This window comes from Lethenteron reissneri, chromosome 50, assembly GCF_015708825.2.
Source record: "Lethenteron reissneri isolate LAM-NWPU_2019-01 chromosome 50, ASM1570882v1, whole genome shotgun sequence".
NCBI lineage: Eukaryota > Metazoa > Chordata > Hyperoartia > Petromyzontiformes > Petromyzontidae > Lethenteron > Lethenteron reissneri.
Window position 1 is genome coordinate 49,201 of NC_083828.1, and position 55,949 is coordinate 105,149.

At 52.6% G+C, this 55,949-nt stretch overlaps 2 protein-coding genes and 1 non-coding gene across 3 annotated transcripts; 1 reads left to right on the plus strand and 2 right to left on the minus strand.

The window, feature by feature from the left end:
- Window positions 1-20,580: 20,580 nt before the first annotated feature.
- On the plus strand, window positions 20,581-24,048 carry LOC133355003 (anti-apoptotic protein NR13-like). The gene is made up of 2 exons (XM_061572260.1): window positions 20,581-21,039; window positions 23,865-24,048. The coding sequence occupies exons 1-2, from the start codon at window positions 20,581-20,583 to the stop codon at window positions 23,904-23,906; spliced, it is 501 nt and encodes a 166-aa protein (XP_061428244.1). The 3' UTR covers window positions 23,907-24,048.
- Window positions 24,049-32,250: 8,202 nt separating this feature from the next.
- Window positions 32,251-36,370, minus strand: LOC133355175 (bromodomain-containing protein DDB_G0280777-like). The gene is made up of 2 exons (XM_061572517.1): window positions 35,191-36,370; window positions 32,251-34,015 (listed from the first exon to the last, which is right to left on the minus strand). Exons 1-2 carry the CDS (start codon window positions 36,181-36,183, stop codon window positions 33,974-33,976), a joined length of 1,035 nt encoding a protein of 344 aa, XP_061428501.1. The 5' UTR covers window positions 36,184-36,370; the 3' UTR covers window positions 32,251-33,973.
- Window positions 36,371-48,368: 11,998 nt separating this feature from the next.
- On the minus strand, window positions 48,369-48,440 carry TRNAQ-CUG (transfer RNA glutamine (anticodon CUG)). Its single transcript has one exon. It is a non-coding gene; the product is annotated as a tRNA-Gln (tRNA).
- Window positions 48,441-55,949: the final 7,509 nt, after the last annotated feature.

Here is a 55,949-nt window from a genome sequence, read left to right on the forward strand (position 1 = left end):
CGCTTTGCCGGAATGCCTCGATGCGCACGGCAGCTGCACCGTAGTGGCTCGGCGATGTGTGCACTCGCAACCGGCGTTCAGTTACCTCGCTGGAGGGTCAAGGCTCTGAATGCAATCGCTTCAAGCCAGGCGTGTCCGCAGACACTTGTCCCAGACAGAGCCCTGCACCGCACACTTCGACATGACCGAGATGACTGGCTGATGCACCACCTGTGCCCCCTACTGTGCCAACTTGCTGTGCTTTAGCCACCCGGCGCTCCGCTCGTTGTACGCACACACACACAACCGCCATTCGCCACTAAGTGGCGGTGACGTCACCACGACGCTTGTGCCAGGCCACGTGCACCTTGAGGCCACCACGTGAAGTGTCGAACGCCCGCTGGCAGGAGGAGGTCACGGGGCAGACCCAGCAGGTGCCACGGGTCGACTGACCGAGATGGAGTGACACACACACACAAGTACACACACACAGACATCGACTTACACAAGTACACACACACAGACATCGACTTACACACACACACAAGTACACAGACATCGACACACACACACACAGTAACACACAGACATCGACTTACACACACACAGTACACACACACAGACATCGACTTACACACACACAAGTACACACACACACAGACATCGACTTACACACACACAAGTACACACACAGACATCGACTTACACACACACAGTACACACACACAGACATCGACATACACACACAAGTACACACACACAGACACGACACACACACACACACAAGTACACACACACAGACTCGACTTACACACACACACGACACACACACACACAAGTACACACACACAAGTACACACACAGACACGACTACACACACACACGACACACACACACACAACACACACACAAGTACACACACACAGACATCGACACACACAACAACAACAACAACCGCCATTCGCCACTAAGTGGCGGTGACGTCACCACGATGCTTGTGCCAGGCCAAGTGCACCTTGAGGCCACGTGAAGTGTCGAAAGCCCGCTGGCAGGAGGTCACGGGGCAGACCCAGGTGCCACTGGTCGACTGACCGAGATGACTGGCTGATGCACCACCTGTGCCCCCTACTGTGCCAACTTGCTGTGCTTTAGCCACCCGGCGCTCCGCTCGTTGTTGTGAGCGTCGCTCCTCCGCCCTCCGTTGTTGTTGGAGGGCGACTGCCTCCAACTGCCCAGTAGCGTCCTTCACGAGCCTCCTCCACTGAGGCGATCCTGACACCGCTGGTACCAGTCATCGGCAAGTCCACTCAGCTCCACGTCCTCCTGTACCACATCACTCCATCTCTTCTCCAGCCCGTGCCGCGCCCGTCTAGCCCCCTCGATCCGGCCGAACAAAAGCTGTTTAGGCATGCGGTGGCTGGGCATGCGGGCTACATGACCCAGCCAACGCAGCCTTGCCTGCCGGAGGAGCTCACTGATGGGACTTTGCCCAGATCTTTCAAGGATTTGTGAGCTCCTCACACAATCCAGCCTGGGTTAAACCCAGGATGGATCGTAGGCAGGCCAGCCTAAATGTTTCCAACCGGCGAAGATGCTCCATAGGGGGGGTCCACGTCTCGCAAGCGTAGAGAAGGGAGGGAATGACCTGTGGCCGAGAAGACCTGAAGCTTCGTGCGGAGCGACAGACCAGGTAGCTTCCACACAGCGTTACGCAACCGATGAAAAGATATTGCCGCTCGACTGATTCGGAGTGAGACCTCTGCTGTTAAACCGGAGCCGGTCATGAGCACACTGCCCAGGTATGGAAACTCTCCACTCTCTCCACAACTGCCCCATCACCGATTGGGAGTTGTGGGGGTGGAGTGTCCGATGGTACAAAATACCCAGGCAGGTGCTTAGTTTTGGTGGGGCTGATGGTAAGGCCCCACCTCTTAGTGGCACGCTCCAGGTTCAGCAGCAGCGTCTCCAACTCCTCTTCTGAATGAGCAGCTATTACCAATCATCGCATACATAACGTGGTTGACCAATAGGGAGCCATCCCTTGATCGCACCCGGGCGTCGATCAGCCTCCCATTATATCTGTACCAAATGGAAATTCCTCCGGTACAGCTATTGAAGGCTTCACGAACTACGCGGTCAAAATAGATGTTAAATAATGTGGGAGCCAGAGGACATCCCTGTCGCACCCCAAGGTGTACAGGGAAAGGCTCCGACTCCCGGCCACGTAGTTTTACCCGGGCCCGCTCACCATCATGAAGGTCCTTAATGATCGTGAGCAGAGGGTCAGGGACTCCGAAAGCACGAAGAACAACCCAGAGCCCAGTCCTACTGATGGTATCATAGGCCTTGACCAGGTCAATAAAGCAGAGATGTAGGTCTTTTTGGAATTCCCTACACCTCTGCTGTAGCAGACGGACAGAAAATATGGCATCTGTGCAGGACCGCCCTTTCCTGAAACCGCATTGGGGCTCCGCAAGCCCCTCCTCAGCGTGCCTAGCAAGGCGATGTTGAATAATCCTTGCCAGGACCTTACCCGGCACACTGAGGAGTGAGATGCCCCTGTAGTTGTTACAGTCTGTGCGGTCCCCCTTCTTAAAGAGGGGGACCACCAGGGCATCCTTCCAGTCCTGCGGAACCCGTCCAGTGGTCCAGACTGTTGTTATGATGTCATATAGGGCAGTCTGTGCACAAACGCACCCTCCCTCAGCATTTCGCTTGGGAGATCATCTCTGCCCGGTGCCTTCCCTGGTCTCAGATCCGGATCGCCCTCAGTACTTCCTCAACAGCTGGAACCTCAGCCAGCCACTCACAGGGGGTGACCTCTTCCAATATTTGAGGCACCGCAGCCTCAGCAGGGTTATCCCCACTTTGTGCCATGATGTTTTCCTGGCTGAGAGAATTTCCCTCCCCCAGGACCTCACAGAAATGCTCAGCAAATCTGCAAACCTGTTCCTGGGGGTCGGAGATTGGATCACCGTTTTTTCCTCTAATGATGGTAATAGGTGTGGCTGCAGGTACTTTTTTGATGGAGTTAAATAGTGATTTGTGATCACGGGCCACTGAGGCAGACTCCATCTCCTCAGCAACCCGCGACCACCAACCCATCCTTACAACGCCTTACGGCTCTCCGAACTTCCGAGCGAAGGCTGCGGTAAACCTCCTCATTCTCGACGTGGGATGCTGTAGGCGATGAGAGTGGGCCTGTCGCTTTTTCTCAATTAACCTGAACACCTCCTCTGTCAGCCAGGGTTTCTGGGGAGGTCTGGACCGCGTACCCAAAGCAGCCATTGCAGCTGCATGAGTCACAGTCCTAAACCTCGCCCATTTACCCTCGACATCAGGTGGAGTGGGGGACGATGCCAACCCCAGCTGCAAGCGATGATGAAATTCTCGCTTGCAACTTCATCAGCTAACTGAGACCAGGCCACTTTGGTTGGAATGGGATCCTGGGTGTACACCCACCACCGGAGTGGAAGAATGGCAGGCGCATCTTACAGATGACTAGTCGATGGTCAGAGGACAGATCAGCTCCACGGTAGGTCCTGGTGTCAAGGACATGGGTTCGCATCCGCTGGTCCGTCACTATGTAGTCCAGCAGATGTTCTTGCTTGGACCCGGCATGTATCCATGATGTTGTGTGGATGCGCCGATGCCGGAAGAGCGTGTTGGTAATTACAAGCCCATGGGCTGCACAAAAATCTAGCAGCCTCCTACCGTTATTATTGAGCTGATCTGGCCCATGCCTTCCAATCACTCCAGACCAGGTGTCAGCATCATGACCAACTCGGGCATTGAAGTCACCCAACAAGATGACTCTGTCCCGAGTGGCCACTTTAGCCAGCACCTGTGACAGGAGGTCATAGAAAGCGTCTGACTCATCGGCTTTGCTTGCATCCCTCCACGGATGTTCGTCTTCGGTGGGGGCATAAGTAACCACGACCACCACTCCTCGCCTCTGGTTGATGGGAAGGCGAGCCCAAAGTATCCTGGGGCTTACAGCTTCCCACACCTCACCGCCACGCTCCCACGCCCCCTTCATTCTTTTGTTCAGAAGAAGAGCCACACCCTGTTGTTTGGCAGTCTCCTGCCCCGAGTAGAGGACTGTCCACCCCTCATGGTGGCAGGAGCCAGAACCGGTTCCACCGGACCTCCTGAATTGCCACAGAGATCCAGGCGGTACCGGTCCAGCTCCCGACAGAGGAGTGGCAGCCTCCTCCTCCGCAAGTGAGCGTTCGAACATTCCACGTGGCCATCCGCAATGGTTTTTGTTGTTTCTGGAGGAAGCCCCGAGGGTGAAAATTCAATCTCCTGGCTCCGCCAAATGGGGTTGGCCAGGAGACGTCATAAAAGCCTGACCCCCCGGGGCCTCCGGCACAAGCTTATTTGTTACAGGTTTATGTTTAATTCGTGGTTTAGTGGTAATGAATTGAAGGGTGGAGGGTTACCAGCCCCTCACACCCGTCCAGAGCCCCCGTTTAGCCACTTGTGGTGGTCACAGACGCCATGAGGGGAGAGGCCAATGGGCATTGGCCCTCCCCCCACAGCACTGCCCACGACAGTGTTGCCCGTCCGGCACCGCGAGGAGGTAGGAGGTTGTTTTGCCGGACTACACACACACACAAGTACACACACCAGACATTCGACTTACACACACCACACAAGTACACACACACACATGGAGTGACACACACACATGGACACACCACACGCGATAGTCTATTTCCATGTGATCCCAACGGAAATCGATTCCATTAGCTTAATAAACTATAAATCGATTCCCATGTTATCCAATAGAAATCGACTCTATACATCCACTACGCTACAGGAATCGATTCCTAATGTTATCCCATTAAGAATCGACGCAAGTAAAGTTAATCGAACCGGGAATCGAATTTCTCTGCACCACGTGACTTGAGAAACTGAAACACGTGGGTCCCAGGTGGGTGTCATGGCGGTGCAAGAACTCTTCTCGAGACTTGGCCTACTCTTCCTCTCCGTCCTCGTCACGTGTACACACGGTGAGCCCAGCCAGAGGTGGTTGATACATCGGGTACCAGGTTGTGGTGGACGTGGGGAGCGGTGGTGAAGTGGTTAGCGCACTGTGTGTGTGTGGGGAGCGGTGGGTGCAGTGGTTAGCACACTGTGTGTGTGTGTGGGGGGGGGAGCGGTGGTGCAGTGGTTAGCGCACTGTGTGTGTGTGGGGAGCGGTGGTGCAGTGGTTAGCACACTGTGTGTGTGTGTGGGGAGTGGTGGTGCAGTAGTAAGCGCACTGTGTGTAGTGGTGGGGAGCGGTGGTGCAATGGTTAGCGCACTGTGTGTGTGTGGGGAGTGGTGGTGCAGTGGTTTAGCGCACTGTGGGGAGCGGGTGGTGCAGTGGTAAGCGCACTGTGTGTATGTGTGTGGGGAGCGGTGGTGCAGTGGTTAGCGCACTGTGTGTTGTGTGTGGGGAGTGGTGGTGCAGTGGTTAGCGCCACTGCCCATCTCCCAGCTGCGACTCCCCCTCTGAATGTCCGCGTGGAGTCTCGCGACCTGCTGACGCAACTCCGCTGGGACCACGACGCTCACGTGGACGTCGCCACCAGCAGCAGCTCAAAGCTCCTGGACGTGCCTACAGGGTGGACAGCAAACTGTGAGATGCTCGCTCACTCGCTCACCCACCCACCCACTCACTCACCCACCCACCCACCCACTCACTCACCCACCCACTCACTCGCTCACTCACCTACCAATCCACTCACTCAACCATCCACTCACTCATTCGCTCACCAACTCACTCACTCACCCACTCACTCACCCACTCACTCAACCATCCACTCACTCACCCACTCACCCACTCACTCAACCATCCACTCACTCGCTCACCCACCCACTCACCCACCCACTCACTCGCTCACCCACCCACTCACTCAACCATACACTTGTAGGGGTGTTAAAGAGAGGGCCCGTTATGCATGGCAGCCTATGGAAAACAAACACAGTGGGCGGGGCTACGTAAGTGCACGAGGAGGTGCCCTCTACGACGTCCGAGCCAGACACCCTGGGGGGGCTGGTTCGAACGTTATGATCCCCCGGGGCCCCACCCCTCAGGGAGGGGTTGGGTATAAAAGGGGATGTTTCAAAGGGCTCGAGAGTTATGTTTTAAGCTAAAGGAAGAAGACTGAAGACGTCTTAGATAGAGCCCTGGACTCCCCTAGTTCGATGTCCTTTTCAGGGCCGGACAGGACTGAGCCAGTGGCGTGGTCCCGAAAGCCAGAGCCGGTGCTCTTGTAAGAGCTGGTCTGGAACTCCGGGTACCGGGCCCGACTTACCAGTGTCGGGCCAGATAGCCTCCCCTAGCCCATTAGTGGAGGACTCGGGGCTAGGACAGAGTTAGCAAGGGGTGTATCCCGAGTTATACGGGTGAGGGGGCCGATACCTTCTCGAGTGTTATATGCCCACTGTCGTATTGTGAAATAAATATACGTGTGCCTCAACCTCGGTGTCAAGCGTCCTCACCGGTACTTCACACTCACTCGCTCACCCACCCACTCACTCACCCATCCACTCACTCACCCATCCACTCACTCGCTCACCCACCCACTCGCTCACCCACTCGCTCACCATCCACTCACTCAACCATCCACTCACTCGCTCACCCACTCACTCGCTCACCCACGCACTCACGCACCCATCCACTCACTCATCCATCCATCCACTCACCCACTCACCCACTCGCTCACCCACCCACTTACTCATCCATCCACTCACTCACCCACCCATCCACTCACCCACCCATCCACTCACCCACCCACTTACTCACCCACCCACTTTCTCACTCACCCACCCACTCATGCACCCACCCACTCACTCTCCCACTCACACACTCAACCACCCACTCACCCACCCACTCACTCACTGACTAATGCACTCACCCACCCACTCACTCACCCACTCACTCACTGACTAACTCACTCACCCACCCACTCACTCACTGACTCACCCACTCACTCACTGACTAACGCACTCAACTACCCACTCACTCACTCACATCACTCACTCACCACCCACTCACTCACTGACTAATGCCCTCACCCACCCACTTACTCACCCACTCACTCACTGACTAACACACTCAACCACCCACTCACCCACTCACTCACTGAATAACTCACTCACCCACCCACTCACTCACTGACTCACCTACTCACTCACTGACTAACGCACTCAACTACCCACTCACTCACCCACTCACTCACTTACCCACTCACTCACTGACTACTGCACTTACCCACCCACTTACTCACCCACCCACTCTGTCACTCACCCACTCACCCACTCACCCACCCACCCACTCACTCACTGACTCACCCACTCACTCACCCACCCACTCACTCACTGACTCACCCACTCACTCACCCACTTACCCACTCACTCGACCACTCACCCGCTTGCTCACTCACCCACCCACTCACTCACTCACCCACTCACTCACCCACTCACTCACTGACTCATCCACCCACTCACCCACCCACCCACTCACCCACCCACTCACCCACTCACTCACTCACCCACTCCTCACCACCTCCTCCTCCCCGTGTCTCTGTCTGTGCAGCTATGGACGAGCCCGCTGGCGGACCGTCTGCGCTGCCACCGCAGAGACACGGTGCGATGTCTCCTCAGCGCTGCGACATCCTGGCGACCGCTATCACCTTCGCGTCAGATCCACCGTCTCATCGCCACCAACATCACCACCATCATCATCACCACCACCACCATCGCCACCACCATCACTACCATCATCATCACCCTGGGTCGTGGTTGAGGTGTTACCCTTGAAGACAAGTGAGTGGCATTGTCTATGTTTCTCTCTCTGTGTGTGTCTCTGTCTCTGTGTGTCTCTGTGTGTGTCTGTCTGTGTGTGTGTGTCTCTGTGTGTGTCTTCGCCGGTTGGAAACATTTAGGCTGGCCTGCTTACGATCCATCCTGGGTTTAACCAGGCTGGATTGTGTGAGGAGCTCACAAATCCTTGAATGATCTGGGCAAAGTCCCATTGGTAAACTCCTCCGGCAGGCAAGGCTGCGTTGGCTGGGTCATGTAGCCTGCATGCCCAGCCACCGCATGCCTAAACAGCTTTAGTTCGGCCGGATCGAGGGGGCTAAACGGGTGCGGCACGGGCTAGAGAAGAGATGGGGTGATGTGGTACAAAAGGACGTGGAGCTGAGTGGACTTGCCGATGACTGGTACCAGCGGTGTCAAGATCGGCCTCTGTGGAGGAGGCTCGTGAAGGACGCTACTGGGCAGTTGGAGGCAGTCGCCCTCCAACAACAACGGAGGGTGGAGGAGCGACGCTCACAACAACGAGCGGAGCGCCGGGTGGCTAAAGCACAGCAAGTTGGTACAGTAGGGGGCACAGGTGGTGCATCAGCCAGTCATCTCGGTCATCTCGGTCAGTCGACCCGTGGCACCTGCTGGGTCTGCCCCGTGACCTCCTGCCAGCGGGCGTTCGACACTTCACGTGGCAGCCTCATGGTGCACTTGGCCTGGCACAAGCGTCGTGGTGACGTCACCGCCACTTAGTGGCGAATGGCGGTTGTTGTTGTTGTCTCTGTGTGTGAGTGTCTCTGTGTGTCTGTGTGTCTGTGTGTGTCTCCGTGTGTGTGTCTGTGTGTCTCTGTGTGTGTGTGTCTGTGTGTCTCTGTGTGTATGTCTGTGTGTGTGTCTGTGTGAGTGTCTGTGTGTGTGTCTGGTGTGTGTGTCTCCGTGTGTGTGTCTGTGTGTGTGTCTGTGTGTCTGTGTGTATGTCTGTGTGTGTCTGTGTGTGTCTCTGTATGTGTGTCTGTGTGTGTCTGTGTGTCTCTGTGTGTATGTCTGTGTGTGTCTGTGTGTGTGTCTGTGTGAGTGTGTCTGTGTGTGGGTGTCTCTGTGTGCTGCTCTGGCACCAACAGTCTGTTCAGGCTAGGGGGGTGAGTGAGATGACGTCATCTCTTCACCAGGTGAGTGAGATGACGTCATCTCTTCACCAGGTGAGTGAGATGACGTCATCTCTTCACCAGGTGAGTGAGATGACGTCATCTCACCAGGTGAGTGAGATGACGTCATCTCCCTCACCCCTCCCCACCCGTGACTCTCCCCCCCCCCCCCCCCCCCGTGTCTCAGCCGTGCTGAGTGCTCCGACTGTCACCTTGATGCTGCACAAGAACGTGACGCTGGAGGAGGGGGGTGGTGAGGGGGAGGGTGGTGAGGAGGAGGAGGGTGGTGAGGAGGGGGAGGAGTGGTGGTGAGGAGGGTTGAGGACTACGAAGATGACGACGACGATGGCTACGACGATGATGACTACGATGATGATGATGAGGGTGATGATGATGATGAGGTGATGATGAGGATGATGATGAGGATGATAGTGGCGACGGTTGATTGGGGCCGACGGTGATGGCGGGGTGACGGTGATAACTACGATGATGATGAGGGTGATGGTGGTGACGGTGATGGTGGCGATGCTGATGATGATGATGACCGTGATAGCGGTGACTCTGATGGCGGTTGACGGTGTGATGATGACGATGAGGGTGATGGCGGTGACAGTGATGGCGGTGACGCTGATGACGATGATGATGGTGATGGCGGTGACAGTGATGGCGGTGGTGATGGGGCCGACGGTGATGGGGCCGACGGTGATGGCGGTGACGGTGATGGCGGTGATGGCAGTGACGGTGATGGCGGTGATGGTGATGGTGATGATGATGATGGCGGTGATGGTGGTGACGCTGATGATGATGATGCGGTGATGGCGGTGCGGTGAGTGATGACGACGACAATGAGTTTTATGACGACGATGACAACGACATCGTCGTCGTCATCGACGATGTGGGAGCTGTCCGTGCGGTCTCCAGAGCAGCGTGGAGGAGGAGGATGGCGCAGAGTGACGTGCGCTACCATCTGCAAGCCGAGGTCTCCCAAGGAGGGGTGTCACTAGCACAGTGAGAGTGGGTGGGTGGGTGAGTGGGTGGGTGAGTGGGTGAGTGAGTGGGTGAGTGGGTGAGTGGGTGGGTGGGTGAGTGGGTGGGTGGGGGGTGAGTGGGTGGGTGAGTGAGTGGGTGGGTGGGTGGGTGGGTGGGTGGTGGGTGAGTGGGTGAGTGGGTGGGTGAGTGGGTGGGTGGGTGGGTGAGTGGTGTGGGTGGGGGGTGAGGGGTGAGTGAGTGAGTGGGTGGGTGAGTGGTGGGTGGGTGAGTGGGTGAGTGGTGGTGGGTGGTGAGTGGGTGGTGGTTAGGGGGTGGGTGAGTGGGAGTGGGTGGGTGGGGTGGGTGAGTGGTGAGTGAGTGGATGGGTGGGTGAGTGGGTGGGTGAGTGGGTGAGTGAGTGGGTGAGAGAGTGGGTGAGTGAGTGAATGGGTGAGTGGGGTGAGTGAGTGAGTGGGTGAGTGGGGGGTGAGTGAGTGAGTGGGTGGGTGGGTGAGTGGGTGGGTGAGTGGGTGGGTGAGTGAGGGGTGAGTGGGTGGGTGGGTGAGTGAAGTGAGTGGGTGAGTGAGTGAGTGAGTGGGTGGGTGGGTGGGTAAGTGGGTGAGTGGGTGGGTGTGTGAGTGGGTTGAGTGAGTGGGTGGGTGGGTGAGTGGGTGAGTGAGTGGGTAAGTGGGTGGGTGAGTGGGTGAGTGGTGGGTGAGTGGGTGGGTGGGTGAGTGAGTGAGTGGTGGGTGAGTGAGTGAGTGGGAGGGTGGGTGGGTGAGTGAGTGGGTGGGTGGGTGAGTTGGTGGGTGGGTGGTGAGTGAGTGAGTGGGTGGGTGAGTGATGTGAGTGGGTGGGCGGGTGGGCGGTTGAGTGGGTGGTTGAGTGGGTGGTTGAGTGGGTGGGTGGTGATGCTACTACTACTGATGATGATGCTATTGCTGCTGCTGCTACTACTGATGATGCTATTGCTGCTGCTGCTGCTACTACTGTTGATGATGATACTCAGGTTAACACGTAGCAGGCTTCGCGACCAATATCATCCATAAGAGGTTTTTGGGTTAGATCACGTAAATATATAAATGATGTGTCGTTAAAACCCGCGACCACCCGACACAGCCAACTCGTGAGGGTTGTCACGTAAACAGAACGTGGCCAATGTACATGTGTGTGTGTTTGGATGGATGGGTTTTGCGAGTTGAGATGATTTAGAAACGCGCTCAGTGCATGTTTGCCGTGTGGCCAGACCACCGATGTGTCATCCACGTAACCCAGCACACTGAGACCCTCTGCTTGCTCCTGCCAGGAGCGCTTTCTGGGATGTCGCTACCGCCACGCGCTGCCTCAGCCTGCAGGCGCCGCTGACTACTGCGTCCGCGTGAGAGTCGTAGTCAACTACCCGCGGTGGAAGACAGGGGAGTGGTCTCCCCTGTCGTGTGTCTCCGTCCCTCCACCACACAGCGCCGTGGGTGAGTGGGTGGGTGGGTGGGTGGGTGGGTGGGTGAGTGGGTGGGTGGGTGAGTGGGTGGGTGGGTGAGTGTGTCAGTGAGTGGGTGGGTGAGTGGGTGGGTGAGTGGGTGGGTGGGTGAGTGAGTGGGTGGGTGAGTGTGTCAGTGAGTGGGTGGGTGGGTGGGTGAGTGTGGTGAGTGGTGGGTGTGTGAATGAGTGGGTGAGTGGGTGAGTGGGTGGGTGGGTGAGTGTGTGAGTGAGTGGGTGTGTGAGTGAGTGGGTGAGTGTGTGAGTGGGTGAGTGAGTGGGTGAGTGAGTGGGTGAGTGGGTGGGTGAGTGAGTGGGTGAGTGTGTGAGTGGGTGAGTGGGTGGGTGAGTGAGTGGGTGAGTGGGTGGGTGAGTGAGTGGGTGAGTGGGTGAGCTGGTGAGTGTGTAAGTGGTTGGTGAGTGGGTGAGTGGGTGGGTGAGTGAGTGGGTGAGTGGGTGAGTGGGTGAGTGTGTGAGTGGGTGGGTGAGTGGGTGAGTGAGTGAGTGGGTGAGTGAGTGAGTGGGTGGATGAGTGTAGTGAGTGAGTGGGTGGGTGGGTGAGTGAGTTAGTGAGTGGGTGGGTGGGTGAGTGAGTGAGTGGGTAGGTGGGTGAGTGAGTGGGTGGATGAGTACCGCACCCATTTAGCCCCCTCTATCCGGCCGAACAAAAGCTGTTTAGGCACGCGGTGGCTGGGCATACGGTCTACATGACCCAGCCAACGCAGCCTTGCCTGCCGGAGGAGCTCACCGATGGGACTTTGTCCAGATCTTTCAAGGATTTATGAGCTCCTCACACAATCCAGCCTGGTTAAACCCAGGATGGATCGTAGGCAGGCCAGCCTTAATGTTTTTAAGCGGCGAATATGTTCCATTAGGGGGGTCCACTTTCGTATGCGTAGAGAAGGGAGGGAATGATTTTGGCCGAGAAGATCTGAAGCTTCGTGCAGAGCGACAGACCAGGTAGCTTCCACACACCGTTACACAACCAATGAAAAGATATTGCCGCTCGACTGATTCGGAGTGAGATCTCTGCTGTTTAACCGGAGCCGGCCATGATCACACTGTCCAGGTATGGGAAACTCTCCACTCTCTCCACAACTGCCCTATCACCAAATGGTGATGTGGGGGTGGAGTGTCCAATGGTACAAAATACCAAGGCAGGTGCTTAGTTTTGGTGGGTCTGATGGTAAGGCCCCACCTCTTAGTGGCACGCTCCAGGTTCATCAGCAGCGCCTCCAAATCCTCCTCTGAGTGAGCAGCAATTACTAGATCATCGGCATACATAACATGGTTGAGCAATAGGGAGCATCCCTTGACCGCACCTGGGCATCAATCAGCCTCCCATTGTATCTGTACCAGATGGAAATTCCTCTGGTACAGCCATCGAAGGCTTCACGAACTACGTGGTCAAAATAGATGTTCAATAATGTGGGAGCTAGAGGACATCCCTGTTGCACCCCAAGGTAAAAAGGGAATGGCTCTGACTCCCAGCCACGTAGTTTTACCCGGGCCCGCTCACCATCACGAAGGTCCTTAATAATCGTGAGCAGAGGGTCAGGGACTGCAAAAGCACGAACAATGACCCAGAGCCCAGGCCTACTGATGGTATCATAGGCCTTGACCAGGTCAATAAAGCAGAGATGTAGGTCTTGTTGGAATTCCCTCCACCTCTGCTGTAGCAGACGGACAGAAAATATGGCATCTGTGCAGGACCGCCCTTTCCTGAAACCACATTTGGGCTACGCAAGCCTCTCCTCAGTGTGCCTGGCAAGGCGATGTTGAATAGACACACAGACACACATAGACAGACACACACAGACAGACACAGGCAGATAAAGATCCCCCGTATAGCCTTAACAGACTGTAGGGGCAAGTGCTGTTAGCGAGCACCTATGAAGGCCGGAACGGTACACACAGACAGACACACAGACACAGACAGACACACACATACAGACACACAGACACAGACAGACACACACAGCCACACACAGACAACAACAACCGCCATTTGCCACTAAGTGGTGGTGACATCACCACGACGCTTGTGCCAGGCCACACACACAGACAAACAGACAGCCACAGACACACACAGACACACACGGACAGACACTGCCACACACAGACAAACACAGACACACAGAGACGCACACAAGACAGACAGAAAAGTGATGAAGACCAAAACCTCATCACTAACCTCATACAACAACACTGCTCAGCATCCCACTCTGTCTGTGTCTCTCTGTTTCTCTCTCTGTCTGTATCTGTCTCACTGTGTCTCTCTGTCTGTGTCTCCCTGTCTCTCTGTATCTGTCTCACTGTGTCTCTCTGTCTGTGTCTCCCTGTCTCTCTCTCTGTCTCTCTGTCTGTATCTGTCTCACTGTGTCTCTCTGTCTGTGTCTCCCTGTCTCTCTGTCTGTATCTGTCTCACTGTGTCTCTCTGTCTGTGTCTCTCTGTTTCTCTCTGTCTGTGTCTCCCTGTCTCTCTCTGTCTCTCTGTCTGTATCTGTCTCACTGTGTCTCTCTGTCTGTGTCTCCCTGTCTCTCTGTCTGTATCTGTCTCACTGTGTCTCTCTGTCTGTGTCTCTCTGTTTCTCTCTCTGTTTCTCTGTCTGTGTCTGTCTCTCTCTGTCTCTCTGTCTGTGTCTCCCTGTCTCTCTCTGTCTCTCTGTTTGTATCTGTCTCACTGTGTCTCTCTGTTTCCCCGCGTCTCACCGTATCTCCCCGCGTGTGTCCCCAATCCCGTAGCCACCACCACCACCACCGCCACCACCGCCACCACCACCTCCCGCTCCTCTCGACCCTCGTCCGCGGTGTCTACGGGAGACGAGGCGACGCTCCCCGCCGGTGGCGGTAGCGCCCCCATCAGCTTCATGGCGGCCATAGCGGTGCTGGCGATCCTCCCCTTCGTGGTGTGCACCGCGTGGGGCACACGGAGTGCCGGCAAACGTGGCGGTGAGTGTTGTGGTGGCTATGAGATGTTGACGGTGAGCGTTGTGGTGGCGTTGTGGTGACGTTGTGGTGGCTATGAGATGTTGACGGTGAGCGTTGTGGTGGCGTGTGGTGGCTATGAGATGTTGACGGTGAGCGTTGTGGTGGCGTTGTGGTGACGTTGTGGTGACGTTTGTGGTGGCTATGAGATGTTGACGGTGAGCGTTGTGGTGGCATTGTGGTGGCTATGAGATGTTGCCGGTCAGCGTTGTGGTGGCTATGAGATGTTGACGGTGAGCGTTGTGGTGGCGTTGTGGTGGCTACGGAGATGATGCCGGTGAGCGTTGTGGTGGCGTTGTGGTGGCTATGAGATGTTGACTGCCTCGCCTGGTACACGGGAGGGTCGTGGGTTCGATCACGACCCTGACGACGCCTGCTGCTGCTGCTGTGTATTTGGAGTTTGCTCTCCGCACTCTGCGCGATGTTCTCGTTCCCCAGCGGACGAGCAAGGAGGGAGCTCCCCGAGCCTGGTGCCCGAGAGAGATGCCGTCTCTGCCGAGTGCAGGTAGCCACCAACACTAACACCACCAACACCAACACCATCGCCACCACCACCACCAACACCACAGCCACCATCACCACCAACACCAACACTAACACCACCAACACCACCACCACCACCACCATCATCATCACCACCACCGCCACCACCGTCACCACCACCATCACCACCACCACCGCCATCACCACCACCATCACCAACACCATCATCACCACCACCATCACCACCACCATCACCAACACCGCCACCAACACTAACACCATCACCACCAACACTAACACCATCACCACCAACACCAACACCACCGCCACCACCACCATCATCATCACCACCACCGCCACCACCGTCACCACCACCATCACCACCACCACCGCCATCACCACCACCACCGCCACCACCACCATCATCATCATCACCACCACCATCACCATCGCCACCAGCACCACCGCCACCACCACCACCGTCACCACCACCGCCACCACCATCACCACCACCACCATCATCATCACCACCGCCACCACCACTGCCACCACCACCGTCATCGTCACCACCACCACCGTCACCACCACCGCCACCACCACCGCCACCACCGCCACCACCGCCACCACCGCCACCATCACCACCACCGTCACCACCGTCACCACCACCGCCACCACCACCGCCGCCACCGTCACCGCCACCGCCACCATCATCATCATCACCATCACCGCCACCACCACCATCATCATCACCACCGCCACCACCACCACCATCATCATCACCACCACCGTCACCACCATCACCGCCACCATCACCGCCACCACCGCCGCCCACCACCCGCCACCACCGCCACCACCATCATCACCACCGCCACCACCACCACCATCCCAGACACTGAGAGTTCTTGACCACCTCGCCTGGTACGCAGGAGGTCGTGGGTTCAATCCATGAAACTGAGAGATGTTGACCACCTCGCCTGGCACGCAGGAGGTCGTGGGTTCAATCCCAGACACTGAGAGATGTTGACCACCTCGCCTGGTACGCAGGAGGTCGTGGGTTCAATCCCAGACACTGAGAGATGTTGACTACCTCGCCTGGCACGCAGGAGGTCGTGGGTTCAATCCCAGACACTGAGAGATGTTGACTACCTCGCCTGGTACGCAGGAGGTCGTGGGTTCAATCCCAGACACTGGGAGATGTTGACCACCTCGCCTGGCACGCAGGAGGTCGTGGGTTCAATCCCAGACACTGAGAGATGTTGACCACCTCGCTTGGCACGCAGGTGGTCGTGGGTTCAATCTCAGACACTGAGAGATGTTGACCACCTCGCCTGGTACGCAGGAGGTCGTGGGTTCAATCCCAGACACTGAGAGATGTTGACCACCTCGCCTGGCACGCAGGAGGTCGTGGGTTCAATCCCAGACACTGAGAGATGTTGACCACCTCGCCTGGTACGCAGGAGGGCGTGGGTTCAATCCCAGACACTGAGAGATGTTGACTACCTCGCCTGGTACGCAGGAGGTCGTGGGTTCAATCCCAGACACTGGGAGATGTTGACCACCTCGCCTGGCACGCAGGAGGTCGTGGGTTCAATCCCAGACACTGAGAGATGTTGACCACCTCGCCTGGCACGCAGGAGGTCGTGGGTTCAATCCCAGACACTGAGAGATGTTGACCACCTCGCCTGGTATGCAGGAGGTCGTGGGTTCAATCCCAGACACTGAGAGATGTTGACCACCTCGCCTGGCACGCAGGAGGTCGTGGGTTCAATCACAGACACTGAGAGATGTTGACCACCTCGCCTGGTACGCAGGAGGTCGTGGGTTCAATCCCAGACACTGAGAGATGTTGACCACCTCGCCTGGCACGCAGGAGGTCGTGGGTTCAATCTCAGACACTGAGAGATGTTGACCACCTCGCCTGGCACGCAGGAGGTCGTGGGTTCAATCCCAGACACTGAGAGATGTTGACTACCTCGCCTGGAACGCAGGAGGTCGTGGGTTCAATCCCAGACACTGAGAGATGTTGACCACCTCGCCTGGAACGCAGGAGGTCGTGGGTTCAATCCCAGACACTGAGAGATGTTGACCACCTCGCCTGGCACGCAGGAGGTCGTGGGTTCAATCCCAGACACTGAGAGATGTTGACTACCTCGCCTGGCACGCAGGAGGTCGTGGGTTCAATCCCAGACACTGGGAGATGTTGACCACCTCGCCTGGCACGCAGGAGGTCGTGGGTTCAATCCCAGACACTGAGAGATGTTGACCAGCTCGCCTGGTACGCAGGAGGTCGTGGGTTCAATCCCAGACACTGAGAGATGTTGACTACCTCGCCTGGTACGCAGGAGGTCGTGGGTTCAATCCCAGACACTGGGAGATGTTGACCACCTCGCCTGGCACGCAGGAGGTCGTGGGTTCAATCCCAGACACTGAGAGATGTTGACTACCTCGCCTGGTACGCAGGAGGTCGTGGGTTCAATCCCAGACACTGGGAGATGTTGACCACCTCGCCTGGCACGCAGGAGGTCGTGGGTTCAATCCCAGACACTGAGAGATGTTGACTACCTCGCCTGGCACGCAGGAGGTCGTGGGTTCAATCCCAGACACTGAGAGATGTTGACCACCTCGCCTGGCACGCAGGAGGTCGTGGGTTCAATCCCAGACACTGAGAGATGTTGACCACCTCGCCTGGCATGCAGGAGGTCGTGGGTTCAATGCAGACACTGAGAGATGTTGACCACCTCGCCTGGCACGCAGGAGGTCGTGGGTTCAATGCCAGACACTGAGAGATGTTGACCACCTCGCCTGGCACGCAGGAGGTCGTGGGTTCAATGCCAGACACTGAGAGATGTTGACCACCTCGCCTGGCATGCAGGAGGTCGTGGGTTCGATCCCAGACACTGAGAGATGTTGACCACCTCGCCTGGCACACAGGAGGTCGTGGGTTCGATCCCAGACACTGAGAGATGTTGACCACCTCGCCTGGCACGCAGGAGGTCGTGGGTTCGATCCCCACCCTTGACGACGCCCGCCGATGTTTATTCGGTGGTCGCGTGACGTCTTCCGAATTAGAAATGTTTAGTCTACGAAACGGGCGCGAATAAGTTCCACTGTCCGTGCACGCTCACGCGCTGCCCGGTACGTGCGCATCACCCTCGCCTACTTTCTCCGCTCCCTCCAGCGACGAGGAGGCCGCCACGGCGCGGATGACGGAGCGGCACGCGGAGACGGAGGTGTAAGAGGAGAAGAGGTGGAGGATGAGGTGTCAAGAGTCGGAGTCGGAAGTTGTGTGTTTGTGGGCAAGGCGGCCACTGTAGTAGTACCGTCCTTATTGCTGTTGTTATATTGATGGTGAAAAGTTATTTCTCACCCACCCCCCTCACCCCGACTTTTTATTCAAGCTTTTAGTTGTGTGATGTCCGGTACTCACACAGAGACCCAAAGACTCGCACAGAGACCCACAGACTCACCACACAGACACCCATAGACTCACCACAAATAGACCCACAGACTCATCACACAGAGAGCCACACAGAGGACCCACAGACTCACCACACAGAGACCCACAGACTCACCACACAGAGAACCACAGACTTATCACACAGAGACCCACACAGAGATCCACAGACTCACCACACAGAGACCCACAGACTCACCACACAGAGACCCACAGACTCACCACTCAGAGACCCGTAGACTCACCACACAGAGACCCTTAGACTCACACACAGAGACCCGTAGACTCACCACACAGAGACCCTTAGACTCACACACAGAGACCCATAGACTCACCACACAGAGACCCATAGACCCACCACACAGAGACCCACAGACTCATCACACAGAGACCCATAGACTCACTCACACAGAGACCCATAGACTCACTCACACAGAGACCCATAGACTCACTCACACAGAGACCCATAGACTCACTCACACAGAGACCCATAGACTCACTCACACAGACCTATAGACTCACTCACACAGAGACCCACAGACTCACCACACAGAGACCCACAGACTCACCACTCAGAAACCCGTAGACTCACCACACAGAGACCCACAGACTCACACACAGACCCATAGACTCACCACACAGTGACCCACAGACTCACCACACAGACCCATAGACTCACCACACAGAGACCCACAGACTCACCACACAGACCCATAGACTCACCACACAGAGACCCACAGACTCACCACACAGAGACCCACAGACTCACCACACAGAGACCCACAGACTCACCACACAGAGACCCACAGACTCACCAGACCCACAGACTCACCACACAGAGACCCACAGACTCACCACACAGAGACCCACAGACTCACCACAGGGACCCACAGACTCACCACACAGAGACCCACAGACTCACCACACTGACCCATACAGGTGTAATAAGTGTCTCCGACACGCTAAGAACTCAAGTCGTTTATTAATAAATCTATGGCACAGCTGGTTGTCGCTTGTCTCTCACTGCGGAGTGATGATGATCGCCGCACCGGGAACTTCTTTTAGGCCGAGTTGACCTTGGGGAGGCCCACGACCGGTTCAGATAATAGTCAACTGTTTTTGGCCGTAAAATAAAAAATGAAAATAAAAAAATAATAGAAATAATATAAATAAAATAATAAATCACGACGTTTCGGGGGCAACACAAGCTGCCTACGTCAGGTGTAAAAAGGCAGCAAAGTAACTGCACGTCGTGATTAATAATGTTATTTATTAAAAATATTGATTTATTTATTATTATCTATCTCTACTGTAGTCTATGGGTCTCTGTGACCCCCCCCCCTCCGTGCGGATCGTGAATCGAGGTCAGAATCGACCGACGGCTTGCAATCGAAGTCGATTCTAACGTTATCGCATGGAGGAATCGATTGCTCTCGATCCACGGATCGATCCGACGCCATCACCGAGAACCAAATCGCAATGGAGGGAGACGCCATCAGCTCCCAGCGAGTCGCGAAGTTGCCACCACCTCCACCTCCTCCACCACCTCCACCACCTCCTCCACCTCAATTGCCTCGCGACATCAACGACCCTCCCACAGCAGCAGCGGCAGCGGAATCAGCAACAACGAAGTCAACACCCGCCACTGAGGCCTACACCGCCATGCAGCCTGCGGCCTCTGCCCAAGCCGCGTCGCATTCTGCGGGGGAGATTCAGGCGAGGGTCGGTGGCGGCGAGGAGGAGGAGGAGGAAGATGATGAAGCGATGGAGCTGCTGACCGTCATGACCGTCGATCTAATCACCGGCTACGTAGCTCACCTGACGCAACAGCCGGAGCAGCGGCGGCAGCTCCGCAAGCAGCAGCAGGAGCAGCAGCAGCAGCCTGTGCATCAGCGACTGCAGCAGCGGCAGCGGCAGCTTCAGGAGGTGCAGGAGCAGCTCCCGGAGTTGCAGCGACATCTCGAGCTGGCGCAGCAGCAGCAGCGGCAGCGGGCGGAGACGCTCTGGCAGCAGCAGCTCCAGCACATGCAGCATGTGCAGCAGCAGCTCCAGCAGGTGCAGCGGCAACAGGAGCTTGTGCAGCAGGTGCAGGAGCAGATGCAGAAGGTGCAGCGGCAACAGGAGCTTGTGCAACAGCTGCAGGAGCAGGAGCTTGTGCAGCAGCAACAGAAGCTTGTGCAGCAGCAGGAGCAGCAGCAGCAGGAGCAGCTGCAGAAGGTGCTGCAGCTGCTACAGGAAGTGCAGGAGCAGCAGCTGACGCATCGGTTCGAGCAGCTGCAGCTAATGCAACAGGAGCATCTGGAGCAGTCGCAGCAGTTCGAGGACCTTCAGGAGCTGCGGCGGCAACTCCAGCGGCAGGTGCGGGAGGCCGGGGCGCAGCTGCAGACCTCCCAGCGGCTGCTGCGTGCGGAGCGGCTGCAGGAGGCGTTCGACACCCGAGGAGACGTCTTGCTGGCAGAGTTCGAAGCCTCCATCCCGGACTTTGTGAGCGGCGCGGAGCGGCTGGCGAAGCGAGTGGAGCCGCGCCGGCTGGTCGTGACCATGGCCTGGAAGGTTCTCAACGGAGCGCCCCTGAGCTGGGACGGCGTCCTGTCCGCGGTGGTGTACTGCGCGCTGCTCGTCAAGAGCCTCGGGGCCTGCGGGCGGCTGGGAGACTCGGAGAAGACGCGGCCCCTGACGGACCTGGTGGCCGCTGTGCTGCTGGTCGAACGCAGAAGCTGGCTCATGGAGCACGGAGGCTGGGTGAGGGGTTACACACCACCAACACCGCCACCACCAACACCACCGCCACCACCAACACCACCACCAACACCACTACCGTCGCCAACACCACCACCAACACCACTACCACCACCACCACCAACACCACTACCGTCGCCACCATCAACACCACCGCCACCACAACACCACCACCAACACCACCACCAACACCACTACCGTCGCCACCACCAACACCACCACCAACACCACTACCGTCGCCACCATCAACACCACCACCAACACCACCACCACCACCAACACCACTACCGTCGCCACCACCACCAACACCACTACCACCACCAACACCACCACCAACACCACTACCACCACCAACACCACCGCCACCACCAACACCACCACCAACACCACTACCGTCGCCACCACCAACACCACCACTAACACCACTACCGTCGCCACCACCAACACCACCACTAACACCAACACCACCACCGTCGCCACCGCCACCACTAACACCACTAGCCAGCCACTCACAGGGGGTGTCTTCTTCCCATATTTGAGGCACCTCAGCCTCAGCAGGGTTATCCCCACTTTGTGCCATGATGTTTTCCAGGCTGAGGGATTTCCCCTCCCCCAGGTCCTCACAGAAATGCTCAGCAAATCTGCAAACCTGTTCCTGGGGGTCGTAGATTGAATCTCCGTTCTTTCCCCTAAGGATGGTAATAGGTGTGGCGCTGCAGGTTACTTTTTTGATGGAATTAAAGAGCGATTTGTGATCGTGGGCCATTGAGGCAGACTCCATCTCCTCAGCAACACACGACCACCAACCATCCTTGCAGCGCCTCACGGCTCTCCGAACCTCCGAGCGAAGGCTGCGCTAAGCCTCATTCTCTGACAGTGGGATGCTGTAGAGTCTACAGCATCCCACTGTCAGAGAATGAGGCTACAGTCTACAGTGTAGACGATGAGAGTGGGCCTGTCGCTTTTTCTCAACCAGCATGAACACCTCCTCTGTCAGCCAGGGTCTCTGGGGAGGTCTGGACGGTGTACCCAAAGCAGCCATTGCAGCTGCATGAGCCACAGTCCTAAACCTTGCTCATTTCCCCTCGACATCAGGAGTGGGGGATGATGCAAACCCCAGCCGCAAGCGATGATGCAATTCTCGCTTACAACTTTCATCAGCTAGCTGAGACCAGGCCACTATGGGTTTGAATGGGGTCCTGGGTGTACACCCACCACCGGAGTGGGAGAATGGCAGACACATCTTACAGATGACAAATGGGCAGTGTCTCATTACCCAGTGTCTCACTACCCAGTGTCTCACCACCCAGTGTCTCACCACCCAGTGTCTCTCTACCCAGTGTCTCACTACCCAATGTCTCACTACCCAGTGTCTCACTACCCAGTGTCTCTCTACCCAGTGTCTCACTACCCAGTGTCTCTCTACCCAGTGTCTCACCACCCAGTGTCTCTCTACCCAGTGTCTCACTACCCAGTGTCTCACCACCCAGTGTCTCACCACCCAGTGTCTCTCTACCCAGTGTCTCACTACCCAGTGTCTCACTACCCAGTGTCTCACTACCCAGTGTCTCACTACCCAGTGTCTCTCTACCCAGTGTCTCACTACCCATTGTCTCACTACCCAGTGTCTCTCTATCCAGTGTCTCGCTACCCAGTGTCCCACTACCCAGTGACTCGCTACCCAGTGTCTCACTACCCAGTGTCTCACTACCCAGTGTCTCACCACCCAGTGTCTCACTACCCAGTGTCTCACCACCCAGTGTCTCACTAGCAGTGTCTCACCACCCAGTGTCTCACTACCCAGTGTCTCACCACCCAGTGTCTCACTACCCAATGTCTCACTACCCAGTGTCTCTCTACCCAGTGTCTCTCTACCCAGTGTCTCACCACCCAGTGTCTCTCTACCCAGTGTCTCACTACCCAGTGTCTCACTACCCAGTGTCTCACTACCCAGTGACTCACCACCCAGTGTCTCACCACCCAGTGTCTCTCTACCCAGTGTCTCACTACCCAGTGTCTCACTACCCAGTGTCTCTCTACCCAGTGTCTCACTACCCAGTGTCTCTCTACCCAGTGTCTCACTACCCAGTGTCTCACTACTCAGTATCTCACTACCCAGTGTCTCACTACCCAGTGTCTCTCTATCCAGTGTCTCACTACCCAGTGTCTCACTACCCAGTGTCTCTCTACCCAGTGTCTCACTACCCAGTGTCTCACTACCCAGTGTCTCTCTACCCAGTGTCTCACTACCCAGTGTCTCACCACCCAGTGTCTCACTACCCAGTGTCTCACTACCCAGTGTCTCTACCCAGTGTCTCACTACCCAGTGTCTCACTACCCAGTGTCTCACTACCCAGTGTCTCACTACCCAGTGTCTCACTACCCAGTGACTCACCTGTGTGATGATGATGGTGGTGATGATGGTGGTGATGATGGTGGTGGTGATGATGATGATGATGGTGGTGGTGATGATGATGGTGGTGGTGGTGATGGTGGTGGTGGTGGTGATGATGATGGTGGTGATGTTGGTGGTGATGATGATGGTGGTGATGGTGGTGATGATGATGATGGTGGTGGTGGTGATGATGATGATGGTGGTGGTGGTGGTGGTGATGGTGGTGGTGGTGATGATGGTGGTGGTGATGGTGGTGATGATGATGGTGGTGGTGATGGTGGTGATGATGATGATGGTGATGATGATGATGTGGTGGTGATGATGATGGTGATGATGATGGTGGTGATGATGATAATGATGATGGTGGTGATGGTGGTGATTATGATGATGATGGGGCTCCGTTCTGTTTCTCCTCCTTGGTGCTGCCACACAGGAGGGCTTCCTGCGAGCGCTCGAGCCGGGGACTCCCACCTAGGAGAGGAGCCACAGACGTCGAGCTCCGACGGGCAGCGGCAGTGGAGACGAGTAGAGAGAGAGGAGAGAGTGAGGAGAGAGTGAGGGGAGAGAGTGAGGAGAGAGAGTGAGGAGAGAGTGAGGGGAGAGAGTGAGGAGAGAGAGAGAGGAGAGAGACAGAGAGAGGAGAGAGACAGAGTGAGGAGAGAGGGGAGAGAGAGAGAGGAGAGAGTGAGGAGAGAGAGAAAGTGAGGGAGAGAGAGTGAGGAGTGAGAGAAAGCGCATCGTAATTTCTGAATCGTGATGTAAACATTTTAAACTTGAGGGAATTCATGTCTTGGCAGTGCAATGAGAGATGCAAACATTGAAATGGTTCGGGGCTTGAATCGGATGAAAATTCAGAGGCGTTAAAACGTGCAAACTACCAACTGAAATGTTCATTATTTTAAAGAAATTCCACAATAACAATTGTCGTGGGGTACGTGTTGCTGTGTGCGTTTACTCAATTTGACTTGAAGTCTTCCCGCAGAAATCTGCTTCCACAGGAACAAAACATACAGCCAAGGAATTGTGGTGACGTGTTGTTTTAAATTGTCTGAATTTTTGTAAAACACTTTTAAGTCACAACATCAGACAGTAGTTTTGATCGTTGATGAATAATGTTTGTGTGTTTAGCGTCACCGACATAAAGTGCGTGCAAGTAAGTCGTGATTTTTAAACGTAATCTTCACTTATCATGGAACACAAATCTGAGTAGTAGTAGTATCAAGGCACGGAGCTGTGTGAACATAAAGCTGGATACTCGCAGTCACCTCAAGTCATTCTCATGTTCTGAGAAAAGGATTATTTGAAACTCTTAGTTTTTTTCGGGAAAAAACAAGTTTTAAATAAGTCATATAAATAATTAAATAAAATTATAATTTTATTTAATTATAATGTCTAAGCCACGCAGGAAAACATAAAAAATGCTAAATACCGGTGAGTGTTGACCGAGTGATTGATGTGAAACTCTCTGCAATAAATGTGACTTGTTGCGTCTCTTAAAACATCTGTGCTGTTCTCTCGCCGCCGTGCTGCAGGAACAATGTTCCTGGAGGATTTCTGCTTTTGTTTAAATCCACGTTTTACGTGACACCCGCAGTGAGTCCAACTGGGTCACAGACGTAGTGGGAGCAACGCTGCTTCACCAACTCAACACAACACCAGCTGCACTTGGGGGTGTTCAATGCCCATCTACCCCACGCTACGCAGAGGTCGCAACCGGGTACCCCATACCCGTACTCTACCCCATACCCATACCCTACCTGATACCCGTACTCTACCCCATACCCATACCCTACCTGATACCCGTACTCTACCCCATACCCATACCCTACCTGATACCGGTACTCTACCCCATACCCATACCCTACCCCATACTCGTACCCTACCCCATACCCTACCCGATACCCGTACTCTACCCCATACCCGTACCCTACCTGATACCCGTACTCTACCCGATACCCGTACTCTACCCGATACCCGTACCCTACCCCGATACCCGTACTCTACCCGATACCTGTACCCTACCCGATACCCGTACCCTACCCGATACCCGTACCCTACCAGATACCCGTACCCTACCTGATACCCGTACGATACCCGTACCCTACCTGATACCTGTACCCTACCCGTACCCTACCCGATACCCGTACCCTACCTGATACCCGTACCCGATACCCGTACCCTACCCGATACCCGACTACCCATACCGGGTACGGGTAGACCGTGAGTCACTGGTGAGTCACCGTTTGTCACTCATTTCCCAACGTCTTGTCTCTTCTCACAATTCAAGTTCCTAGAATCAACCCACCCGCGCCTGCAACATGGCTTCATCCCAGAGGTCGCAATCAGGTACCCGATACCCGTACCCTACCCGTACCCGGCCGGGTATCGGGTACGGTACGGGTACTGACACTGTCTTTCTGACAGACCTGTTCTGAGGGCGGCTGCTTGTGTTGTGGCCGAAACGTCATGAGAATTGTATTTTATGACATACACACCACACCACACACACCACACACACCACACCACACACACCACACACACACGACACACACACGACAGACACACACCCCACACACACCACACACACACACCATACACAAACACACACACCACACACACACCACACACACCCCACACATACACACCACACACACCACACACACCACACACACACACCCCACACACCCCACACACACCACACACACACCCCACACACACACACCACACACACACCACACACACTCCACACACCACACACACACCACACACACTCCACACACCACACACACACCACACACACACCACACACACACCACACACACACCCCACACACACCACACACACACACACCACACACAGTCCACTCAGCACACACTTCACAACTCACGTCATCCTCTTGTTTTTCTTCTCTCTCTCTCCGCTCTCTCTGTCTCTCTGGTGATTTCGCTAAAGTCACAGACACATGCCCCGGCAATAGCCGTAACGCAACTTTGAACAGGATTGTGGATTTGGTGTTTCGGGTCCGATTGCGCAACACAAAAGGGGTCGTTAAGTCGGAAACATTCTCAAGATTTATTGCGACATAAATTACCCGCGACATTCCACTGTGTGGTGCTGTAAGTACATTTTTATACGTACAGTACTGTATACACAAACCCACACAGAGACCCACAGACTCATCACACAGAGACCCACAGACTCACCACACAGAGACCCATAGACTCAACACACAGAGACCCACAGACTCACCACACAGAGACCCACAGACTCACCACACAGAGACCCACAGACTCACCACACAGAGACCCACAGACTCAGCACACAGAGACTCACAGACTCACCACACAGAGACCCACAGACTCACCACACAGAGACCCACAGACTCACCACACAGAGACCCACAGACTCACCACACAGAGACCCACAGACTCACCACACAGAGACCCACAGACTCACCACACAGAGACCCCAGACTCATCACACAGAGACCCACAGACTCACCACACAGAGACCCACAGACTCAGCACACAGAGACCCACAGACTCACCACACAGAGACCCACAGACTCACCACACAGAGACCCACAGACTCACCACACAGAGACCCACAGACTCACCACACAATACCCACAGACTCACCACACAGAGACCCATAGACTCACCACACAGAGACCCACAGACTCACCACACAGAGACCCACAGACTCACCACACAGAGACCCACAGACTCACCACACAGAGACCCACAGACTCACACACAGAGACCCACAGACTCACCACACAGAGACCACAGACTCAGCCACACAGAGACCCACAGACTCACCACACAGAGACCCACAGAGACCTCCACACAGAGACCCACAGACTCAGCACACAGAGACCCACAGACTCACCACACAGAGACCCACAGACTCACCACACAGAGACCCACAGACTCACCACACAGAGACCCACAGACTCACCACACAAATACCCACAGACTCACCACACAGAGACCCACTAGACTCACCACACAGAGACCCACAGACTCACCACACAGAGACCCACAGACTCACCACACAGAGACCCACAGACTCATCCACACAGAGACCCACAGACTCAGCACACAGAGACCCACAGACTCTACACACAGAGACCCACAGACTCAGCACACAGAGACCCACAGACTCACCACACAGAGACCCACAGACTCACACACAGAGACCCCACAGACTCACCACACAGAGACCCACAGACTCACCACACAGAGACCCACAGACTCACCACACAGAGACCCACAGACTCAGCACACAGAGACTCACATACTCACCACACAGAGACCCACAGACTCACCACACAGAGACCCACAGACTCACCACACAGAGACCCACAGACTCACCACAGAGACCCACAGACTCACCACACAGAGACCCACAGACTCACCACAGAGACCCACAGACTTACCACACAGAGACCCACAGACTCACCACACAGAGACCCACAGACTCACCACACAGAGACCCACAGACTCACCACACAGAGACCCACAGACTCACCACACAGAGACCCACAGACTCACCACACAGAGACCCACAGACTCACCACACAGAGACCCACAGACTCACCACACAGAGACCCACAGACTCACCACACAGAGACCCACATAATCACCACACAGAGACCCACAGACTCACCACACAGAGACCCACAGACTCATCACACAGAGACCCATAGACTCATCACACAGAGACCCATAGACTCAGCACACAGAGACCCATAGACTCACCACACAGAGACCCATAGACTCATCACACAGAGACCCACAGACTCACCTCACAGAGACCCACAGACTCACCACACAGAGACCCATAAACTCACCACAGAGACCCACAGACTCACCTCACAGAGACCCACAGACTCACCACACAGAGACCCATAAACTCACCACAGAGACCCATAGACTCACCACAGAGACCCACAGACTCACCACACAGAGACCCACAGACTCACCACACATAGACCCACAGACTCACCACACAGAGACCCACAGACTCACCACACAGAGACCCACAGACTCACCACACAGAGACCCATAGACTCACCACACAGAGACCCACAGACTCACCACACAGAGACCCATAGACTCACCACACAGAGACCCACAGACTCACCACACAGAGACACACAGACTCACACAGAGACACACAGACTCACCACACAGAGACCCACAGACTCACCTCGTTGTGGGGTTGAGGTCAGACGTTCCGTGCCGCTACCTCGCGCAGGCCTCTGTGATCACGTGGGGCCTTAGCAACGCGCGTTTAGAAAAACGTAGAGCGGATAGGCGACCACGTGATGCGATCCATATTTAGATTTCGTAGACCTGATAGGCACTGCCTATAGACTCAACACTGCACCATAGACTCACCACCCACTTACTCACCCACTCACTCACTCACCCAACCACTCACCCACCTACTCACCCACCCACTCACCCACCTACTCACCCACCCACTCACCCACCCACTCACCACCCACTCACCCACCCACCCACTCACCCACCTACTCACCCACCCACTCACCCACCCACTCACTCACCACCCACCCACTCACCTACCCACACACCCACCCACTCACCCACCCACTCACCACCCACCCACTCACCCACCCACTCACTCACCACCCACTCACTCACCCTCTCACCCACTCACTCACTCACCTACTCACTCACCCACCCACCCACTCACCCATCCACTCACCACCCACTCACTCACCCACCCATCCACCCACTCACCCACCCACTCACTCACTCACCAACCCACCCACCCACTCACCCACCCACCCACTCACCCACCCACCCACTCACCACCCACTCACTCACCAACCCACCCACTCACCCACCCACCCACTCACTCACCCACCCACCCACTCACTCACCCACCCACCCACCCACTCACCCACCTACTCACCACCCACTCACTCACCCACTCATTCACTCACTCACCCACTCACCCACTCACCCACCCACTCACTCACCCACCCACTCACTTACTCACCCACCCACTCACCCACCTACTCACCCACCCACTCACCCACCCACTCACCCACCCACCCACTCACCCACCTACTCACCACCCACTCACTCACCCACTCATTCACTCACTCACCCACTCACCCACTCACCCACTCACCCACCCACTCACCCACCCACCCACTCACCACCCACTCACTCACCCACTCACTCACTCACTTTTTCAAGATTCACTGCAATTAAATCTATTATCGGCTCAATTTTTTCGTAAATATTACAGCTTCCGTTCTAGGATTGGCAAACCGAGCTAGTAAAGTATAAGCTGACATACTTTTACAGATTTTTTTGTTAAAATCAGGCGCGTTAGGTTGTCGTGAGGGACATTTACCTCAACTTTATCGGGATAAACGACGTGGCAACGATTAACGAGGGTTACTTTCTTTATTTTCACAACATTTACTTATTATACTTTCACGCGCGGAGTCACCCGAAGGCTTCCTGACCCCCACCGAATTGGCGGGAATTTTCAAATGTTTCGTAAAAAATTACCTGAAACCAGTTGCCCGTGTTTCCCTGTGCGACTAGTCGCCGGGGGGGACAGGACCTGGTTGCATTGTCCGCAGGTGCCGGTGGGCACACCTCCCACATTGCTGCCGCAACCGTGGATTCAGTTTGGTAAGCGGAGCTGGTTTGTACACCCCTCTCGCCGTGTGAGTTTGTCTCCTCTCCGTATCGCAGGGGCCGAGTGTGGGCTGTGCCTGGCGAGCCGGGCCGTGCGTCCGCTCGTGTCGGCCTCGCGTGCTCTGAACGTGAAGGACACGACGACCCGGTCGACTGCTCTTCGTGGGGAGTCAGCTTCCAGGCAGAGGTCGCAACCGGGTACCCGATACCCGTACCCTACCCAATAGCCGGCTACACGTACCCAGCCGGGTACGGGTAGCCGTTTGCGACCCTGGTGCGGCCGGGTACTGGTAGGCCGTGAGTCACTGGTGAGTCACCGTTTGTCACTCATTTCCCAACGTCTTGTCTCTTCTCACAATTCAAGTTCATAGAATCAACCCACTCGCGCCTGCAACATGGCTTCATCCCAGAGGTCACAATCAGGTATCCGATACCCGTACCCTACCCGATAGCCGGCTACCCGTACCCGGCCGGGTACTGGTACGGGTACCCGTTTGCGACCCTGGTGCGGCCAGGTACGGGTAGGCCGTGAGTCACTGGTGAGTAACCGTTTGTCACTCATTTCGGGTAGGGTACGGGTAGGCCGTGAGTCACCGGTGAGTAACCGTTTGTCACTCATTTCGGGTAGGGTACGGGTGGCGTACGGGAACCCGCACCCGGCCGGGTACTGGTACGGGTAAGGAATCAAAACCCGTTTGCGACCTCTGCTTCCAGGGCAGATGAGCCCGACCCACCTGGAGGGCCGGCGTCACGGACTCGTTCGAAGATTCGACTCTCACGATCCCCGCGCGTTGCACGCTCCCACACCGCCGTGGCTTGTCGCGCTCGCGTGAGTCGTGGCGAGCGTTTGGCTGATCCTTTCCGCCATCGAGCTGACGGGCGTTGTTTACACGTTGTGGGTGGGAGATGTCTATTGTGGGGATCTTGTAGGACGCGATTGTTGTGTTGTTAATTTCTCTCGCTGCTGTGTTTTTTTTCTCTCTCTCGGTGTACATATTGTACAGTTGGGTTTGGGTAATTTATCGTGCTGTCTTGTTATTGTAGGAGCGCACCTGCTTGTTGTTCTGTATAATTGTACGTCGGTTGCTTACTTGCGGGGGAGTTGGCAGCCGGGACGGCTGGAAGCTACAGAGAGGGGGGTGATGTAGTGACTGTGAATGTCACCGTGTGCTGCCGGGCTTACGAAGCTACGGCGGATAATGTGTTGGCATTACGTGCAGCCCGCTCACTGGGCGTAGTACCAGCAGCGCTAGCGGGGACTTGGGTGAGCGCTGGTCAGCGCGGAGGCACCACGTGCAGTGTGCGGTGAGGGAGCGAGAGGGAGCGTCAGCCAGCCAGGGTTGCGTTGGGGCACGATACGCCGGTTGACCTGCCGACTCGTCACCGGATGATGTTGGAGGGGAGCCACCGGTGGACGGGGGCGGCTGGACGGTCACGTGGTATAGAAGAGCTCTCGGGAGCCTTCGTGAAAGAGTCGGAGAGATCTAGAAGGTGGGCGGGGCGAGGGCCGGAGCCAGCCCAGCCCAGGCCGATATAACGGGGGGGGGGGGGGCCCGTGGGGGGGTCGTGGGTTCTTCGTGTGGCCGGTGAAGAAGATTCGGGGAGAAGAAGCCTCTAGCCACGCGCTCCGGGAGACAGCAGCTCGTGGTCCGGGCCGGGATAGCGAGCCGTGTCTAGTTGTGCCGTAGCGTGGGATAGATGGGCCCTCAACATAGTAGTAGATTTTTACCCTTTCAACTGGTACAAAACTGACACCTTTATACAAGGGGTCATGTTTGCAATAACCACAACACAAGCAGTCAAAATGCAAACAAAAAGAAACTCTGATGATGATGATATGCACTGTCCTTGAAGTTGATTGGTCCACACCCGAGACAGCTTTCCTTAGAGCCCAGTCTCCATTGGTGTTGGACCAGATGACGCCACAAGGCGCACAACTCAACACCCAAGTGTAGCTCGTGTTGTGTTGAGTTGGTGAAATAGCGTTGCTCCCAAGACGTCTTCCGACTCAGTTGGATTCACTACGTATGTCTATAAAACATGGATTTAAACAAATGCAACAAGCCTCCAGGAAAATTGTTCTTGAAGCACGGCGAGAAAAAAAGGCACAAATGTTTTAAGAGACGCAGCACGTAATTTATTGCAGATAGTTTCACATCAATAATGTAATCTCAGTCAACACTCACCGTGTTATTATTGATCCCCCCATTATTGGCAGACATTGTGTCAAAGGTAGAGGCGCAGCCCTGCAATTCCTGCTCGTGCCACCGCTGGCAGATGGGGCACCACGAGAGGCGGGGGGGAGGGGTAATTTTGACTTTTTCACGTTGGCCAGAGATCTTTGAAGAGGACTTTGTACACGATATGAATACGTCATGACCAATGCCGACAGGAACTAAACGATGTTTGTCGTGAGTGTTGCTGCGTTGTGCATGTTGTCGACTTCCCACAGGATTATAAGATAAAAGGCGTCGTGATGTTCTCACAGGTCAACAATCTTTAGGACCCGACGGGACATTCCATAACTAAAGCTTCATCCTCTGTTCCTGAGGATATCGTTTTTGGTTGCTTAGTACACTAAGAGAACAGATTTAAAAATAATCCATTCTAGATTTGACGCTTTCATGACTGCAAGGATTCATACTCTTAGGTGTTTTCTGGTAAAGTCACGTGGGTAAAAAATAAGTAAATACAATTTATATAAATAATAATACAAACAAAAAATAAAAAAATTATATATAACATTTTCTTTTATTTCTATTGCTTTTATTATTTTTATTCTTATTTTCCCCTACGTGATGTAGAAATACTAATAGATAAAATAAATAAAATAATTATCTTTAAATATATATTTTTTTATCTTCAATTTTATTTTTTACCTACGTGACTTTACCGAAAAAAACGAACACTTTCAAAAGAATCCTTTTCTCGGAACATGAAAATTACTTTTTTTGAGGCGACTGCGAGTATCCAGCTATATATTTTGACACAGCTCTACTACTTAAGATTTATGTTCCATTAAAAGTTAAGATTACGTTTAAAAATCACGACTTACGTCGGTAACGCTGAACACACAAAATTCATTATGAACGATCAAAGACAAGTCTGACATTGTCACTTAAACAAGTGTTTTACAGAAATTCAGGCAATTTAAAACAACACGTCACCACAATTTCTTGGCTGTAAGTTTTGTTTCTGTGTAACCAGTTTTCAAGACTTCAAGTCAAATTGTGTAAACGCACACAATCAAACGTATCCCACGACAATTCTTTGAACATTTAGGTTGGTAGTTAGCACCTTTTAACGCCTCTGAATTTTCATCCGATTCAAACCCCGAGCCATTTAAATGTTTGCATCTCTCATTGCCACTGCCAAAAAATTAATTCCCTCAAGTTTAAAAATATTAACGATGCAGATATTATGATGCACTTTCTAAAGACTTGTACTATTTTACTGTTCAACGCCTGACAGAGGTCGGACCACACGTTAATGGAAGCCTCATTTTTGTAAAGAGAAAAGTAAAAAATTGACATGGCTTGGTGATGGCCGTTGTCTCTCTTCTGAGGCGCTCGCTCGTCACCGTGGCGTGCGAGATGACCACAACCACCACCACCACCACAACCACCACCACGTGACTTTTATTTCGTGTTGCGCTGCATTTAGCGCCACAGCGTGTGGATTTACAGCGTTCATTCGTTTGTTTGCTGGTGACTTTGTGTATTTCATATCGGAATCGCCTCCAGTGCTGTTGCTGCTGGCGGCAATAAAAGTTGTGTACAAGTCCAAAGTCTCTGTCTCTCTTCTCGTCTTCACTGTCGCTGCCCGTCGGAGCTCGGCGTCTACGGCTCCTCTCCTAGGTGGGCGTCCCCGGCCCGAACGCTCGCAGGAAGCCCTCCTGTGTGGCAGCACAGAAACAGAACGGAAAGAGAGCCCCACCACCACCATCATCGTCATCATCATCACCTTTTGGCGTTGTTCTATGATCTGATACTGGTGGTGAGTCACTGGTACAGAGACACTGGGTAGTGAGACACTGGGTAGTGAGACACTGGGTAGTGAGACACTGGGTAGTGAAACACTGGTACAGAGACACTGGGTAGCGAGACACTGGTACAGAGACACGGGGTAGTGAGACACCGCTAGTGAGACACTAGGTAGTGAGATACTGAGTAGTGAGACACTGGTAGTGAGACACTGGGTAGTGAGACACTGGGTAGTGAGACACTGGTACAGAGACACTGGGCAGTGAGACAATGGTAGTGAGATACTGGGTAGTGAGACACTGGGTAGTGAGACACTGGTACAGAGACACTGGGCAGTGAGACACTGGTAGTGAGATACTGGGTAGTGAGACACTGGGTAGTGAGACACTGGGTAGTGAGACAATGCTTGTGAGACACTGGGTGGTGAGACACTGGGTAGTGAGACACTTTGGTTGAACGCGTGGAATGTTCGAACGCTCACTGCTGAGGAGAGGCTGCCACTCCTCTGTCGGGAGCTGGACAGGTACTGCCTGGATCGCTGTGGCATTCAGGAGGTCCGGTGGACCGGCTCTGGCTCCTGACATCATGAGGGGTGGACAGTCCTCTACTGGGGGCAGGAGACTGCCAAACAACAGGGAGTGGCTCTTCTTCTGAATAAAAGAATGAAGGGGGCATGGGAGCGTGGCGGTGAGGTGTGGGAATTTGTAAGCCCCAGACAACTTTGGGCTCACCTTTCCATCAACCAGAGGCGAGGAGTGGTGGTCGTGGTTACTTATGCCCCCACCGAAGACGAACATCCGTGGAGGGATGCAGACAAGGCCGATGAGTCAGATACCTTCTATGACCTCATGTCACAGATGCTGGCTAAAATGGCCCCTCGGGATAGAGTGAATCTTGTTGGGTGACTTCAATGCCCGAGTTGGTCATGATGCTGGCACCTGGTCTGGAGTGATTGGAGGACATGGGTCAGATCAACTCAATAACAACGGTAGGAGGTTGCTCGATTTTGTACAGCTCATGGGCTTGTAATTACCAACACGCTGTTCCGGCGCAGTGGTGTTGATGGTAGCGGTGTGTAACCCCTCACCCAGCCTCCCTGTTCCATGAGCCAGGTCTTGCGTGTGGTCAACAGCACAGCGGCCACCGCGTCCGTCAAGGGCCAAGTCTCCTCCGAGTCGCCCAGACGACCGGAGGCCCTCAGGTTCTTGACGAGCAGCGCGCAAAACACCACCATGGACAGCACGCAGCCCCAGCTCATGGGCCCCGCGGTGAGAACCTGCCAAGCCAGGGTCATGACCAGCCGGCGCGGGTCCACTTGCTTCGCCAGCTCCTCCGCGCGCCTCACAAAGTCTGGGATGGAGGCTTCGAACTCCGCCAGCAACGCGTCTCCTCGGGTGTCCAGCGCCTCCTGCAGAAGCTCCACACGCATCCGCACCAGCCGCCGGGAGGTCTGGAGCAGCGAGCGCACCTCCCGGAGCTGCCGCTGGATTTTCCGCGCCTGCCGCTGCAGCTCCTGCCACTCCTTGAACTGCTGCAACTGCTGGAAATGCTCCTGCTGCATTTCGTGCAGCTGCTTGAACCGACGCATCAGCTGCACCTCCTGGAGCTGATACTTCTTCTGCAGCTCCTGCAGCAGCTGCTGCTGCTGCTGCACATCCAGGAGCTGCTCCTGCTGCTGCAGCTGCTGCACAAGCTCCTGTTGCCGCTGCACCTGCTGGAGCTGCTCCTGCACCTGCTGCATGTGCTGGAATTGCTGCTGCCAGAGCTTCTCCATCCACTGCTGCTGCTGCTGCTGCGACAGCAGGAGATGTTGCTGCACCGCCGGGAGCTGCTCCTGCAACTGCTGAAGCTGCTGCTGCAGCTGCTGCTGCAGAAGAGGCTGCTGCTGCTGCACAGGCTGCTGCTGCTGCTTCGTCTGCTGCGTCAGGTGAGCCACGTAGCCGGAGATGAGATCGCCGGTTACGATGGTCAGCAACTGCATCGCTTCATCCTCCTCCTCCTCCTCCTCGCAGCCACCGCCCCTCGCCTGAATCTCCCCCGCAGAATGCGACGCGGCTTGGGCAGAGACCGCAGGCTGCATGGCGGTGTAGGCCTCAGTGGCGGGTGTTGACTTCGTTGTTGCTGATTCCGCTGCCGCTGTTGCTGTGGGAGGGTCGTTGATGTCGCGAGGCAATTGAGGAGGTAGAGGAGGTAGAGGGGGTAGAGGAGGTAGAGGAGGAGGTAGAGGAGGTGGCAACTTCGCGACTCGATGGAAGCTGTTGGCTTCTACCTCCATTGCGATTTGGTTAACGGTGATGTCGTCGGATCGATCCGTGGATCGATTCCTCCATGCGATTACGTTAGAATCGACTTCGATTGCAAGCCGTCGGTCGATTCTGACCTCGATTCACGATCCTCACGGGGGGGGTCACAGAGACCCATAGACTACAGGAGAGATAAATAGTAAAAAATAATGTCAATAATAATAGAAATAAAATAATAAATCACGACGTACAGTTTTTTTTTTTCTGTGCCTTTTTACACCTGATGAAGGAAGTTTGTGTTGCCTCCGAAACGTCGTGATTTATTATTTTATTTATATTATTTATATTTTGTATTTTTACCTACGTGACTTTACCGATAAAACCTACTCCTGGCAGTCACGAAAGCTTCAAATGTAGAATTACTGATAGAGACCCATCGACTCTCTAAGCTGTCTTGTGGTTGTTGTTGTTTGACTTGCATCCCACTGGGATGTTTGCACACAGCGTTGGTGTACACGGTGACTTTTGTCTGCAATATTTTGCTGTGTTTTCTTGGATTTTCTGTTTGCACTCAGTCACATAGTCACTTTAAGATGTTTTTTGTTCATGTTTTGTTTTTTGTTTGTTTTTTCATTTTGCACGTAGTCACTTTAAGATGTTTTTGTTCATGTTTTAGTTTTTTGTTTGTTTTTTCATTTTGCACGTAGTCACTTTAAGATGTTTTTTTGTTCATGTTTTTTTGTTTTTTCAGTTTGCACCCGATTCAAGAACCGAATGGCTCACAGGGCTCTACCTAGTACATGAACTTGAACTTGACTCACGCACAGAGACCCATAGACGACACCACGCAGACAGCCAATGACACCTGGGGGCTCTGCCCACGTGGTGCGTAAGCCCCGCCCCCTCCTGACACGTGACCCGCGCTGGGCGTGGCCAGACGCTGTCACGTGGGAGCTGCAGTGGTGCCACGTGTCTCTGTGCTGCTGCTGCTGCTACTTGAAGCCGGTACGGTTATAACAGCAATTGATTAACAGATCACTTGCCTTGACGGCTTAGCGGATCAATTTAGACTTAAAACTTTCGTGGCTGCAGGAATTCATATTCTTGGTTCTTTTGGTAAAATCGCGTTGATGGAAAATAAAAAATAAGAAAAAAAAATGGAAAATAATAAAAGCAAAACACGCCATTTTTTCAATATTTTATTATAATTTTTTTCTATTTACGTGACTTTATAACAGAAAGAACCAATAATCTATAGAGGGTTAGCCGATTTAATTCGTTAATCGATTTGTTGTCTGTTGGGATTTTTGCACACAGAGTTGGTGTAACTGTGATTTTTTGTCTGCAATATTTTGCTGTCTTTTCTTAGATTTTCTGTTTGCACTCAGTCACATATTCACTTTAAGATGTTTTTTGTTCATGTTTTTGTTTGTTGCGGTTGTACCCGATTCAAGAGCCGAATGGCTCACAGGGCTACACCTAATACTTGAACTTGAAGTGGTGGTGACGTCACCAGGACGCTTGTGCACACACCACACACACAGTCACACACACACAGTCACACACACACAGTCACACACCACACACACAGTCACACACACTCACACACCACACACACAGTCACACACCACAGACACACACACAGTCACACACACAGACACACACACCGACACACAACAACAACAACAACCCCCATTCGCCACATTTTCTGTTTGCACTTAGTCACATAGTCACTTTAAGATGTTTTTTGTTCATGCTTTTGTTTTTTGTTTGTTGCGGTTGCACCAGACTCACAGGGCTACACCTAATACATGAACTTGAACTTGCAGTAGTGCAGCTCAACAGGGAGCGGATTCAGCAAGTTGCAGCAGCCTCTTTCGAAGGCGCAGCGACGTCTCTCCAGCAGCAGTAGCAGCATCAGCAGCAGCTGCAGTAGCAGCAGCTGCAGTACACGTGCACAATTCATTCCAAGGTGGGTTTGTGTGGTGTGTGTGTGGTGTGTGTGGTGTGTGACTGTGTTTGTGTGACTGTGTGTGGTGTGTGACTGTGGGGTGTGTGACTGTGTGTGACTGTGTGTGTGTGTGACTGTGTGTGACTGTGTGTGTGTGGTGTGTGCACAAGCATCGTGGTGACCCACCCCCCCGTGTGCCACAGTGCCGGCCTTGATAAGTGCTGCTACTCGCTAACAGCACTTGCCCCCGACAGTCTGTTAGAGGCTATACGGGGGATCTTTGTCTTTGGCAGTGGCGGTGCAGGAGGTGCGTGCAGGAGGTGCGTGCAGGAGGTGCGTGCAGGAGGTGCGTGCAGGAGGTGCGTGCAGGAGGTGCGTGCAGGAGGCCGAACGGCGCCCGGAGGAGACGCGTCCCACGAAGAGCTTCCATGAAGAAGTGCGGGAGCGAGGCGAGAGAGGGATGGGACCAAGGAATTGTGCGTGGGAGGTCTCGTGAGGGAGGGGAGCGAAGGGGGGGGGGGGCAGATGAAGGTCAGCGAGGGGCAGGAGCTCGGCCTGAGGGGCACGGAACCGGGGCGGAGTCGGGGAGCGGGAGGGGAAGAGGGGAGAGAGAGACGGCGCAGCAACAGTCGAGGGCCAGAGACGCGGCGAGCGAGAGACGCAGAGACGAGGCGGCGTGGGGAGCGCGGCAAGAGAGAGAGAGAGACAGCCATCAGAGGAATTTCATTCAACGGTTCTTGAGGCAGAGGCTAGGGGGGTCCGGTTCGGACGGAGCGAGAGAGACGGGGCGAGATGAGGGGAGGGGCAGAGACGTCGCGAGAGATCGGCAAAGAGAAGGGGAGGCGAGGGGAAGACAGGAAGAGAGAGAGAGACATCAGAGGGCGCCGAGCCTTCGTCGATTTATAAGCGAGAGGTTAGGGGGATTCAGTTGGGAAGGAGGGAGAGAGACGGGGAGGCAGGGAGGGAGAGAGACGGGGGCCCAGGGAGGGAGGGAGATGGGGGGACAGAGAGGGGGAGAGATGGGGGGGCAGAGAGGGAGAGGGGGGCAGGGAGGGAGAGAGACGGGGGGACAGAGAGGGGGAGAGACGGGGGGGCAGAGAGGGGGGCAGAGAGGGGGAGAGAGAGGGGGGCAGGGAGGGAGAGGGGGGCAGGGAGGGAGAGAGACGGGGGGGCAGAAAGGGGGAGAGACAAAAGGGCAGGGAGGGAGAGAGCTGTAGATGCCACTGGTTCTTCACATTCTGTAGATGTAAATGCCACTGGTTCTTCACGTTCTACAGATGTAGATGCAACTGGTTCTTCACGTTCTGCAGATGTAAATGCCACTGGTTCTTCACGTTCTGCAGATGTAGATGCCACTGGTTCTTCACGTTCTGCAGATGTAGATGCCACTGGTTCTTCACGTTCTGCAGATGTAGAAGCCACTGGTTCTTCACGTTCTGCAGATGTAGATGCCACTGGTTCTTCACGTTCTGCAGATGTAGATGCCACTGGTTCTTCACGTTCTGCAGATGTAGAAGCCACTGGTTCTTCACGTTCTGCAGATGTAGATGCCACTGGTTCTTCACGTTCTGCAGATGTAGAAGCCACTGGTTCTTCACGTTCTGCAGATGTAGATGCCACTGGTTCTTCACGTTCTGCAGATGTAGATGCCACTGGTTCTTCACGTTCTGCAGATGTAGATGCCACTGGTTCTTCACGTTTTGTAGATGTAGATGCCACTGATTCTTCACGTTCTGCAGATGTAGATGCTAATTCCCTTTGGCACGTGTTTCCTCTCTATTCTCTTGAAATACCTACTAAGAGATGTCTGCACAGTTGTTCTCTTCATCTCTGCACAAATCAACTTGTGATGGGCAATCGCATCGTTGAACTGCGGTAACGGGACATACGGACAGGTTTGTACGTATCTCTGAAAGTTCCCAAGTCGAATGTTTGTAAGTAGAGGTAGTCCCTGTACTACATCGGGCACAATCTGGGGGCAGGGGTGGGGGTCAGGGAATTGGGTGATGCAACAGATGTTCATTAGGGATAGAGGGGTTGGTTGTCCCTGTGGAGGCGGCATTGCCGAGGGGACAGGACAGGAAGGGTGGGTCACCCTTGACACGTGAAGGACACGGCTTCGAATCCCGTCTAGTGAGCAAAACGAACAAAGACGCCAAGGTCACCGTGAACCGATGTCACGACTCCCCCGCGCTGACGTCATATCGAATTTAATTTAAGTGACGCCACTATATTTTCAAAACGAGTGTGATTTTTACAGTATTTTTGTTTTAAGACGCGAGGTTGCCACCTGTCCTTGCTTTGATGTAATATCCCTGCATTGATGCATTTCATTTCATTAAATTGATATCAGTAGATTGCCACAGTTATCATTTGTAATTCTTTACGACGCGAGTTTGCCACCCGTACTGGTTCCCCCCCCCCCCCCCCCAAGATCATCTTCTTATGGAGGTCGGCTCCCGTGGGATATCTCCAAGTCTTCGCAGAAACGTGACTTGGCAAGTCCTGGTTTTTTGCCAGTCGCGTGAAAGTTTGCCACTCAATAGCGTGCATGTACACGCACAGTCATCCTCCCCCGTCTCTCTTATGCTGTTGTGAATACAGGGGGGGGGAGTGCTTCAGAAACAAGTGAACACTTCTGAGACTTTGCAACAACAGCACAGGAGAACGTGCTGCCTCCGGCCTCTGGAGACCTGCACCTGTAGAAGATTCCGGGCGCGCGTTGACAATGTTGGCGAAGACTCTTCGGCTTTTTAAATCCTTTATATTAAGTTCGCTTGCTTGCGCGCTTACGACCGTGCAAACCTTTCGGTCGTTTTTTAACCCACTTCCCGTGATCCAATCGAGCTGACATTTTGCACACAGACTCGTGCGTGACAATTAATGTTCGTGAAAAAAAATTCCAAAATGTTACACCTTTTAGGGAAAACAAATTAAATATTTAATTACCAATTGTTTAATACTGCAGACAATCATCTGACCCATAGGTGGCAGCTATCTCAAGCCAGAGGACGAGAGGACTCTAGCCGCCACGCATATAAAGGATTTATAGTGAAAAACGTTGTTTTTACGGGTTTACTTATTGAAGCTATTAGGACGGAACCACGATTGACCTCCGACAGTGGCGATGATGTTCACAATGGGTGAAGGGGCTGAGTTGGTACCCGCGACGGGTTTCGCAAACTCACAACTTTTCCGAGTGTATTTCCTTACGTTGAATACAAAAAAAGCACGGAATTGCTTGCCATTTTAAGCGCTTTAATTTTGAGCGAACACGCAACGAACAGAAACAACGAACGTTCACTTTACAATCAAAATGCAATCAAAATGTTTTTGAGATATCAAAGATTGCATTTTCAATAAAAACTGCAGAAGAAAAATATTAAATTAATGTGGATATCTACATAAAATGATATTATAAACACACTATCCTAAAAATACAGCACCGCAACAACTTGCTATCATAAGTGACAGAGTTAATTTCGGGTAAAATCAATGAAAATGGGGTATGCCGATAGCATAAAAAATTAACCCGTAAAAACAAAGTTTTTCACTATAAATCCTTTATATGCGTGGCATCGGGGCGGCTAGAGTCCTCTCGTCCTCTGGCTTGAGATGGCTGCCACCTATGGGTCAGATGATTGTCTGCCACCATTAAACAATTGGTAATTAAATATTTAAAAATGTCCCTAAACAGTGTAAAATTTAGGAAATGTTTTTTTCAGGAAAATGCATTGTCACGCACAACGAGTCTGTGTACAAAATGTCAGCTCGATTGGATCACGGGAAGTGGGTTAAAAAACGACCGAAAGATTTGCACGGTCCTAAGCAAGCAAGCGAACTTAATATAAAGGATTTAAAAATGAGATGTGATTGAGCAAATCTGAGATCAGATTTGGAATCGGCACCCTGAAATTAGTCTAGAACAGCTGCAAAAGTCCAGGCCAGAAAAACATGTTGTGTTGTTGTTGTTGACCAGTGTTAACGGCGAAAGTGTCCACCCCCCCACCTCCTCTCTGAAAATTGATGAAAATCAGCGACTTAAAACTGAACACCCAAAACATTTGAACTGCGGTGGCTAAAAGTCTCCACCCTGGCTACCATTTCGCCAAGAACAATGGAACGTAAAACAACGTCCCTCAAAACAAACTCCGATTCTCTTTTAATCCTCAGATTCAGAAGTGGTGTCGACATCTGGACCCTCAAACCAGTCAAAGGGTGAGTGTCGCCGTTTTGCAGGAAGCTTGATGGAAGGTGATGCAGAGACCATCTTCCCTTGTTTGATCTTTGCTGTCAACGTGTTTTTTCTTGAGATCTCAATCGCCTGTAACAAATGAACACATCGAAGACAATTGGGCATCGTCAAGAGTCTAAAGTGGTCCTCCTGCTCAAGTGAGCGTGGCTTGGTGTTCGTCTCTCGTGACGAGGTGTACGGCTCCTGCGGTGGATCGTGAGAGATGGCGATTGCGCGGGGAGGTCTTCGTCCGGAAGTGGAATGATTGTGGCCGATGAAGTCTCAATGCCACAAAAACAAGAATGTGAACGTGAAAACGAGGGCTCAAAACATCTGACACGAACACAATATTATTGTAAACATTAAACAGCATTTACATAAGAGGGGGGGGGGGGAGCACTCAAAAGCTCCACACTGATAGAGTCAAGAATCCATGGCTACACTGCCATCTCCTGACCACCTCGTAGCCAAGCCTGGCAGTCCCCGGCAGTCTCCCACCGACTCAACCCTGCGTCGTGTCTGAGATCTACGTTCATCAGTGGGCTCATTGCAGATTGGTCAAAACAGTTGGCTTGAACGGGTGGGGTGACCAATCAGGTGATTGGCATTGATGCCGCTACACGTGGACTGGGAATGAGAGCAACCGCCAGAAGAAATGCAGCGAGACACGTGGGAAAGAGAAGAAGTCATGTCACTGCAGGCAGAAGGAGCTCTGGTGGGAGTTCTACAGAGGGTGACCGCTGTACACGGCGTCTTGGAGGATGGTGGGAATACACCCGCAACTTGACCGCAGCACACACAAGCAGGCGAGCAATGAAACGGTGCGCCCATTTATAGAGAATGAGAAGATGTATTGATACTGGAGGAATCCGATGAGATATGAAGCTGTTTTTCACAGATGTCCAGTACTATTAACTTTTTATTTTTATTTTACCAGGTGAGGCCCACTGAGCTGTATAGCTCTTGTTCAGAAGTGTACTGGCCACAAATGACAGCTCAACCAAGTAGCCTATCATGTGGACATGTATAGTAGCCAAACACTCTGAGAGCGTGTTTGTAAATGTGGAGGGGAAAATCGGAGAACCTGGAAAAAAAGCCACGCGACCACGGGGAGACCTCCTGTATGCCAGGTGAGGTCGTTCACATTTCACAACAACAAACAATACAAAAACACAATAGGAGCGCAAAGTGTAGGGAAGGTAAAAAGTTTTTTTTTTTAAATAAACAAAAAAAACCTAAACCATTTTTTTCTTGTTAATTGTATTTTTTACCCTTTTATCTGGCAACAAAACTGACACCTTTTTTTACGAGGAGCCATGTTTGCATTGACCACAATACCTGCAGTCGGAATGCAAACAAAAAACACAACTCTGATAATGTATGCACCTTCCTTGAAGTTGATGTTTATCTTACCAGGCAAGGCCCACTAAACCATCAGCTTCTCTCACAGAAGCGTCCCGGCCACAAGCGCGAGCAGCTCTACGAAGCGGCTCACCACGTGAAAGATTGTTGAAGAGCAACAATGATATTTTGGAGTAAGAGAAAAAAGTGCGTGACATCATCATCTTCGATAATTGGTTCTTTACCCTTCTATCTGGCAACAAAACTGACACCTTTTTGCAAGGAGTCATGTTTGCATAGACCGCAATGCCTGCAGTCATAATACAAACAAAAGAACATAACTCTGATAATGTGCACTGTCCTTGAAGTTGATTGGTCCACACCCGAGACAGCTTTCCTTCGAGCCTAGTCTCATATGGGTTGGACCAGATGACGCCAAAAGGCGCACAACTCAAGGACAATGCACCATCAGAGTATGAGAGCTCGGGGCAAGCATCTACACTATGGGGACCTCATTTGCCAGTAAAAATATGATAATTGGTTCTTTACCCTTCTATCTGGCAACAAAACTGACACCTTTTTGCAAGGAGTCATGTTTGCATAGACCGCAATGCCTGCAGTCATAATACAAACAAAAGAACATAACTCTGATAATGTGCACTGATTAGTGCACATTGCCATTTCCCAGCATGCCTTGCATGCTGGGAAATGGCAAAGGTTTGTCTGAGAGAGCTGGGCTTTCCATAACACAAGTTTTGTGGAGAATGCTCTCACGTTGTCATAGGCAGCACTGACGAGCTGCCCCTGGCCTTGTAACTTCTTGTTCAGTACATTCAGCTCATGCGTGATGTCAACAAGAAAAGCGAAGTCCATGAACCATTTGGGATCACTTAGCACAGGAACAGCCACCCCATCCTTCTCCATGAAGGCTTTCACTTCTGCTCTCAACTCAAAAAATCTCTTCAAGACGTTTCCCCTGCTGAGCCAACGTACCTCGGTGAAGTAGAGCACATCCTCATATTCTGACTCCATTTCCTCTAAAAAAAGTACGGAACATCCGGTGCTTTAAGCCCCTGGATCTTATTTGGTTGATGCATTTCACAACAACAGACATCACATTGTCAAACTTTAGGCATTTGCTGCAAAGGGCCTGCTGATGGATGATGCAGTGCAGAGCCATGGCCTCCTCCACACCCTCCTCTTCTAGTTTTCTTTGAACAAGTGCCACCAGTCCATTTTTCCTCCCTGTCATTGATGGCGCTCCGTCGGTTGTTATTCCAACAAACTTCTTCCATGGCAAACCGGCATTCACAATGGCATCACACAGCTGGCAAAATATCTCCCGAGCGGTGGTGTGGCCATGCATTGGAATTACTGTGAGCAACTCCTCCATCACTTCAAAATTGTCATCAACACCACGGACATATATTGTGAGCTGGGCAGTGTCAGTGATGTCTGAACTCTCGTCAAGAGCGACTGAGTATGCATTGAAAAATTTGGCTTTCTCACGCAATTGATCATAAATGTCACTTGACAGGTCTGAAATGCGCTCTGCCACGTGTTAGCAGAAAGGCTGATGTTGCTAAACTGACCTTTCTTTTCTGGACAGACTATACTTGCAGCCTGTAAGATGCACTTTTTGATAAACTCGCCTTCTGTGAATGGCTTTCCTGCCTTAGCAATCATCTCACTAACCACGTAGCTTACTTCGACTGCTGCATTATTCTCTTTGGTTGCTTTCTTGAATACATTTTGTTGCCTCAGTAGACATGTTTTAAGATTGGCAACCCAGTTGGCTCTCTCATCTCCCTGGTATTTTGCATACTCCTCAGCATGTCTAGTTGAGTAATGACGTTTGAGGTTGTATTCCTTGTGCACCGCAACTTTTTCTGTACAAATAAGACACGTCGGGTTGCTCATGTGCTCAACAAATAAATATTGCATCTCCCACTTTTCCTGAAATTGTCTGTGCTCGTCACCAACCTTTCTCTTCACTGCAGGCTTTGAAAAAGACATGATTGGGGCTGTGTGACAAGATCTATATTCATTCCACTTGCTGTCGCTCACGCAATAAAGTTTCAGTCAAGTGTTTAGCCAACCAGCGACGCACGGAGACGTAATTTCCGCAAATGCACGTCATTTCCGCTTTTTACGGTAACAACAGGTGCGTAGATTATGGGGGCGGGGGGGGTAATGCGTTCCCATCAGATTTCGTCCCCACACCCCAGTCACAGGCAGACATAGCTGTAGCGGCTGCTACTATACACGCTTCTCTGTTCTAAACACGGGGATCTGAGCCGTGTGAGCTGTGGATCTGCGCTTTGACGCGCTCCGATGCGCGCACAGTGGAGAGCCGAAAGAGGGAGAGCAGAGGACTCTATGAGGCAGCGTCATTGTGTGACCACGGGGTTCAAATGCTGCTGGCCACTGTCGGGGCTTTCACTGCCTTCAGTCACATCATCACATTTTTCTATACATTTTTGTGCTTACTTTGTGCCGGCGTGTTGGCTTGCCTGCGTTCCGGGACTTATTTGAGCAGATCCGGTACCTCTCGTATCGAAAAAAATATGAATATTAAAAAAAGTTTTTTAAGAAATGATTAAAATAAAATATAACAATATAATGTAATCACTAGAAAATTACGGAGCCCCTGTTGACATCGGTGGATGAATTAATAATTTGTGGCCACGCAATAACAAGATAATCTAATAAGTTATATATAAAGCTTTCTTAACAGCATCACAATTTCATAAAATAATAACAAATGCAGACTTCTAAGATGAACCAAAATAATTATGCACATCGTCATGTACAGTCTGTGGCTCGGTGCGTAAATGTCACCACCAGAGGATGAGGGAATTTAAATCATTAAAATTCATCCACACATATCAGGTGTAAATAATAATGTAAAACAGCCCAGACTGTAAAATGTAGATATTAGCTCAATGACGTGTTATAAACTGCTGCGGTTTAGAATAATCCCTCTGCGTAAAGAAGCTCCCAACACCTCACAGCGCAGCGTGTGCGTAAAGGAGCCGTGGTGTCCCTTGAATTTGCCTTCAATTTAACAAATTGTGTGTGTGTGTGTTCCGTTCGTTTTCTCCGCTGGACACAGAAGTCGCCTTTGCTCAAGATGCCACTTTATTAATCACTGACACAAAGACTGATACCGTCACTGCAGTATAGCCTAAATAAGTCCCACTGCATTGTAAGTGGCATGTGTGTGCTGTTTTAAGCGTCGTTTTATGTGCGTTCCGGGACCTGTGCGCTGTCATATGTACTTAGTGTTCCGGCACCTTGTGATTTACAAATAAAGCACTGGATACATCATGACCTGCGCGAAAGAGGGCGGAAAACTATGAATTTCACCCTCCTGCTCTCCGCGCATCCAAAGCCACTCTTTTCTCTCCCGGCTCTCTCTCACTCACTCTCACACGTACACAAACACACACACACCCACGACCCCGCCCCCCATGTCACTCACATGCATGCCGCATTCACTGGACAGGCACACAGTAGGAAACCAGAACATCATAACATTGTCCCACACAGCAGCTAACAGCGGGGTTGCTACAATATAAAAGTCGCGGGCCGCACTAACATTAAACTTTCATATTAAGGTGGGGGCCACAAAATATCGTCCCGAGGGCCGCAATTGGCCCGCGGGCCGCGAGTTTGAGACCCCTGATTTACATTGAATACAGTCACAATAATAATATTACTGTCTAAACCAACTAACTTCTTAAACTTCTAACCGTGGCCTTTTCATTAAAATAATATTTCCCTTTTATCAAAGATCCTCTTTCAGAAGGGTACTGCTTTGGGATGTTTGAAAAATGGTAAGAAACCAGTGTACAGAGAAAACCCATGCAATACGAGGAGGGAAATACCCAAAGTTCAGCTAAATTTAGATTCAATTGATTTCTGTACTAACATCTCCATAGCACCTTCGCTTGTGCATTCAATGGATCATTACTGGACACATGCAAATACACCATGACACATGCAACTACGTGACTTCACACGCAACTTCACCATTATACATGCAAACGCATCATTTCACATGCAGATGCGTACCCAGGAGGTGACTTGGCCTCATAACTACATTCGAGAGGACAAAGAGCTGAACATTTGATTTTGATCCAGTCAGCTTATGCAATTGAATTTTTTATTTTCTTTTTTACTAAAACTTAAAATAAGTTTCTTTGTCGGTTAAAAAAACTTAATTCTAGATTTGAAGCTTTCGTGACTGCAAGGATTCATGCTTATAGGTTTTTCGGTAAAGTCACGTAGGTAAAAAAAAAATGAAATAAAAAATAAATCACATTAATTTTATTTCTATTATTATTTACATTAATTCTTTTTTTACCTACGTGACTTTACCGAAAAACCTAAGAGTATAACAAAAACTTAACTTGGAGCTTTAGTGACTGCAGGAATTACTCTTTGGTTCTTTCGATCAAGTCACGTATAAAGATAAAAAAATAATTATTTGTAGGTCCCACCGAGATTTGAACTCGGATCGCAGGATTCAGAGTCCTGCGTGCTAACCATTACACCACGGAACCCCCACGTAGAGCTGCCTCATTGCACAACCTCTTGGCAGCAGCTGCTGAGCCCACATTTAGAAAAGTGTTTTCTGAGAACCGAGCCATCTGCACTTGCTCCTGACACCGCATATCCTTTCTGTACTGCCATCTCCTGGCCAGTTTCACAAACATAATTCATTTTAATATCAAACACGTGAAGAGGGGCATTACTTTTCCATGAATTCATTTGAAAACGTTAACTCAAAATTTTTGTTATTTTATTGAGTTTTATTTTGAGTTATTTTTATGGAACTCTCCATTTAAAACGCTACTAAAAATGTTTACACCTGGCACAATCACAGGGGCTACCAACAGAAAGCGCACGTGACATGAGTGCACACTCATCAAGAAATCAACGCACTCACCATTGGCTCCATCCCTAGGGTGCTATTCAGAAAAATATTCAATTAGTCCAACGTGAGATTATTTTCTCTTTGCAACCCTTGAATCTTGAGTTCAAGTTTCAGCGTGACCTCTTGGTTTTATATTTTACGCTATGTTCAAAAAAAGGTTGGATTTTTAATTTAAATCTAGTTAAGTCTTGCTGGATCGTGATAAAGTGTCACTCTTTTCGTCTTGATAATTGGTTTTTTACCCTTTTATCTGGCAACAAAACTGACACCTTTTTTACGAGGAGTCATGTTTGCATAGACCACAATACCTGCAGTCATAATGCAAACAAAAAACACAACTCTGATAATGTATGTGCACTGTCCTTGAAGTTGATTGGTCCACACCCGAGACAGCTTTCCTTAGAGCCTAGTCTCACATGTGGGTTGCACCAGATGACGCCAAAAGGCGTCTTCTCGAATTAGTTCAACGCAGTAAGCCCCCTTTTGACGTGCTAATATATTCCTGACCAGGAGATGGCAGTAGAGCAATGGGTTACATCTAAATGTGTTGAGCTTTTGAGTCTTACTCCCTCCGATCTTGGGTTTTCTCCAGGCTCTCTGGTGTCCTCTCACTTGCCAAACAACAACAACAACACGATTGGTCACAACATTCATTTGCTAGGGGGGGGGGGGTCTTAGTTCAAACTTTGGTGGTGCCTGAGAATAGTAATGTTTCACAGCTGGAGTTCGACATTGCTCTGTAAAGTTTCATCAATACCCGCAATTACTTTTTCTGATTAGAACCTTTGGCGGATTAATTACTAGCATTGGTTCGTCCTCAAGCACTCGTCAAAGAATCAGGATGTAAACGTTTGCTACACTTAGGCTGAGCAACTTCTGCCAAAAGTTTGTGGTGTCAGTGGTGTCGTGGTTAGCACTCAGGGCTTTGATTCCTGTACCCTGGTAGCTGAAATTGCAATGAAACCGGCGGTAAATTATTTTATTAACATAATGTAGCTCGAGACACTGCCGAACAGAGATCGCATTGCATGGCGATGCGCTGTGATGGTCCTGTGATGTAATGGTTTGCACTCAAGACTAATCATGCGATCTGAGTTCAACCCCCGGCTAACTTCGACTGAGTTTTGCAACTCTTCATTTCACAGTTTCTTCATCAATAAAATCGTGAGTTAAGATTTTAACGGTGTAGAATTCTAGAAGCATCCAGCAGCATCCCACTACACCGAGGCGGCGGCCGTAGAACCGCGAATCCCGACGTCGTTCTGTTCGCCAAAAGCCGCGTTGTGTTCGATTCGCGTTGTCAAAAAAGTGTGTTCCCTAATACGCGAATCGCCGCGTTGTATCCGATTCGCGGTGTGAACACACGCGCCATAGGAGGACAGACTTCTCCATTTACCAGCAATGACCCCCCCCCCCCGGTTTAATGAGCGTCCTGGTCGCCCCCTCTAAGTGTAGCAGTGCGGAATGCGCACGGTGACATATTGCCGACGTGGTGGTTGTGGTGAAGTTGGTGGTGGTGGTGGTGTTGTTCAGAAACTCACTCAGACACACACACACACAGAGACACACACACACAGAGACACACACACACAGACACACGTACACAGATACACATACACAGATACACACACACAGAGAGACACACAGAGACACACAGACATACACACAGATACACACACAGACACACACAGACACACACACAGATACACACACAGATACACACACAGACACACACACAGATACACACGCAGATACACACACACAGACATACACAGACACATACACAGATACACACACAGACATACACAGATACACACACAGATAAACACACAGACACACACACAGATACACACAGATACACACACAGACATACACAGACACACACACAGATACACACACACACAGATACACACACAGACACACACACAGATACACACACAGACACACAGATACACACACAGACACACACACAGATACACACACAGACACATACACAGATACAACAACAACAACAACCGCCATTCGCCACTAAGTGGCGGTGACGTCACCACGATGCTTGTGCCAGGCCAAGTGCACCTTGAGGCCACGTGAAGTGTCGAAAGCCCGCTGGCAGGAGGTCACGGGGCAGACCCAGGTGCCACTGGTCGACTGACCGAGATGACCGAGATGACTGGCTGATGCACCACCTGTGCCCCCTACTGTGCCAACTTGCTGTGCTTTAGCCACCCGGCGCTCCGCTCGTTGTTGTGAGCGTCGCTCCTCCGCCCTCCGTTGTTGTTGGAGGGCGACTGCCTCCAACTGCCCAGTAGCGTCCTTCACGAGCCTCCTCCACTGAGGCCGATCTTGACACCGCTGGTACCAGTCATCGGCAAGTCCACTCAGCTCCACGTCCTCCTGTACCACATCACTCCATCTCTTCTCCAGCCCGTGCCGCGCCCGTCTAGCCCCCTCGATCCGGCCGAACAAAAGCTGTTTAGGCATGCGGTGGCTGGGCATGCGGGCTACATGACCCAGCCAACGCAGCCTTGCCTGCCGGAGGAGCTCACTGATGGGACTTTGCCCAGATCTTTCAAGGATTTGTGAGCTCCTCACACAATCCAGCCTGGTTAAACCCAGGATGGATCGTAGGCAGGCCAGCCTAAATGTTTCCAACCGGCGAAGATGCTCCACCAGGGGGGTCCACGTCTCGCAAGCGTAGAGAAGGGAGGGAATGACCGTGGCCGAGAAGACCTGAAGCTTCGTGCGGAGCGACAGACCAGGTAGCTTCCACACAGCGTTACGCAACCGATGAAAAGATATTGCCGCTCGACTGATTCGGAGTGAGACCTCTGCTGATAGACTGGAGCCGGTCATAAGCACACTGCCCAGGTATGGGAAACTCTCCACTCTCTCCACAACTGCCCCATCACCAATTGGGAGTTGTGGGGGTGGAGTGTCCGATGGTACAAAATACCCAGGCAGGTGCTTGGTTTTGGTGGGGCTGATGGTAAGGCCCCACCTCTTAGTGGCACGCTCCAGTCTCAGCAGCAGCGCCTCCAACTCCTCTTCTGAATGAGCAGCTATTACCAAATCATCGGCATACATAACGTGGTTGACCAATAGGGAGCCATCCCTTGATCGCACCCGGGCGTCGATCAGCCTCCCATTATATCTGTACCAAACGGAAATTCCCCCGGTACAGCTATTGAAGGCTTCACGAACTACGCGGTCAAAATAGATGTTAAATAATGTGGGAGCCAGAGGACATCCCTGTCGCACCCCAAGGTGTACAGGGAAAGGCTCCGACTCCCGGCCACGTAGTTTTACCCGGGCCCGCTCACCATCATGAAGGTCCTTAATGATCGTGAGCAGAGGGTCAGGGACTCCGAAAGCACGAAGAACAACCCAGAGTCCAGTCCTACTGATGGTATCATAGGCCTTGACCAGGTCAATAAAGCAGAGATGTAGGTCTTTTTGGAATTCCCTACACCTCTGCTGTAGCAGACGGACAGAAAATATGGCATCTGTGCAGGACCGCCCTTTCCTGAAACCGCATTGGGGCTCCGCAAGCCCCTCCTCAGCGTGCCTAGCAAGGCGATGTTGAATAATCCTTGCCAGGACCTTACCCGGCACACTGAGGAGTGAGATGCCCCTGTAGTTGTTACAGTCTGTGCGGTCCCCCTTCTTAAAGAGGGGGACCACCAGGGCATCCTTCCAGTCCTGCGGAACCCGTCCAGTGGTCCAGACTGTTGTTATGATGTCATATAGGGCAGTCTGTGCACAAACGCCACCCTCCCTCAGCATTTCGCTTGGGAGATCATCTCTGCCCGGTGCCTTCCCTGGTCTCAGACTCCGGATCGCCCTCAGTACTTCCTCAACAGCTGGAACCTCAGCCAGCCACTCACAGGGGGTGACCTCTTCCAATATTTGAGGCACCGCAGCCTCAGCAGGGTTATCCCCACTTTGTGCCATGATGTTTTCCTGGCTGAGAGAATTTCCCTCCCCCAGGACCTCACAGAAATGCTCAGCAAATCTGCAAACCTGTTCCTGGGGGTCGGAGATTGGATCACCGTTTTTTTCCTCTAATGATGGTAATAGGTGTGGCGCTGCAGGTTACTTTTTTGATGGAGTTAAATAGTGATTTGTGATCACGGGCCACTGAGGCAGACTCCATCTCCTCAGCAACCCGCGACCACCACCCATCCTTACAACGCCTTACGGCTCTCCGAACTTCCGAGCGAAGGCTGCGGTAAACCTCCTCATTCTCTGACGTGGGATGCTGTAGGCGATGAGAGTGGGCCTGTCGCTTTTTCTCAATTAACCTGAACACCTCCTCTGTCAGCCAGGGTTTCTGGGGAGGTCTGGACCGCGTACCCAAAGCAGCCATTGCAGCTGCATGAGTCACAGTCTTAAACCTCGCCCATTTACCCTCGACATCAGGTGGAGTGGGGGACGATGCCAACCCCAGCTGCAAGCGATGATGAAATTCTCGCTTGCAACTTTCATCAGCTAACTGAGACCAGGCCACTTTTGGTTGGAATGGGATCCTGGGTGTACACCCACCACCGGAGTGGAAGAAAGGCAGGCGCATCTTACAGATGACTAGTCGATGGTCAGAGGACAGATCAGCTCCACGGTAGGTCCTGGTGTCAAGGACATGGGTTCGCATCCGCTGGTCCGTCACTATGTAGTCCAGCAGATGTTCTTGCTTGGACCCGGCATGTATCCATGATGTTGTGTGGATGCGCCGATGCCGGAAGAGCGTGTTGGTAATTACAAGCCCATGGGCTGCACAAAAATCTAGCAGCCTCCTACCGTTATTATTGAGCTGATCTGGCCCATGCCTTCCAATCACTCCAGACCAGGTGTCAGCATCATGACCAACTCGGGCATTGAAGTCACCCAACAAGATGACTCTGTCCCGAGTGGCCACTTTAGCCAGCACCTGTGACAGGAGGTCATAGAAAGCGTCTGACTCATCGGCTTTGCTTGCATCCCTCCACGGATGTTCGTCTTCGGTGGGGGCATAAGTAACCACGACCACCACTCCTCGCCTCTGGTTGATGGGAAGGCGAGCCCAAAGTATCCTGGGGCTTACAGCTTCCCACACCTCACCGCCACGCTCCCACGCCCCCTTCATTCTTTTGTTCAGAAGAAGAGCCACACCCTGTTGTTTGGCAGTCTCCTGCCCCGAGTAGAGGACTGTCCACCCCTCATGGTGGCAGGAGCCAGAACCGGTCCACCGGACCTCCTGAATGCCACAGAGATCCAGGCGGTACCGGTCCAGCTCCCGACAGAGGAGTGGCAGCCTCTCCTCCGCAGTGAGCGTTCGAACATTCCACGTGGCCATCCGCAATGGTTTTTTGTTGTTTCTGGAGGAGCCCCGAGGGTGAAAATTCAATCTCCTGGCTCCGCCAAATGGGGTTTGGCCAGGAGACGTCATAAAAGCCTGACCCCCCGGGGCCTCCGGCACAAGCTTATTTGTTACAGGTTTATGTTTAATTCGTGGTTTAGTGGTAATGAATTGAAGGTGGAGGGGTTACCAGCCCCTCACACCCGTCCAGAGCCCCCGTTTAGCCACTGTGGTGGTCACAGACGCCATGAGGGGAGAGGCCAATGGGCATTGGCCCTCCCCCCACAGCAATGTCCACGACAGTGTTGCCCGTCCGGCACCGCGAGGAGGTAGGAGGTTGTTTTGCCGAGATACACACACACACAGATACACACACACACACAGACACACACACAGAACACACACGATACACACAGACACACACACAGATACACCACAGACACACACAGATACACACAGATACACACACACACAGACACACACACACACACAGACACACACAGACATACACAGATACACACAGACACACACACAGATACACACAGACATACACACAGACACACACACAGATACACACACAGACACACACAGACACACACAGACACATACACACAGATACACACACACACACACACAGACACAGACTACACACAGATACACACACACAGATACACACACAGACACCACAGATACACACACACAGACACACCACAATACACACACAGACACACACACAGATACACACACACACAGACACACACACAGACACACACACAGATACACACACAGACACACACACAGACACACAGATACATACACAGACCTTCTGCAGTGATTGGAGCTCTCTGATTGGTCAAAGCCAACGCCTTACAGCCAATCAGGTTAGGTCCTTCTTACCCTGATGCGGGATTTGTTTTCCCGCTAATTTATTTGGCTCCTCCTTCTCGCCCCTCCCCGCTCCGCCTTTGAGCCAATCAGATTAGGTTCCCCTACCCACGTGACGCCCCTCCCCGCTCCGCCTCGGAGCCAATCAGATTAGGTTCCTCCTACCCACGTGACGCCCCTCCCCGCTCCACCTCGGAGCCAATCAGATTAGGTTCCCGCCTACCCACGTGGTGCCAGCCGCCATCTTGAGAGTGGTGAGGGCGATTTTTGATGTTTTTGTTTAAATTTCGGTGTCGAAATTAACGACGATGACGACCCCACAGAGGCACGAGATCGCCTCTCGTGAGGGAAAACACGAGGTAAGCAATGTCCTCCAATGTCCAGCCCGTGATTTGCAGATGGTTTCCAGTGCAGTGTTGAGTCTATGGTGCAGTGCTGAGTCTATGGTGCAGGTTGAGTCTATGGGGGCAGTGTTGAGTCTATGTGCAGTGTTGAGTCTATGGTGGCAGTGTTGAGTCTATGGGCAGTGTGTGAGTCTATGGTGCAGTGTTGAGTCTATGTGCAGTGTTGAGTCTATGGTGCAGTGTTGAGTCTATGGGGGCAGTGTTGAGTCTATGTGCAGTGTTGAGTCTATGGGGCAGTGTTGAGTCTATGGTGCAGTGTTGAGTCTATGGGGGCAGTGTTGAGTCTATGGTCATTCCATTGACAAAATACAAACGCTTGAATTTGTGAATAGTTTCCTCATGAGGGGCATGAGATGTGCCAGTATTCGTTGAGATGACTGTTTTCTTTTTCAGCGAGTACTTTAATGCTTAAAATGGACATCGTGGCTGGAATAAAATTGCATCTGTGCTTGTAGAATTGCACCTTCTATGCGTTTGCTTCTGTGACCTCGCGTAGGGGTCAAATCTACAGAGC

Excerpts from the sequence above, each read along its gene's own strand:
- LOC133355003 (XM_061572260.1), top strand. The coding sequence starts at position 20,581 with ATGCAACAGGAGCATCTGGAGCAGTCGCAGCAGTTCGAGGACCTTCAG. Across the intron at positions 21,040-23,864 it reads TCATGGAGCACGGAGGCTGG|GAGGGCTTCCTGCGAGCGCT; the intron begins GTGAGGGGTTAC and ends GCTGCCACACAG.
- LOC133355175 (XM_061572517.1), bottom strand. The coding sequence starts at position 36,183 with ATGCAGCCTGCGGTCTCTGCCCAAGCCGCGTCGCATTCTGCGGGGGAG. Across the intron at positions 34,016-35,190 it reads TCATGGAACAGGGAGGCTGG|GAGGGCTTCCTGCGAGCGTT; the intron begins GTGAGGGGTTAC and ends GCTGCCACACAG.